At 44.2% G+C, this 72089-nt stretch overlaps 1 protein-coding gene across 4 annotated transcripts; it reads left to right on the top strand.

Annotated features, from left to right (window-relative positions):
* Positions 1–34765: 34765 nt before the first annotated feature.
* Positions 34766–71571, top strand: TANK (TRAF family member associated NFKB activator). 4 transcript variants are annotated; one of them, XM_075001037.1, is made up of 10 exons: positions 34827–34874; positions 35864–35946; positions 42636–42782; positions 47446–47554; positions 48349–48479; positions 58045–58224; positions 59296–59372; positions 61481–61599; positions 64370–64953; positions 69939–71571. In XM_075001037.1, exons 3-10 carry the CDS (start codon positions 42684–42686, stop codon positions 70131–70133), a joined length of 1494 nt encoding a protein of 497 aa, XP_074857138.1. In that variant the 5' UTR covers positions 34827–34874; positions 35864–35946; positions 42636–42683; the 3' UTR covers positions 70134–71571. The 4 variants fall into 4 exon arrangements, with proteins under 4 accessions (XP_074857139.1, XP_074857138.1, XP_074857140.1 ...); XM_075001038.1 differs by lacking the exon at positions 35864–35946 and having other exon boundaries at positions 34766–34874; XM_075001039.1 differs by lacking the exon at positions 35864–35946 and having other exon boundaries at positions 34827–34870.
* The last annotated feature ends 518 nt before the right edge of the window (positions 71572–72089 follow it).

The raw sequence follows: 72089 nt of genomic DNA, 5'->3' as shown, positions 1-72089 counted from the left end.
GCTGGAGGCAACCCACCCCATGGCTGGATGCACCCCACCATGCACAGCTGGAGCTGCCCCACCACACGCGGCCTAGGGGGCCACCGCACAGCCTGGAGGAGCTGTGCACTCCTCCCACCAGGGGTGGGGCATGTACACAAGTGATCATCTGCCTCCATGCACTCCCCACCCCTGGTGGGAGGAGTGCTTGGCGGCTCTGGCAGAGGAAGTGGTGGCTTCTCCAGGCTGTGGCTGCCGTGAATCTCTTAACCCTTTTTTTGAAGGGGGAGATGATATTACGGACCCCAGCAGAACAAAGATAGGTACATGCTTTGTTCCCCAAGTCTGCTAAATCAGAGTGCATAAAATTGAAGGTTCACTGTAATTAATGGTTCACAGTCATGCTGGAAGGGCATAACAAGTGGGTTCCAGAGGGGTCAGTTTTGGGAGCAGTTCTGTTCAATTTTCATGTACGGTTGAGATAAAGGCATAGAGAGTACACTGTGGCAGATCACAGACTGCAGCTGACCAGCGCCTGATGGAGGAGGAACAGTTTGGGTGCTGGAGGACCCCCTTTGTGTTCCCCTTATAGGTTCACAGAGGGTGCAGTCCTGCAAGCTGGACAGGCAGCTGGGGCACATCAGGAGTCAGCCAGCAAAAGGCCTTAATTAAAGCACCTGGGGCCCGTTAAGGCCTCCAGGCTTTCCCCAGGCAGCAGACAAGAGGGGAGCGGTGCCCAGAGATACACACACACACACACCTCATAGAACTGGAAGGGACCTCAGGAGGTCATCAAGTCCAGTCCCCTGCTCTCCTGGCAGGACCAAGCACCATCCCTTTTTTTTTAGGAACCTATTTGTTACAGATCCCTCAATGGCCTTTTCAAGGCTTGAGCTCATAACCTTAGATTTAGGTAGCCAAGGCTCAAACCACTGAGCTAAGCCAAGGAGGCTGAAGGAGACAACCAGACCTGATCAGACCAGACCAGACCAAACCACAGCACAGCACAGTACAGCACAGCCAGTTACCCCCAGCCACACAGTACAGTCAAGGGGATGAAAAAAACCCACAGGGTAGTGATGGGTGAAGAGGCCCAGGGAAAGGTCACTGCTCTGGGGCAGGGGCAAAAGCCCCCACCAGCTCCCTCTTTCCCTAGGTGCCTGGGCCAGAGTCCTGGGCAGCAGGTGGGACTGGACTCCCCCCACCACTTTCCCTGGAGGGCAGACCAACTGGGGCAGAGACCAAGCAGCTCAAGGCTGGCGGAGAGGGATCTGCTCCATCCCAAATGCAGACTGGCCTGTGATGAAAATGGCTCAGTAAAGGGAGACTCTTGCCTTTGGGGTGTCTCAGGGCAATGAAAGGCACCTCTCTGAGGCACACCAGGAGCCACCTGGAAGCCCAGAACCCTTAAAAGGGGGGGGGGGGCGGTCGAGGGCTTTGTCACAACACTTACAAAGTTTGAAGATGATACCAAGCTGGGAGAGGTTGCAAGTGCCTGGGTTCTAATTCAAAATGATCTGGAGAACTGGTCTGAGGTAAACAGGATGATGTTTAATGAGGACAATTGTAAAGTATTCCATTTAAGAACGAACAATCAGTTTAATGTATACAAAATGGGAAGTGACTGCTTAGGAAGATGTACTGCAGAAAGGTATCCAAGGGTCACAGATGACCACGAGCTAAATATGAGTCAATAGTGTGACACTGTTGGGGCAAAAAATAGGAATGTGATTCTGGGATGCATTAAAAGGAGTGTGGTGAGCAAGACACAAGACATAATTCTTCCGCTGTACTCTGGACTGATTATACCTCATTTGGAGTACTGTGTGCAGTTTTGAGCACCGCATTTCAAGAAAGATGTGGAGGAATTGGAGAAAGCCCAGAGAAGAGCAACAAGAATGATTAAAGGTCTAGAGAACATGACCTATGAGTGAAAACTGAAAGAACTGGGTTTGTTTCGTTTGGAAAAGAGAAGGCTGAGAAGAGAATGATAGCAGTTTTCAAGTACCTAACAGGATGTTACAAGGAGGAGAGAGAAAAGTTGCTCTTCCTGAACTCTGAGAATAGGACAAGGAGTAATGGGCTTAAATTGCAGCAAGAGAGGTTGAAGTTGGACATTAGGAAAATCTTCCTAACTGTCAGGGTGGTTAAGCACTGGAATGAATTGCTGAGGCATGCTGTGGAATCTCCATCCCTGGAGATATTGGCTACGTCTACACGTGAAGCCTACATCGAAGTAGCTTATTTCGATGTAGCAACATCGAAATAGGCTATTTCGATGAATAACGTCTACATGTCCTCCAGGGCTGGCAACGTCGATGTTCAACTTCGACGTTGTGCAGCACCACATCGAAATAGGCGCTGCGAGGGAATGTCTACACGCCAAAGTAGCACACATCGAAATAAGGGTGCCAGGCACAGCTGCAGACAGGGTCACAGGGCGGACTCAACAGCAAGCCGCTCCCTTAAAGGGCCCCTCCCAGACACAGTTGCACTAAACAACACAAGATACACAGAGCCGACAACTGGTTGCAGACCCTGTGCCTGCAGCGTGGATCCCCAGCTGCCGCAGCAGCAGCCAGAAGCCCTGGGATAAGGGCTGCTGCCCACAGTGACCATAGAGCCCCGCAGGGGCTGGAGAGAGAGTGTCTCTCAACCCCTCAGCTGATGGCCGTCATGGCAGACCCTGCTATTTCGAAGTTGCGGGACGTGCAATGACTACACGGTCCCTACTTCAACGTTGAACGTCGAAGTAGGGCGCTATCCCCATCTCCTGATGAGGATAGCGACTTCGACGTCTTGCCGCCTAACGTCGAAGTTAACTTCGAAATAGTGCCCGACGTGTGTAGCCGTGACGGGCGCTATTTCGAAGTTAGTGCCGCTACTTCGAAGTAGCGTGCACGTGTAGACATGGCTATTAAGAGCAGGTTAGATAAATATATTGGGGATGATCTAAATCAGGGGTGTCCAATACATTCACCACTCACCACATGTGGCGAATAGGACACTGTGTTGTGGCAAATATGGGGGGTGGCCAACATGCAGCTCTTGGAGCATTTAAATGTGGATTTTCCTGAGAACTGTATGAGGGGAGTTCCATCTGCCTGCTCTGTCCACATGCCCCACCTCTTGCTGGAAAAAGTACATGGTGGCAGTGGTGGCAGCCCCAGCAGCTCTGGTGAGTTGCTGGCATTGAACTAGAACGGGAGGGCTGGCGGTGCCTGGCTCTGGGGGAAAGGGAGGGCATTTATTTGGGGGGAGACGGCTGGGAGTGTCTGGTTCTACAATACTTTGTATAACATAATGTGGCAAATATGGAAAGATGACAACCACCAGTGTGGCAATCTTTGAATTCCTATTGGACACTGCTGACCTAAATGGTGCCCACTCCTGCCATGAGGACAGTGGACTTGACTTGATGACACCTTGAGGTCCCTTCCAGTTCTAGTATACTGTGATTCTATAACCCTGAATGGAGCTAGGTCTTTTCCTTGGTTCCTGATGATAAATCTTCTTAAATAATCACCTGACAAAGTGGGTCTTTGCCCATGAAAGCTTATGCTCCAATAAATCTGTTAGTCTGTAAGGTGCCACCAGACTTCTTGTTGTTTTTGTGGATACGGACTAACATGGCCACCTCTCTGATACTTCAAAATCATATACATTAGTTTCCCAATATTAATTGTCCATGTAGCAAATTTTGTAGTTGCTGTAGTGGTGTTATGGGGTTGTAAATGAAAACGTAAGTACTTTACATGAGTGTCAATGGAGGGGGAGGTATCCATGAAACAACTGCTGCATTAAGATGTGTGATCTAAGCTAAGAAGGTTGAGAAAGCTTGTACTAGCCAACTGGATATTATATATATATGGCTTAACAACACAGCTTCTGGCCTTTGATCTGCTCACCTGTGAAGTCCATATGTGATCAAAACTAAGCTGTGTAGTCCTGCAATCCATCAGACTAAATTGGAGAATTATCAGGGAACTACAGCCTAAACCTGAAATTTTATGAGCAATCAGGGAACACCATCTGTAATGTTCTGCTCAAAGTGCACTTTAAAAAAATGCTGAAAAGGAAATTCTCTATACTGACTTCCAGTATTCAAAAATATACAGCTAACACAGATGCCAAAATATGCATTTAATGAATCATGCAATTTTATTGCCCACATATAAAAAAGGAATATGAAATTGAAGGCTATGAGAAGCTTGCATCGTGAACAGATGTCCCAAAATACCTTTTGTATTTGACAGCACTTCAAATCTCTCTAGTGCTTTTTTACTCTCCAATAACTTATTTTTCTTCTTTGTATTTCTGAAGCTATTACCATATGAGTTATGCTAACTAACAAATTATATAATTTTCTCAAGAGTTAATAAAAATGAAAAAAAGTTAATAATATGAGGTGGGGTTGGTACTTGCAGCATGGATGTTCTTGACAAGTTAAAATGAAGAATCTTACTTAATTTTCTTAAAAAACTGTTCAGGTTAATTTTTGTTTTCTCAGAAGCAGTTCCCTCATCCTTAGCCAAATCATCTTCATTTTGCCCAATGCCAAACTCACCCAAATGCCAAAAAGGAGCAGAAGGAAAAGAGAAAAGAAGTCTGATGACAGAAAAGTCCAGTAATATGTTTGTGTATATATGGTCCCCCCTCCTCCAAGCTGATGTTTTGAGAATGTTATTGTATCAGATACAGCTAGAAAAAAGCTACTTTTAATTAAGTTGCCTTTGAAGAAACAGTGTTTAAATGAGAGAACAGCAAGGCCCATTTAATACATTACCAGACAGCAGAGTGGATTTACAAATAAAGGTCCAATGGACAAATTAATTGAAGGCTCCCAGTGTGAAATTTGGGGAGGGTGTGAGCCGGAGTGGTTGAATGTGAAGCTGGGAATAGATGGAATGGGGAAATAGAATTCTGAGATTGTAAGTAAGACTAGCATAAAGTAGAACCGCTGCTGTTCTCTCTTTTACTCCTCTCACCATTCATAGAGGTTGCTTTGCCAGTCTTCCCTCTTCACTTTCCAAAGACTGGTGTTTTTGGTTGTGTTTCCTATGCACAGCATGTGCAGCTTGAATTACTTTTTCTTTTAAAATAAAGAAAACAAGAAAGAACAAAAGTAAAGTCTGCTCAAGCAACTGCTGGCTTGAACTACTTCAAAGCTTGTCCTTCATCCCCACTGAACTCCCAGTAAAATTCTTTCCATTTAAACATGTACTACATAGAACATTAGATTCATCCTGTCACATTGTTAGGTATCCGCACCCCACAGGCACACTCTTGAAGATTTCTGGCTCCTGGCCATCACCTATCAAGTAAAGATCCACCTCTCACTCCTTCCTTATCAGGAAATTTAAGACTGCACAGCTCAATTCCTGTGATATAGCCAGCAGGCCAGACTGCCTAAATAGGCCAATGCTTGTGCTATTGTTTCTCTCTGAAGGTTATGACCAGTGTTACAGCAGTTACAAGTCACCAAACAGCTCCTTCAAAGCAAATACATACCTTTTTCAGTTAAAAGCATTATAGAAAACAGAAAAGGTCCTGTACTGGGGTGGGCTGTGTTCCCAGTCAATGGGAGCTACAATCACCCATATCTATGGAGGTGCAGGTAAATACAGCAGCAGTCCAACAGGGACTAACACAGGTGAACTGCTGCCACCTTATTACTTGCCCCAGTCCTATAAACATGTTAAAACCTTATCAGAGGTCACCGATAAATCTTGTATGGCCCTCGTAAGTCAAACCTCCCAAACTTCAGTGAAGACTGGAGCTTCCCTGCAGACAGAAAGCACTGTCCATTTCCTGGATCAGAAGGAAATGCCTGAGTGAGTTTAATCTGAGGCTATTTAACCACAAGTCTGTTCTTTGTCTGGCTTCTTTTCAAATTAGTCAATCTGAGCTTCCCTGGGAAATGGCACCTCTTCAGGGTAAGCAGGGACAAGGGGGGCATTTTTCAACCTGGCTTGTTTGTCTTCATTGGGATTCACTGTTTTTAGTTCCTGGAAGGAGATTGGGAACCCTTCCCTATCAGTTAGAACACAATCTTACACAAACCACTCATTTAAAACAATGGCCACAAGGATAGTGCATATCCATATCTGTTGCTCATTCAGCTACACAAGCCTTATGGTGACATAACTACATGCATCATGCCTCAGGTTGATCTTGTTATGCATCTGTGCTTCTCTCTCTTCAGGAATGTCTCCCATCCCCTTTGGCTGAACCTATTTTTCTCCCTTTATCTCTGGACCCCTCTGAACTATATAAATCCCCTTTCCCTATGCCTGTGGCCATAGACAGTGGATATAAGAGGCCAGGAAAAGCTTAGTCTCCCTAGACAGGATGAGGCAGGACCTCTCTCTGGCCCACTGCCTTTGGTATGCTGAAGCTGAAAGGGTACCCAGGCCATAGCCCCACCTGCACTCCAACTCAAAGCACTGTTCTCTGTAATTTTTTCATTCCATGGGTGGAATAAATTTTGTTATGTGCACCAAGGCATGTGCAGATGTGCCTCACCAATAGAAGTACATGCTGGCCACTGTGGGTGTTCTGCTCATCAGCTGAGCAGCATCCAAATCTCTCCTGAGTGGTGGCCCAAGTGCTCAACACATAGGGACCAGTGTCTCAAAGCCCTGCTCCTGCTCATCCTTTTCCCATGTGCCTCGTCTGCACTGCTGTTCAACCTGGTCATGCTCTACCTCTTCCCCTGGGGTCCTGCCCTTGCTACACCCCACAAAGAGCAGCAGAGTGGGAGGCCTCAGGGGAAGAGCAAAGAAGCATGAGCAGGGGGTAGGAAAAGGCCTCAGGATGGGGCCAAGTGGGGGGGCTCTGTTAGAGAAGGGGGGTCTGCTATTCAGGCCCTGGTGGTCCCTGCCACTCTCAGAACACTTGCAGCCTGCACACCTCCCTTTCCCAGTGCAGGAGTCAAGTGCAGCCAATGCCTGCAACTGCCTCACGTTTTCCTACTGAAATGTTGGTGCTGGGAAAGCAGAAATCTTACCCCCATCCTTCTCACCTGGAGCCTCCTAACAAGTCCCACCCGGGGGCTCAGGGAAGTGCACAGATCACCGCCTCTGCCTGTCAGCCCCAGAACCTGCTGGGAGCAGTGGGGAGAACTGCCTCCCCACAGCTGCTCATGTTGAGACCAGGAAAGGGGCACCCCTCTCCCCAGGGCTTCAGCAGCTCTGTGCCCCAGGCGGGCAGGGAGGGGCACCTCTTCCCCACCTCCTGCCCTCCAGCCATGGCACCCAACCTGGAGCTGCCCCTGAGCTGCCACTGCCAAGGGACAGATGTCCCTTCCCTGCCCTGACCCCCATTCAGCCTAGACTTGCCCCAGCTGGGGGGACACTACCCCTTCCCTCACCTGTGCCTGCTAGAGCTGTGGTGGCCATGGAGAGGTGCCCTACACTTGGCACCAAGCTGCTGCAGTGAGAGAGAGCTAGGAGCAGTCTTCTCTCCCCAGGACAGCCTGCACTTCAAATTCCTCATCTCCAGCCCCACCCCAGAGCCCGCACCCTCAGCCAGTGTCTGCGTCCCAGTGTTCTGGCCCAGCCCGGAGCCTCCTCCTGTACCCCCACCTCTTGTTACATGTGCAGAATGACTTTTGTTATATGATACATCACCTTCCTACTGGTGCACATAAAGAAAGTCATTCCACACATGGACATAAAATATTAGAGGGAACACTGGCCAGGAAAACAGGACTTTGGGGAAGAATGTGGCTACAAAGACAGAGGGAGCTGGAGGGGCAATACAAGATTCTGGAATAGGCAGCGCAAACAGGGAGGACAACTTAACCTGCAAGGCAGAAACAGAGAATGTCTGGGGGGGAAGGAGGGAAGATTTGGTTCTGGAAGCCTAATGAAGTGACCCTCAACTTTCTGGGTGAAAAAAAAAATCACTCAACTGTCTGAGGAATTTCATATACTACAGTTGGTTTGGCAAAGATAGGAGGTGGGGTCAAAATTGGACTCATTTAATCCATAAGAGTGACAGTTTCTTGGATATCTCCAGAAGAAACTTTTTACTATAGAAAACACCACTCCATTCTTTGTTAACCAGTGTTTTCCTTTCCACAGCACTGGGCATGGTGTTCTCACTTTTTTACTTTAAACAGGCCATGTGATGTATTAGCATTGCTTATGCTCATTATTCCTATAAGTCACTAAGATACTGCCTAAGGCAATTTACTCTATGTCTGTTCCAGCCTGCAAATAGGGATTTGCTACTTGTTCCTGGTTAGACATTGAATGAACCCAATGGAGTTGTGCTTAATAAGTCATATGGTGTTCTGTCAAGAGGAGTTATGTGTTACTAATGAGAAGTGCTGTGTTATTCAATTCCAAAATAAGAGTATATCTTCCAGGCATGCATGTTCTAGGGCTCCAGTCTGACAAACATTTGAAGAGGCAACATGCTGTCCAAAGTGACAGTCATGAACAGAAACGAGCTATATGTATGGATCTACTATTGCTCCCATGTACGCAAATATTGGCCATATGAACTCTTGTATCAGGAATGGATCTGGCTCTAAATCTGAAAGAACAGTCAGAGAGTTATGAAAGCTAGATTGCTATAAGACACTGTGGAAGGCAGCCCCACAAGTCTCAGCTTAATGATTTAAGTGCTGGCCTCTCTGTACGGCTTTCATGTTTGAAGCAGAGTTTTGCTCTTCTACCACTTTGCTATAGCTCCCCAAGTGGCACCCAGTGTAATATAGGAGGTTCTCCAGGCACAGCAGAGAGAGCCAAAGCAGGGCAAATTGCTTAGAACAGGGCTACTTACAGCCCTAGACTGGGTCCTCCTATATAAGGCACACGAAACCAGTCACAAAGAACACTGCTGTTGTCACTCTGGCCAGCAAGAAGTCACACAAGCAATTCCCTTAGACACTTCGGCTTCCCTTGTGCCACAACCAGTATCCCTCCTTACACAGAGGAGAGATTATGTGAACCAATCTCACCAAATCCACACAGGTTCTTCCAGTCCCAAAAGGATCTGCCACATTCCTAGGTCAATATATACTTACATCTTACCCAAATCAGGTTTATTAATAAAAAATAAAGAAAGGACAGGGTGAAAGTAATAATTGTTACAGCGGTCAAATTACATATGTCAGTCACAAAGCTCTTGATGCAGGCTGCAGCAGATGGGATAGGCTGCTGTCTTAAAAGTCTTTGGAGTATATCCTTTGCTAGAATGGGTCAGCACTACTTCCATACTCAGCTCATAGCAGAGATGAACTGGATTGAAGATTGAACACTGAGGACTGAACATTGAAGACTAGAGACAAAAGAAGATGGAGGCGCCTCAGGGTCCCCTTTATACTCTTACCAATGCAGAGGGAAATCCATTGCTCCTCCCTGGCTACGTCTACACGTGAAGCCAACATCGAAATAGCTTATTTCGATGTAGCAACATCGAAATAGGCTATTTCGATGAGTAACGTCTACACGTCCTCCAGGGCTGGCAACATCGATGTTCAACTTCGACGTTGCACGGCACCACATCGAAATAGGCTCTGCGAGGGTACGTCTACACGCCAAAGTAGCACACATCGAAATAAGGGTGCCAGGCACAGCTGCAGACAGGGTCACAGGGCGGACTCAACAGCAAGCCGCTCCCTTAAAGGGCCCCTCCCAGACACAGTTGCACTAAACAACACAAGATACACAGAGCCGACAACTGGTTGCAGACCCTGTGCCTGCAGCATGGATCCCCAGCTGCCGCAGCAGCAGCCAGAAGCCCTGGGCTAAGGGCTGCTGCCCACGGTGACCATAGAGCCCCACAGGGTCTGGAGAGAGAGCATCTCTCAACCCCCCAGCTGATGGCCGCCATGGAGGACCCGGCAATTTCGACGTTGCGGGACGCAGATCGTCTACACGGTCCCTACTTCGACGTTGAACATCGAAGTAGGGCGCTATTCCGATCCCCTCATGAGGTTAGCGACTTCGACGTCTCGCCGCCTAACGTCGAAGTTAACTTCGAAATAGCGCCCGACGCGTGTAGCCACGACCGGCGCTATTTTGAAGTTAGTGCCGCTACTTCGAAGTAGCGTGCACGTGTAGACACAGCTCCTGTGTGAAAGCACCTTGGAAATGGAGCCTCTCCCATGAGGTAACCTGTCCATGTCCTTTTTTGGCCATTCTGCCACTGGAAGTGTCCCACACTAAATGTTCACAGCTAAATTCCTAAAATGTGTATTGGAATGACGTACTGCTTTTCCTGTTGCCACGCTGCCTATTGTAGTCTCTCAGAAACCAAAATTTCAACGATAAGCCCAGAGCCAATACTTATAACTCCACATATAAAATGATATAAACACAGAAGCAGCATAAACAGACTGAATCACCAGCTTTCCTTAGGAACCTGACTTGGCACAAGATTTGGCATAAACCTAGGACAGTGGTTACAATAATGGCTCCCATGTGCCTTTTAAAATCCAATAATGTCACAACTGGCACTTCTGACTCCTCCAGTGGGGGTTAAAATGAAGAATGTGAGTTAAAGCTGAACCTGTTATAACACTTTGCATGTAGATTGTTCCCTAGTTCCAGTTCATTTTCTGCTAGCCCTGTTCCTTGAATTCACACAGAATTCTGTTCACTCGTAACAGAGAGAAAGCCATTCTAGTCTATATACTATCAAAACAAAAAAGCAGTAAAGTAGCACTTTAAAGACTAACAAAATAATTTATTAGGTGAGCTTTCATGGGACAGACCCGTTTCTTCAGACCATAGCCATACCAGAACAGACGTTATTGACACAGATGATTCCTCAGAAGCTACAGGACAGACGCACCATTCCCACCCAATGGAAACAATCTCTGTTCAATTCTATAACTCTCAAGAGTAATTTCCCATAGAATCTATACTTATTTAATTAAATGTGATTTTTCTCATACAAGTTTGTAATTTAAGTTTCCCACCTCCCTCTGTTTTCTGACTGCTTGCAAACCTGTGGACTATGCCTCCATATGCTTGCTATTTTTAATATTATTATAAAACTAAGAATTAATTTTATATTTAAAAGAACATTATGAACATATGTGACCATCTTAAGTTTTCTTTTATGCCCATATAAATACAGGTAAGCCATTCAGTATTCTGAAAATAGTTGGTATTTCACTTGGTATAATTGTTAGATAGAAGCAAAATAATTATATTTTCATAATAAGCTGATAAATTGTAAGCCTTATGTTGAATGTAATAGCTAACATTTTGTCTTTAAGTGACTTTTAATGGAAAACCTTGTTTGAGGCTCAAGAAAGGGAAATGCAATGATGCTTTAACTGCCTTAATATTCCCCAGACAAAGGAAGGAGCTCTTTTTTTGGAATGCAAGCAGAAAAAGCAGTCTGGTGTTGCTGGGCAGAGGATAAATACTGGAGCAAAAAAGAATGAAGAGCAGGTTGTGCCTGTTTGTTGCTTCGTTTTCTTGTTCCCAAATAAATGAATGTTAATTGAGAAGGAGTGTGGCTACATATTTTACGATACTTTGGTTATATGCTCTGAAGTCTCATGAGGACTGTTTTATATTCAAGCTAATGCTAAACTATACTTAATTAGTGTTTCTGTAGTTGATTTCACTTTTTCCTGTTAAAGAAGAAAGTGATATGTTACAGTTTTGCTGTTTTAAAAATTATAAAATATATGATGGAGGTGAAGAAATGATTTGGTAGCTGAATGACTTCCCAGCAGGAGAGAATCTAACAGGATGGCATTTTACTAATTAAGAAGAGTGATGGATTAGCCAGATGGAAAGAATACATACTGGAATTCTAAAAGACAAAAAACAGAAAACAAAACAATCTAGAAAAATCCTATTATGGATGATGTAGAGCGTGTAAGCCTCTTGAGAGACACTGGTAAAAAAAGGGCAATTTGCTAGCCTAAAATAAACCTATGGTGTTGAACAGCAATCAAATAAAATTATTGACAATAAATAGTAAACAACAGAAACAACAGTCCAATGGTGTGGGCATAAAATTTAGAGCTACAAACTTTTGCTCTACTAAAACTTGCAGTGGGGCTTGTGGAAAATTACTTAGCCTCTCTGTGCTTCAATTTCCTATTTGCAAAGTGAGAATACTCATTTTACTGGGGTATTCTGAGGATGAGTTAATGTATCTGCAGCTCTGTGTAGCTGTGTCTACACGTGCACGCTACTTCGAAGTAGCGGCACTAACTTCGAAATAGCGCCCGTCGCGGCTACACGCGTCGGGCGCTATTTCGAAGTTAACTTTGACGTTAGGTGGCGAGACGTTGAAGTCGCTAACCTCATGAGGGGATCGGAATAGCGCCCTACTTCGACGTTCAACGTCGAAGTAGGGACCGTGTAGACGATCTGCATCCCGCAACGTCGAAATTGCCGGGTCCTCCATGGCGGCCATCAGCTGGGGGGTTGAGAGACGCTCTCTCCAGCCCCTCAGCTCACTGGTGGCCGCGTGGAGCGGCCCCTTAAAGGTCCCCTCCCCCTCCCTTCCTGTGCAGGAAGCTGAGGGAATGTGCAGGCTGCAGCCTGCACACGCGGCCAGCCTGCACCACCCTCAGCCCCACACAGCTGCGATGGCTGGCCGGCAGCCCCCCCAGCACCCCCAGGGGACCCCCCCCAAGGGGAGCCAGGGCAGCCAGGCTGGCAAGCGGCAGCGGGGCCCCTCCTGGACGGAGGCCGAGCTGCGGGACCTGCTGGGGCTCTGGAGCGAGGAGGAGGTGCTCCAGGTAATGGGGAGCAAGAGGCGGAACGCGGATGCATTCGCTCGGCTGGCCGACGGCCTGGCTGCCTGGGGTCACCCTGCCCACACTCCTGACCATGTCAGGAGTAAGGTCAAGGAGCTGCGGCAGGGTTACTCCCGGGCCCGGGATGCGGCCAGCTGATCTGGGGCCGCCCCCATCACTTGCCCCTTTTACAGGGAGCTCAGGGACATCCTGGGCTCCCGGCACACCTCCTCCCCTCCGGCCACCCTTGACACCTCGGCCGACGAGCCCCAGCAGGCCCTGCAGCCGGAGTCCGCCCCGGAGGCAAGCCCCGCACCCTGGGGGCTCCCGCCGGAGGCCACCCCCGGGACATCGCGGCAGGAGGAGGAGGAGGAGGAGGAGTGGGGCTCCTCCTCCGCAGAATCCGGGCTGCAGATCCTCCTCCTGCCATCCCGGAGCAGCAGCTGGGCCTCTGCCCCCCGGGGATCTCCGGACCGTGGGAGCGGACCGACAGGTAGGTACCCCCCTCTGGTGGACACCCCTGGGCTTGAGGGGCGGGGGTAAGAGATATGTGTCCAGGGCCCCCCACATGCTCACATGGCCATGGCCCCAAGGACAGCAGGGCCATGGCCCTCACAGCACTGCATCAGCCCCTGCCCCCCCCCACCCTGCATGACAGTGCCATGCCCCATCCCCGGGCCAGGGGGGAGCGGAACCTCGAGGGGCCCCCAGGAGGACGGGGTGGGACACCCCGCAGCAGCAGCATGTGATGGAGTGGGGGGAGTGCCAAAGGGAGACTCAGGCTACATATGAGCAACAAGAGCCGAATAGCTCCCAGGGGCAAAGGAGGATCCTGGGGCTACAGCTGGCAGGTGACACCTCTGCCCTGAACAAACAGGAGGGAGGAGCAGAGCTGGCTTGGACTTGGGGGGCGAGGGCGGGGCCCACAGGTAGAGGCTAGGGGAAGGGAGAGCTGGAAGGCAGCCAGCCTGAGGAGGGGGAAAGCTGCATCCCCGAGGGGCACCCTTGGGGTCTTCTCCCCGGGATGGGTTGGAAGGACTGTCTCTTCCGACAGCTGGTGCTGTCATTCCTGGGAGAAACTGGGCATCTGTGGCCTAAGAAACCTCTCCTGCTGTCAGACCCTGCGGGGTGAAGTGAGAGTCGCTCCCACCAGGGGACGGGGTGCAGGGCAGCGGGACCCTGAACCCCATCCATCACAGCAGCATCTCCCGGGGACGGGGATGGGGAACCTGCAGCACAGGGCTGGGGGGACAAAGGCCACAGCTCGGGGCCCACACTAACGCCTGTCTCCATTCTTCTTCCCCCCCTCCTCTCCTGTGTCCTGCACCTGCACCATCAGAAGGACCAGAAGAGAGCGCCGGCGAGGCGTCAGTCGTCCCGGAGAGCCCTCCGGGACCATCGCTCCAGGGCAGCCCCTTGGCCGAGGACCGACCGGCCCCACGGTGGGCTAGACAGCGGACCCCGCGCCACCAACCGCCGATGGCGACGGACCCCAGCTGCTGGCCATCCACCGTTGGCAGCTGGAGGTCGCGGAGCAGCACCTCCAGCTGCAGAAGCGGGAGCTGGCCTGGCGCCAGGAGGCATGGGGGGCCTACATGGAGACATTTAACCGCTTGGTGGACTACCTGGCCCCCCATGCCGCGCCGGCCGCAACATCGCCTGCTCTGCCTGCTCCTGCAGCCCCACCACCAGCTGCTCCGCCCGTCGCCGTCCCGTCTGCCGTCGCCCCGCCACCCACCGGCGAGGGCCGGAGCGCCGAGGGACCCCTGGAGCCACCTGACACTCGCCAGCCACCGTACCTTCCAGTCCAGCCCGCTCCCACCCAGCCACGGACCAGGCTGCGACCGCGGCGGGGCTCCCGGCCGCCAACGCCCGGTGCCGGGCTATAGGGGCGAGGGGCCCGGGATGTGGCCCCCACCCTTGTATATAGTTGGACCCTGTTGTTTTCGGCCCCCAGTTTGCCCCATCCCCCCCATGTAAATAGTTCTCCCCTTTATCCTCCCTGGTTTTCTTTTTATTATTGCGGACAGTTGTTTCTTTGTATTGTTTTATTTTTGTACATATTGCTTTTGTTCAATGTTTGTACATAGTTTTTGGTTTGTGGTTCAAATATTTATTTACAGTTAAAAAAAAAAGTTTATGTTCAGCCACAAGTGCGTGCTATCATTTGTCCAGGACAAGTGGGAGGGGGGTGTGGTGGGGTGCTCCATGGTGTAGGCGTTGGGGCAGGAGTGTGGGGGAGGAAGGGGCGGGCAGTAGGGGGCCTGGGCAGAGTTCACCCCGCGGCCTGTTCATCAAAGTGGGCCCGCAGGGCCTCCCGGACCCGGGTCCCCTCGGGGTCCACCTGCCGACTGGGGGCAGCAGGTGGCTGGACGTGTGCCCTGCCGGCCTCCGCAGCCCAGCCCTGGAAAAAGGTCTCCCCCTTGCTCTCGACCAAATTGTGCAGGGCGCAGCAGGCACCCACAATCTGGGGGATGTTGTTGGGGCCTGCATCCAGGCGGGTCAGGAGACATCTCCAGCGTCCCTTCAGGCGGCCAAATGAGCGCTCCACCACCTGGCGCACATGGTTCAGGCGCTCGTTGAAGCGCTTCTGGCTAGCGGAGAGATGGCCCGTGTAGGGGTGCATGAGCCACGGCCAGAGGGGGTAGGCCGCATCTGCGATGACGCAGAAGGGCATGGTGGTGTCCCCCAGAGGGATCTCCCGCGGGGGGATGTAGGTCCCCGCCTCCAGCCGGCGGCACAGGCCCGAGTTCCGGAAAACCCGGGCGTCGTGGGTGCTGCCAGGCCAGCCCACATAAATGTCCTGGAAATGTCCCCGGCTGTCCACCAAGGCCTGGAGGACGACAGAATGGTAGCCCTTTCGATTGAGGTATCGTCCTCCACTGTGATGCGGGGTGCGGATGGGGATGTGAGTCCCCTCCAGAGCCCCGAAGCAGTTGGGGAAGCCCAGGGTGGCAAAGGCGGCGATGGTGGCATCTGGGTCCCCAGCCTCACGAGCCTGTGCAGGAGCATGGTGTTGATGGCACGCACAACCTGCAGAGAAAGCAGATGGGACAGCACCAATGAGGGGTGAGCAGGATGTGCGTGGCCCTGCCCTGCCCTGCCCTGGCCCCCCTGCCCTGGCTGCCCTGCCCTGCCCTGCCCTAGCCCCCCTGCCCTGCCCTGCCCTCCCCCCGTGGGTTCGCTTACCTCCATGAAGACAGCCCCGACGGTGGCCTTGCCGACACCAAACTGCTGGCCCACGGATCGGTAGCTGTCTGGAGTGGCCAGCTTCCAGACAGCGATGCCGACCCGTTTCTGCACTGTGAGGGCACGCCGCATGGCGGTGTCCTGATGCCTGAGTGCGGGGGTGAGCCACTGGCACAGCTCCAGAAATGTCTGCCGGCTCATCCTGAAGTTCCTGAGCCAGCGGTCGTCGTCCCACTCCCCAAGCACCAGCCGCTCCCACCAGTCGGTGCTGGTGGGGTAGCTCCACAGCTGCCAGCGTGTGAGGTGGGGGGGGCGGGGTGCTGCAGGGGTAGGGGTTGAGCCCTGCTGCCCTGGGGGCATCTCCTCCCCTGGGGCAAGGAGGTGCTCAGCTGCCTCCCTCATGGCACAGAGCAGGGCAAGCCCTGCTCCTGCCGGGAGGGCTGGGTGGACCGCTAGCTGCTGCTGCTGCTGCTGCTGCTGCTGCTGCTGCTGCTGGGGGTCCATGACTGCGGCGCCCGGGGTCTGTGTGCCTATGGCTCCTCAGACCGCGTGCTGTGCAGGCTGAGTGTGTCTGGGAGGGGCCCTTTAAGGGAGCGGCTAGCTGTTGCCCCGGAAGCGCTAGTCTGCCCTGTGACCCTGTCTGCAGCTGTGCCTGGCATCCCTATTTCGATGTGTGCTACTTGGGCGTGTAGACGTTCCCTCGCTGCGCCTATTTCGATGTTGGGCTGCGCAACGTCGAAGTTGAACATTGACGTTGCCGGACCTGGAGGACGTGTAGACGCTATTCATCGAAATAGCCTATTTCGATGTCGCCACATCGAAATAGGCTACTTCGATGTAGGCTTCAGGTGTAGACGTAGCCTATAAGTGCTACAAATTATTATTAATCAGTATTTAGAAAATAGTGCCTCTTTTGTGACTGACTGAAGCAGACCAGTTTTGATAACATGCAACAATTACCCAAATTGTTTCCTTTCCTGAAAAGTTTCCAGTCATTGGTTACAGCTAAGCATTGGCTTGTTCCTTATATGGTTGATATGTTACAAAAGCTTTGTCAGTGTGCTGCCAATGCAAGGTACATGAGGAATGCTAAAAGGACTAGAGACACAGAGTTTCCAATGAGATAGCCCCACCCTCCCAAATGTAGGTCCACGGGCCTTGCTGGCCATATACATAAAACCCAGGCCTCCAGTGAAGGAATGTGGAAAAATTTCTCAATAAGAGGAATCATCTGCTGGTTTCCTCTTCTTTAGTCCCTTCTTTGGATTTTCCTGCAGTAGGGTATAATCATCACCCTAATTCCTTACTGCTATTCTTTTGGCTTTCCTGCCATTGTCTCTACTCTGATATAGGGTCAAGCCAGCTTCCTTTCCAGGCTTCTTTGGCCTGCATTTCCATGTGCAATATTGGCTGTAGCTCAGTAAGTCTCTGTTGCTGTGTTCTACCTCTACAGATTTGCCCGCACTTCACAGACTAGCAGACTTGATGGCAATGAAGCTTATAACTGCTGTGTACTTAGAAGGCTATTGGGAAATGTACACCAACTGTTCAAAGACTGGACAAAGCAGGGTGAACTTGACTGTATTTTCTAATGGCATCACAGAATAAATAGAAGTGAACATGCCAGGCAATACATACACTACTGCGCACATATTGAATGAGTTATAGCTGCAGACACAGCTAAAGGGAATCAGCAGTTAATCGGCTTCAGACCCCTTAAATGGTTCAATCAGAGTGTGACAGATCTGTGATGCAAGTCAAAATGCTCTTACATCTCTTGCTTACAGAGAGCCAACAATAAATGCATACAATACTGAAAGAACAGGTGTGTTTTCACTTGGAGGAAACAGAAAGGGATACGAAATTGACTTAGCAGCTGGTGAATAAGAAGATTGAAGTTGTGCCAGACGAAGCGTGTGCTTGTTTCCTTCCCCCTGCATCCCCCCGCCCCACTAATTATGTAAAATCTCTAATTCCATTGATCATATTGTTCTCTTCCTTCCTCATCTAAGGAATAAATACAAATTGTGTGACAACTCTGTCAGGAAGTCCTAGTTATTACCAATGACTTGTGTGAACAAGAGCTGGGAAACCATCCTGGCAAATAATCGGGCCATTCTTTTTAACACTTGTAAGTACAGCTATGGAAAGATTGGGGGTTTGGTTTGTAAGGGGCTAGTCTGTATTGTTTCATCTGGCCTAGTTCTTACAAAGGTCTGTATTCAAATTAACACACAATGTCAGAGCAAAATCACCATCTACCCTACAACTGCAAACATAATTGATAATTCTCTCTGCCAGTGCAGGAGAGGGAGCTCAACCCTAAATTCATCCCACGTTTGTTCAAAATTCAGCTTCTTTCACAAGAAATTTCTTTTAAAAGTACAGAGACCTTAGCAAATATTAAGGCAAACCAGAGCAGAGGCACATGCTTTTGCTAAAAACTGGTGACGTATACCAGGCTTTGGCCTTTGCTACACCATGAAGCTCTGCATGGCTGTGTCTACACATGCCCCAAACTTCGAAATGGCCATGCAAATGGCCATTTTGAAGTTTACTAATGAAGCTCTGAAATGCATATTCAGCGCTTCATTAGCATGCGGGCGGCAGCCGCGCTTCGAAATTGACGCTCCTTGCCGCCGCGCGGCGTGTCCAGACGGGGCTCCTTTTCGAAAGGATGCTGCCTACTTCGAAGTCCCCTTATTCCCATGAGCTCATGGGAATAAGGGGACTTCGAAGTAGGCGGCGTCCTTTCGAAAAGGAGCCCCGTCTGGACGTGCCGCTCGGCGGCAAGGAGCGTCAATTTCGAAGCGCGGCTGCCGCCCGCATGCTAATGAAGCGCTGAATATGCATTTCAGAGCTTCATTAGTAAACTTCAAAATGGCCATTTGCATGGCCATTTCGAAGTTTGGGGCATGTGTAGACACAGCCCATGTGTGTTCAGGTAGGTTTAATTAATCAGTTCTTTGCCCCTCTAGTGCCTTTCATCTGAGCATCTCATTTTGCTTTACAGTTAAGCCTTCTTAATATCCATTGAGGTTGGTGAATATTACCTCCATAATACAGCTAGATGAAACAGAGGCATGAAACTGTAAAGGCCCAGACTCACAAAAATAGTTAGGCATCTAAGCACCAGAGTGAGGCACTTACTCATCAGTCGTAGGCCCAGTGCGAGCCACAAAACTCCTGCTTGGCTGTGGTCTACCCTGTTGTTGTCTCTAGATTCCTGACTGTAAAAGTTCCCTATGTGCCCAAGTTAGTGCCCTTGTAGTGATGGGCCTTGCGTGTTCTCTCTAGCTCCCAGAAACAATCAATGCCCATGAAACATGACAGGCAAGGAAGAGGAGTGTCTACCTCATCCATGGAACCTGATTCAGCAGGCATGCTCAGAGGCTGCCTAACCATAACAGGTACAATTCAAAATCATCATCATAATGGGGCCACGGCCACCAGCATATAACTTTTAGCCTATTTGTTAGAGCAAAGGATTTGAACAGGGGTCTCCCAGCCCACCCAGGGAACTGCTCTAGCCCCTGAGTTATGGTTTATTCTGCTGAGAAGTTTCTGCACTCTCTCCTGTTGAAACTCTTCAATTTGTATCCATAATTAAATAGTCATTGGGGCCAAGATCTGCCACCTCCCACCACTGGACTACAGAGTAGTTTTCATCTCTGCTCTCTGGCCGAATGACTTATGCAAACAGGAGAGACTGAGCAAATGCCCTTTCCACAATATCCCAGAGCACAATAGTTAAAGCATCCTTCTGAGAGGTAGGATTCACAAAGAGGTCTCTTGTCACTTCCTCAGGGAGGTGGGGCAGGAGGGAACTGAACATGGGTCTCTCCCACCTTGCAGGTGGTTGTGCTAGTTGCTGGGTTAATAGCTATAAGGCAGCTACTCATGACTTCTACACCTAAGCCACCTACCTATATGAGAGATGCTTCCCACCTGTGGCCTGCAAGCAGAGACTGGTGTCTCCCTGCAGCCCAGGCTTAGGTGACTAGCTGAATAATAGGAGCAAGACTTAGGATACACCCATTTTGTTAGCATCTCCAAGTGGCTGTCTTAAATGTCTGCCTGTCAAATGTGCTCACTTTTGTGAATCCTTTTCTGAGGTCCCTCTCTCCCCGCATTTGTTGGAGAGGAAATATAAGTCCCGTGCTCAGGGTCTGTGAATCCCATGACTGTCCCAGTGATTTTTCTAGCTTCATAAAAGTTAGGCAATGTGATGTTCACCATTGAAAGACTTGTGTCCCTTTTTTGCATCTGGGCCAAAGTGACTTGCCAAAGTTTGCATAACAAGTGTGTGGAAGAGTCAAGAATGGAGCTCATTCTTCCCAACTTCCAGTTCTGTGCCAGAGCCACAAAGCCATGTTTCTAATGCTAAAACAATAAGAATGTTCAAACAGGAAGATGAAGCAGTTAGATCAGCAAGAAACAATAATAAAACCAACAGATGGCTCAAAAAGACCAGGAGAAGTCAAAAGCGCATTAGGTATCATTCATCTTTCCCTTATAAGTGATGGCACATGTAAAAGGGCAATGAACGACGTGGCAAAGAAGTGAGCCAATTTGTGCCTGTTGTCCTATTATCATGACAGAACTGGGATCCTTGGAGAGTACCATAATTAGGAACACAGAACATGATTAGACATGTTCTGTTTACAACTAGCTAGACTACCCAAATAATTGCTCCCCCTTGTGTTATATATGGCACCACTTTATGTTGTCATCCACCTCTAGCTTACATCATTAGTGCTACAGTCTAGACTTAACTTCTTCAGGTGGGTGACAGGGAAGAGGTGAAGTGAACTAATTAATAGTTAATTAAAATCACACGATTTGCCATTAAGCCTGTCTTTCTATTCAAACTTGGCTCACACTCAGGAAAGCGAAGGGTGTCAACTGGACTTGTGTTTCTGAGTCCAAGTTCAGAACATTCCTTTCAACTTTTGGAGCCACTTGTGGCGAACTGGTATTACATGTGCCTCAATAATGTCTGAAATTACAGGTATAAGCTGTGTCTACACGTGCACGCTACTTCGAAGTAGCGGCATTAACTTCGAAATAGCGCCGGTCGCGGCTACACGCGTCGGGCGCTATTTCGAAGTTAACTTCGACGTTAGGCGGCGAGACGTCGAAGTCGCTAACCTCATGAGGGGATCGGAATAGCGCCCTACTTCGACGTTCAACGTCGAAGTAGGGACCATGTAGACGATCCGCGTCCCGCAACGTCGAAATTGCCGGGTCCTTCATGGCGGCCATCAGCTGGGGGGTTGAGAGATGCTCTCTCTCCAGCCCCTGCGGGGCTCTATGGTCACCATGGGCAGCAGCCCTTAGCCCAGGGCTTCTGGCTGCTGCTGCGGCAGCTGGGAATCCATGCTGCAGGCACAGGGTCTGCAACCAGTTGTCGGCTCTGTGTATCTTGTGTTGTATAGTGCAACTGTGTCTGGGAGGGGCCCTTTAAGGGAGCGGCTTGCTGTTGAGTCCGCCCTGTGACCCTGTCTGCAGCTGTGCCTGGCACCCTTATTTCGATGTGTGCTACTTTGGCGTGTAGACATTCCCTCGCAGCGCCTATTTCGATGTGGTGCTGCGCAACGTCGAAGTTGAACATCGACATTGCCAGCCCTGGAGGACATGTAGACGTTATTCATCGAAATAGCCTATTTCGATGTTGCTACATCAAAATAAGCTATTTCGATGTAGGCTTCACGTGTAGACGTAGCCATAGAGAGCAACAAGACTGTCCTAAATGATGTTCCCGTATCTCTGTGTTTCCCTGGTAAATGTCAAACATTGAACAGTCTTCTCTTGGATCTGATTCTCAGCTACTCCATTCCTGTGATTGAGGTGGAATGGGAGGATGGCCCGAAGGTAACTTTAAGTCATTCCGTTTAGTTTGGGGACATGCAGGGTCCCCATCTGGTTAATTCAGAACAGCCTCGGGACTGCTGTAATTCACTCTTCTTCTTATAGTCTTTGGAAGCAAAGACTATCCACAGTGCTCCAACAACAGCCCAAACCCATCCCTTTTGCCACTGAGATTAGTAAAGGATTGATATAGTGCACCAGTAATTAGTTTCACAGAGCGGGGCTATTTCCATCCACTTTACCCAGACAGACTAGTATAAAAGGGCTTTAATATAATTCATGAACTGGGCCACTGACTTGTTTGGTAACATTGAATTGAAAGTGTTTCAAATAAATGCTAAAATGTAAAGGCTGTATAGCAGTTACAGCCAAGACAGAACATGTTTTTGTTTTTTGAATTCAGAATACAAAGGAATCTGTCCATACAATTTGTCATTTATGGAGTTTTCCCTGTATTAATTAAAATGTAGCCAAAGTATCTCTCACACATATGTAACTTCACTGGCAGTTGCATGTATTCAATATAAGGGCCAAATTCTGATCTTACTACAGACAATGTCTACAGACTGGGATGAGAAATAAGCTGCTACAAGCCAGAAGCCGTGGGGCCTGGGAATGGCTTGGGAATTGTGCGGCTGGAAAGCCAGGGAGCTGTCAGGGAGCCATCTGGGGAGCAGTAGGGCTGGGAAGCTGGAGGGCAGGGGGAAGAACAACTCAGTGGTTTGAGCATTGGCCTGCTAAACCCAGGGTTGTGAGCTCAGTCATTGAGTAGGCCATTTAGGGATCAGGGACAAACAGATGCCAAGGGTGGTGCTTGGTCCTATCAAGAGGGCAGCAGACTAGACTAAACACCCTCCTCCCAAGGTCCCTTCCACCTCTATGAGATGTGTACATAGAGCCACCAGGGCTGGGTAGCCAGCAGGAAGTCTAGAAAGTATGTGGGGCTGGTGGCCAGGAAGGTAGCCCTCAGGGCACTGACCTCCTCTGGTACAGCAAGATCTTTCATCTGGGACTGCTCAGGTCCCAAGGGTGCTGGACCCAGGGAGGTGCAACCTTTAGGAAGCAAAGCCAAACACTTGAGTGTTATAAATGCTTGTGTAAGAGACCATCCATATACAGAGCCAGATTACTTTTATAAATACTCTCACCAGCTAAGGAGCCATGAAAATTATTTCACCATTTTCATCAATTCAAACCTTACAGAGGACAGCTGGAGTTAGAGATCTCCGGTCCTTCGAGAACAATCCTGAGAAGCACTGTGCTGTGACTCAAGTTTCCAGACCCTGGCATTTTCAAAATAATACAGATTTCTTTTTGACCATCTGCCAACATAAACAATTGCCAGTAAGCTTGATGTCTCGCTTGCAGTCAAATAACTGAGGGAAAAAAACAGTGAGCGCTCAGCTCCAGAGGAATGGATTTTTCATGTTAGGACTTTTAAAAAGGACTGAAGAAATTAATGATTCAAAAGAAGAGATACTAGTGCTCAGTATGTAAACATGTAGCATTATCTGACTTTCAGATATCACCACACATTTTTTAGTCCAATAACCCCAAGGAAAATCCATGGAATGCCCACATCTTGAATCAGTGGTTTTTTGGGGCTGATACTTACCAGTACTAAATACCGACACCCCGGCAGCCCCAGCCATGAGACTGGCTGGGGTGGGGGAAGCAAGAAGCCGGCTGAGTACTGGCACCTTTTTTTTTTTTTTTTTTTTTTTTTTACAAAAAAGGCATTGTCTTGAATATTGTGTACAGATGTGGTCACTTCAGCTCAAAAAAGACATATGAGCATTGGAAAAGGCTCAGAAAAAGGAAACAAAAATGATTAGAGGTATGGAACTAGTGCCATATGAAGAAAGATTAAAATGACTGGGACTTTTCAGCTTAGAAAAGAAGAGACTAACGGGCGATATGACAGAGGTCTATAAAATTGTGACAGGTACGGAAAAAGTGAATAAGGAAAAGTTATTTATTTGTTCCCATAACATAAGAACAAGGGTCACCAAATGAAATTAGTGGCTAGCAGGTTTAAAACTAACAAAATGAAGGTTTTCTTACTGCTGTGCATGGTAGGCCTGTGGAACTCCCTGAAGAAATGAGGATGTTGTGAAGACCAAACTTTAACAGGGCTCAAAGAAGAACTAGCTAAATTCATCAATGGCTATTAGCCTTGATGGGTAGGAATGCTGTCCCTCACCTCTGTTTGTCAGAAGCTGGAAATGGATGACAAGAGAGGGACCACTCAATGACTACATATTCTGTTTGCTCCCTCTGGGGCATCTGTGTTGGCCACTGTCAGAAGATAGGCTACTGTGCTAGATGGACCTTTGGTCTGACCCAGTACGGCTGTTCTTCTGTTCTCAAAGCATATCCAAACCAATGAAATCAGGAAGAGTTTGTACAAGAATGCTTAGAGAAGGAGGAAACCATATTTCTTTTTCTTTTTAATTTATCCTCTAAAACTAAATCCAATAGTTGAAGCATATTTTGTTTGTTTTTAAATTTTCACAAATAATTTATCTTTGGGAGCAACCAACCTTGGGAAAATATGGCATTTTTGACACACATGAAAAAATATGGATGACAAGGGAAAATTGTTTGGATTGCTAACTAAAGTCATTTAAAGTACCGACAGAATGGCATTTGCCACCTTGCAGCATGCCACTCCAGAGCTTTTGCACCAGGTAAATCCCATTTAACCTAGTGTGTGATTTTATCAGCAGAGCAATGGAAATAAAGCTCCACCCTTCTTACTCTTGCTAGGTCTTTTCCTCAAAGTTTGATTGTTATCCATCAAACAAGCACAAAACCAAATCAAGTGGAAAAACACAGAGCAGTAATTTTCCCGCAGATCTTCCCCTTCCCTTTTGACTGACCCAAGTGACCATGTACCCCTCCAACCCCGCCTTTATACACTCCAGCACCTTTACCTCCTCACACACCCAATCATGAAGTTTTAAATGGTGCACAGAACTTATGCTGGCCCTCTGAATGAGGTGAATTTCACGCCAACTATTCATTAATTGTACTGCATTTTTAAGCCTTGTCCATACAATGGAATGTACCTGTTGTTGACAGTGGGTGCTTAAAGCTGCGTCTACACGTGCACGCTACTTCGAAGTAGCGGCAGTAACTTCGAAATAGCGCCCGTCACGTCTACACGTGTTGGGCGCTATTTCGAAGTTGAAATCGACGTTAGGCGGCGAGACGTCGAAGTCGCTAACCCCATGAGGGGATGGGAATAGCGCCCTACTTCGACGTTCAACATCGAAGTAGGGACGTGTAGACGATCCGCGTCCCGCAACATCGAAATAGCGGGGTCCTCCATGGCGGCCATCAGCTGGGGGGTTGAGAGATACTCTCTCTCCAGCCCTTGCGGGGCTCTGTGGTCACCGTGGGCAGCAGCCCTTAGCCCAGGGCTTCTGGCTGCTGCTGCTGCAGCTGGGGGTCCGTGCTGCATATACAGGGTCTGCAACTAGTTGTTGGCTCTGTGTATCTTGCACTGTTTAATGAAAGTGTGTCTGGGAGGGGCCCTTTAAGGGAGCGACTTGCTGTTGAGTCCGCCCCGTGACCCTGTCTGCAGCTGTGCCTGGCTCCCTTATTTCGATGTGTGCTACTTTGGCGTGTAGACGTTCCCTCGCTGCGCCTATTTCGATGTTGGGCTGAGCAACGTCGAAGTTGAACATCGACGTTGCCGGCCCTGGAGGACGTGTAGATGTTATTCATCGAAATAGGCTATTTCGATGTCGCTACTTCGAAATTAGCTATTTCGATGTAGCGTGCACGTGTAGACGTAGCCTAAGTGTGACAAACATGAAAAGTCACCATTCAAGCAATAATTAGAGAACCTCCTGATTGAGAAGTTCCTGCGTGCACTTAACACTCCTATGTTGCTAGCATGTAGGTCACATTGCTGTTTCTTTATTATTGTTTGCATTGTGACTTTTGCTAAAAAGGGATCTGACTCTAATTCACGCTGTGCTGATAAATTGGTGTCTTTTGTGTCAACTGGAGCCAACAAAGACGAGCCAGTGCTGACCAAATTGTAATTGCACATGTAGCCATGGATGAACTGTTCAGCATCCTTTCAGAAACCATGGTTACAACCTTCCAAGCTCCTTCCATGAACTGAGTGAAAGGTTTTTTTTCTAGACTTAACGATATCTTAAAGAGTTGGCGACCGCATTGCTACCTGCCTTTACTACTCCAATACCATAAGGTTTCTATAGGAATTTATCTTATGTGGGGAAATTCCTGGAAGTCTGCCTCAGTACGATGTCACTAAAGAGTACCCTGTATCGGAAAGGAGTGAGAAGAGGATACGCCACTACTTCTAAAGGAGGGAAGAAGGGAAGTTTTCCCAGACAGATGTCCTCCACATTCTAATATCAAAAGTCAGTTTATATGTTTATACATTTTTGGGTGGGGAAAAGAATTTTCACTCAAGATAAAATTCACCCGTGCCAAAGGTCCACACCACTTAAATCTCGTTTGAGCTTAAATGAGACTTAAGCGATGCTTAGGATTTGCTCAGGCTCTCTGCAGAGTGACGAATTAAACCCTGTATTTACAGATCATATACATCTAATCCCTCTCTATATATTTTTATTTATGTATATACAAAGTTTTGCTATTTTCTATCAGCATTGTCAGTAACATTTCATGTGAATTTTAGAACCAAGCTATAACAAAATATTAGAACAATAAAAAACTAGTTACAATTGGAAGTTACATTAGCTGTCAAGAAACAGCCATTTAAATTAATTGGACCTGATTCTGCAACTGTTATGCAGAATAGCATTTACTCATGAGAATAGTACCATTAAAATAATTGGAACTACTCTGAGTAAGGACTTCAGAATCAGGCCCATAGCTAGTTTACACACTGTCTTCTGCTAAAAGTCTCTGTTGCAGACTATCTCATAATGATTGGTTGTTTGCAGCTGCCTAGGAGGAAGTTCTTAAGTGGGGGATTTCTCAGTGGAAGTTCCCAGCTCATGTCAGTCATAACCACTATAGGAGACTGACTGAGCTGCATTTCACAATCCTGTTGATAAAGCTTCCAGACTACGTAAAACTTGCCTATCTTGTTTTTGAAGAAGGTGACTGAAGAAAAATATTCTTAAAGAGATTACTTACAAGGTAATCAAAAACTTTAGTTGCTATAGCTTCTAGGCAAAAAGACTGCATGCAGTCAAACTGAAAGAATTAAAATTATGTCAGATTATGATTTGCTCCTATCTTTATCATCTTACTGTATTGCTATAGTAAGGTTCTGAGATATAAATACTGCAATTGTACTCATGTCTGCCTTAGCATTATTATAGATTAGACTGTGGGGGAGGGGCGTTAAATCACATTCATAGATAACTACTGTTTAGCTAGTCACTGAACTCAAGCTTTCGATGCATTTTCATCTGCTATGGAAATGTTCTGTGCAAAAAAACCAAACAAATTCAGTTTACGTAACATACAGCTAAAGTTAGCACTGGTTCACCAGATTTCTACTTTCTGAGACAAGAGTTAATCTTCTGTACCTTACAACAGTTCTACAGATTATGCTAAATTTCTCCACAATTCTTCCTCCCTCTCCAACCCTCCTTTTTCATCTGCATTAATGTGCGTAGGGTAGACCCTCTCTTTAATTCTGACAAGTTAGTTCTGTGACAAAACTTTAGATTTGGTCTCCTCTTTTACTCTGATAATTTTGCCTTTCTGTGACTTTCCAGAGTAACACCAACATTTCAATTTGATAGCAAAAAAAAAAAATGCATATAATGGCAAAAGCTGTGTCTGCACCTCATGATGTACTACAGGCAAAGCACAGAAGTTAGTAGTCCTGGGGAAAAATACTTAAACATCTGACGTGGGCCACCTAGTGTTTGAAAATGCGGCTATGGAAAGAAGCTTGGAGAAGCATTTTAACCTTGCAGCTTCTGGAAGGTGATTTTTAGAGACCAATTCATAGATGAGCAATAATACATCATGAAGGCTCATTGTTAAACAAATAATTAAATGCAGTCTTTCTGCAGCTATATTGCATTGAAAATATGTGTAGTAAGTTCTAGCCCACACTTTATTGCTACTTGATTTAAAATGACAGTAGTCTGACTGATGTTATCTACATAATGCTTCACACTGTGGTCAATATAAAAAGCATATTTGTATCTTGTGTCAAACTGTCCTTTACTTCAGGGGTGTAAAACACCCATCTTGAGGCCAGTTGCAGCCCACGTGTGGTAGCTACATGGCCCGTCTGACCTATACAGTTTGTGCAGAATGCAAGCCACAAAGAATAATTTCCAAACATAAACCAAGTATAACCAATAAGTCTGCAGGCAGCCTGGGACAATGCTTCAGAAACGTGAACTCCTCCATCCCAACTAATCTCATAGGCTGCATCTACACTAGCAAGCACCTTTGAAAAATATTTTGAAAGAAGGGGCCCTTTTGAAAGAGGCTGAGGAGCAGCTACACACAAAAAGCACTCTTTCAAAGATACTTTTGACAGAACGCAGCCTGCCTTTGAAAGCGCTCTTCCATTGCCATATCAGGAAGAGCACCTTCTTTCACAACACCCTTTCAAAAGAAAGCATGCAGACGCTCTGCATGCCACTCTTTCGAAAGAGCAGTCTTCCATGGAGACGCCCCTGCCAGCACCAGCGGGGCCATATGCTCTTTGCATTTGGCCGTGTTTAAAAACACAGGGATCCAGAAACCCCATGGCAGGAAGCTGAGAGCATGCTAGGAGCAGAGAAGACATGAGCCTCCTGCAGCACACCCTCCTGCCGACACTCCAGCTCCATAAAGCACCCACCGCACCCATGACCAGTGCCCAGGAGCCACGACCCACCTCTGAGCCATCCCAAGGCTCCCAGGAACCCAGCCAGGGCCCAAAAAAGAGGGCCGCATCATGGACCAAGGCGGAGATGAAGGAACACCTCGGACTGCAGGGGGATGAGGAGGTCCTCCTCCAGACTGGTGGCTGGCACAGGAATGCCACAGCCTTTGGCCGCTTCACCACTGGCCTGAGCACCCACAGGCACCCCACCTGCATGCTGGACCAAAGTTAAGGAGCTAAGGCAGGCCTGCTGCAGGGCCTGAGAGGCAACCAGCCGCTGGGGGTAGCGCCCACCAGCTGCTCCCACTATGAGGAGCTGGACCGCCTCCTCGGGATGAAGTGGGCATCCCCCCTAGTAGTGGGACTCGAATCCACGATCCTGTAGCCAGGGCCCGAGACCGAGCCAGAGGACCAGCCGGGACCCTCAGGTGTGACCACTCCTCGGCAGCTGGAGCAGGAGCCAGAGACTCCCAGTGACGACGATGGCTCCAGTGACAGGACACTTGTCATCACCGTTCCATCCAGGTCTTTGAGCCAGGCACCCTCCACCCAGGCCTCACCCAGCTCTTCACCCTCCACCCAGGTCTTTGAGGGACCCTCAGGTAGGTACTGAGTGTTTCAGACACCCTGTGGCCTGGGGGGGGGGCACCTGCTTCCGCAACAGCCAGCAGTGGGCTGACCACACAGCTGCTAGCCCCAGCCTGGATGCAGCTGATAGCCACACCTCCCACGCCCTGGGGAGGGCCGTGTGCAGCTCTCAGCACCTGCTCCCATGGATAGCACCACAGGCCACACACCTGGGGAGGGAGCTGGGGAAGAGCCCGGACCATATCCAGCACATGCCCCATCCATGAGGAGACCCCTCAGTGGCCAGGATCTTCCAGGGCTCCCTGGCCACTGGATGGGGGGGCTGGCCACAGGGGGTGGGGGGCATATTGTGGGATCCATCCAGGGGCAGGGGAGCCCTGTGCCAGCCACCAAGGAGCCTGGGCACCCCTACCTTCAGTGCTCATGAGGGGCACAGCAGGGGTCTACGCGAGCGCCACTGCAAAGGGGAGGAAGCCTCTGCCCACATGGCCACCTTGAGGGAGCAAAACGCCATCCTCTGGGAGCAGCTGGCGATGGAGCAGGAGGCCCGGGGTGGGGTGGCAGGCGCCCTTCATGGCTCACCTATCCCAGCCTTCTGCTCTCTTGCCAGGCACTCCCAGATCACCTCCTGTAACCCTTCCTGCAGACCCCCATGCAGACATCCCTGCAGCCCCTGTCTTTGCTGGCCTGCTCCCACCCAAACTTCCCACAGCTGCCCAGCTGGAACTCAGCCACTGGCTCATGGCCAGTGTGGCCCCCACAGACAGAGGCAGCTCCCATCTCTCCTTCCCCCTGCACTCCCCACTGAGGCTGAGGTTGCTGCACTCCTCCCATGCCCCTAACTCCCCGTCATCCTGGCCCCATCCCAGCCCTGATGGGGACCCCACAGCGGTGGTAGGGGTTCCCACAGCTGGCGTAGCTCACATTCCCCCACCCCCACAGATGAGTAAGTCTCCCCAGCCTTGACCCAGGACTCCTCTGCAAGGTCTCAGCCCCCAGGGTCGCACAACATGCAAAGTCCCCCTCCAGTCCCCCCTGTATACAGCTCCCTGTATATTTTTCCCATGTAAGACACATCAATATTTAGTTAAATGGGTTTATTGTTCACCACCTCTGTGTCCCATGTGATTGGTGGGGGAGTGATGAGGGAGTAGGTGTGTGGGGGGAGTGGTGAGGGATGGGTGCCCAGGGCTGGGTCATGGTGGAGGATGCCTGGGGGAGGTCACTGGGCCCCCCTAGCAAAGGCCTCCCTGACCCACATCCTGTCCTGGTGCACCTGGCAGCACAGGACGTGGGCCCTGTTCATAGCTGGGGCCAGCCTCAGCAGCCCACGGTGGGCACGTTTTGGAGGCTGACCTCCGGCCTCATGAGGAGGCATCAGAAGCGCCCCTGCAGGCACCCAAATGCCCATTCAATGGAGTTGTGGGCCTGGCTGAGGTGGGTGTTGAACAAGTCCTGGCTAGGGTCTGTGTGGCCTGTGTAGGGGGTGGCTGGCCACAGGTGCAGGGGGTAGGTGGCGTCAGCCATGAGGCAGGGGGGCATGGTCGTGCCCCTGACTGGAAGCTCCACTTTTTGTGTGTAGACGTGCTCTTCCAAAAGGTTATCTTCCAGAAGCTCGCCTTTCAAAAGAACGCTGTAATGTAGATGTAGCCATACGGATGTCACTGCTGAAGCCTGATGATGGCACTTGAATATCATTAATGATAGTGTCAAACACTGATGTGGGAGTGAAGCCCAAATGGAATGGATAGGGGCTGTTGCTGCAGGGAAGAAAGTGCAGAGGGAAGAGAAGAGGAGACCCACAATGAAGAAGAGAAAAAGAGAGTGTGAGATGGGGAAGAGAAACAAAGGTTGGAAATAGCAGTGATCCTTCAGGGGAATATATTCTGCTTAGTGACGCTAAATGTGAAATAAGGATGTAATGGTCGACTGCCTTCCAGGCACTCTTATGTTGTACGGTCAAACTACAGGCACCTTGCCAGTGTTTCCTGTAAACTGAGCACTTGGGCAGCTCCCCAGGAGAGACTGAGTTGCCGCCCAGTTGATTAGCAAAGCACCCTCAGCCAGCAGCCTGGGTTTCTACTGCTTGTGCCCATCCACACATGCCTTAGTGCACATAACAAAATTCATCTCACACATGGATGGAAAAAATTAGAGGGAAAACTGCAGCCTGCCTCACTGTCCCACCTCGGACTGTTCAAGAAACTCAAACTCTTTAATCTGTTCTCAACTCTTCTCAGGTTTGTTAACTTGGTTAATGTATCAAATGTTCAAACTGAAGTCTTCAAGCTCTTTTAAAAGCCTACACAAACATTTCTCTTTTCCTGTCCAGTCTCTAACTGGCTGGAGCCTCAGTCTTTATCTCCCCGAAGGCCATGTTCTGTTTTTATATCCCAGCCCATGATCCATAATGAAAAACAGAACTTGACTTCCACCACCAAAATATTGTCAAACCCCTGATTTCCAATAATCCAGTTAGATGTATATAGATTTTACACTGTGGTTTTAGTGAGTTTACTTTTTCTTTGCAGAAAAGCTATAGAACTAGGTTTTACTTAAGAAGCTGGAGATTACAGAGGATAATTAGAGCAGGCTTTTGTATAGCATCTACCATCTTATATATCAAGTCATACTTGGGGAAAGAGAAAAAGAATGCTAACTATTGACCAAGGAGGAAAGCCTAGCTTCCCTTGTGGCATATCACAAATGATATTACTGACAAGGTGCTAAGCAAAAGAATAATGTACATGTATTGAAAAAAATTCTAAATGTTTGTCATTTTTGCTCTGGCAGCTTTAATAAGTTCACATGGAATTTGTACTGAGTGTATTAGAGTTTGATCAGAGAACTTCTGTTTCCTGTAAAACCATCAGCACATACACCGAGGAAGCTGTTCAGCTGGTATAAATTGTCATAGCTCCACTGAAGTCAATAGAGTTATGACAGTTTACACCAGCTGAATACATGCCAGATTATCTTCGCTGTTGTCAGATAACATTATTTGATTTATGACATACTTAGCCTGTTTTTAGTGTGGCTTAAATTGTACTAAATTTAGCATAGCTTGAATTGAGTAGAGCAGCTGGGGAGTTCTCTGTTATTTCAGCTATTTATTGGGGTCAGAACACACAAACTGGAGCTGAAGAGCAGAATACTGAAGTACAGAGGTAGATGGCATGAATGGATCAGCTCAAAAACCTGTAAAGTAGAAAAACAATCTAAAAAGCATTTATATAACCAAAAAATGTAAACAGATCCATAATTGAGCCTTCTAGGTTTGGTGATGTTTAAAGCCCTGATGGAAGAACGCGAAGGCCTACCTCCCCTTTTCTCATTGATGTCCCGGGGTCTGTAACAGGAAATGTCCTTTAGCAAGCCTTACGAGACTTGAGGAGGGCTCAAAGACGGAGCAGTTTACCTGAGGCTGCCTTTGCACTCATAGTAGCTTCCTCAGCACTAGATGGGCCAAAAACAGAGCTGTCAGCCTCTTAACTGTAAAATCCTTTTATCAGGACTAACTAACCTGAGGTTGGCCCAGATGAGCCTCCTAACACTCAGAGGCACAGGACGGTGTGGGTCAGAGTAGCCTTTGATTAGCCTCTTAAGGCAGGGGTGGGCAAGATCAGGCCTTCAGGTTGGATCCAGCCCACCAAGCCTCCAAAGCCATACCATGGGCCACACCAGTGGGAACTTCCCACACACAGCAAAAAGTCACTGCAGCAGCTTCCTGCTCCATGTAGCTCTCTGCTCTGGCCCCGAGGGGCGGCTTCATGCTCTGCCCCCACCCCACCCCCAGCAAAAATCTCTCAGCTCCCAGTAGCCAGATTCTGGTTTCTGGCCAACAGGAGCTCAGAGATGTGCTGGGTTTGTGGGGTGCAGTGCACAAAGCCTCCTCCTCCCCTCTGCATCTGTAGGGCGACCATATCTCCCTGTCCCAAATACGTGGAGGATATGAGGGGGAGGGGCGGCTCCTCCAAGCCCCAGGGGAGCCAGGAAGGAGGCAGCAGCTGCCGGTGCTCCCTGGGAGCCCCAGGGAAGCTGGCCAGCGCTCCCCAGGGAGCCTGGGAAATTGGCAGCCACTGGTGCTCCCCAGGAGCCCTGGGGAAGGCGCAGCTGCTAGCCTCCCTGGGAGCCCTGGTGAAGTGGTAGCTGCCCACGCTCCCCCTGCTTCCCTGAGGCGGGGGAGGGGAGTGCAAGTATGGGACAATGAGTCCCTTTTGGGGAAAAAAAAAGTCAGGATGCCTTTTTGGCATCCCAAATACAGGACTGTCCTGCCCAGTACAGGATGGATGGTTGCCCTATGCATCTGGAGCAGGCTTGAGGGACCTGGGGCTGCAGCAGGCAGGGAGCCTGGCTCAAAGGGTTGCTGGCCAGGAGCCACCTAAATAAGCACATCTCAGCATGTGCCTGCCTCTGGCACCCATTGCCTCCCTAACCCCAATTCCCTGCCCCAGGTCATCACTCAAGCCCTTTGTATCCCCCTTCTCTAGGTCACAACTCCCTCCAAGAGCCTGCACCCCCTTCTGCCATCCTCTCCCAGGCCAGAATCCTCTCCTGCACCCATACCCCCACCCAGAGCCTGCCTCCCAAGCCCCTGCTCCAGGTCACAACCCCCTACTGCACCCAACCTCCATACCAGACCTGTACCCCCTCTGTAGAAAAGTGACCACTTTTTGGCCACTTTTGCTCCACCCCATCAAAAATTATTGCCCACCCCGTCCTAAGGTCACTGGCTGCCCATCCCCCGAATAAGCCTTAACCTCCCAAGAAAATATATATATATATATATATATATTGGACCCAGAGATCCTCCTGGGGCTTACTAGGGGATTCTCCCTTCCTACTGACATCAGGAGGTGCAGAGGAAGGAACATGGGAGGTACCCTAAATCTTCTCTTCTCCTCCCCTACTGCCCGAAGGTGCTAAAAGAGATCTACAGGAGCTGAGGAGAGCGGTGCATGGGGCAGAGACAACACAAGGTTATAATGAGAACTTAGTTGCAAACTAGGCTCTGGAGCTATTGTTGAGTCATAATGACTATGTATATGAAATTATTGATTAGTTTTCTCAGTGCAGAGCAGCTTGGAGAAACATAATCATTTGCCTATATTGCGTGGGAAATTTTAGTATCACCTGAAACCCATAGGCAGGATTAAAAATACTTTCAAGCCCTTAACAAAAGGTGCTCTGGAACCTCAGTTATTATTGTTTCATATCTGTCACCCATGTGCAACTTTACAAATGGCACGCACAGAAGGATCACTCCCTTGGGCATAAAAGAGCAGCCACTGCTGGGGAGGGTGTAACAACCGGGCAGAAAATTGGTAGATTATACCACAGAAGAGTGAATGGAGAGATGGTACTGAAACAATCTTTCCCCTGTTCTTAAGAAAGCGCTACTGGGGATCTTTTAATGTCCACTTTGCAATATAGAACATGTGTCTGCTGCAGTCATTAACACCGAAGCTGCATCTTGTTTAAGCACCCAGCAGCTGGTAACCTCTGAACTCCGGGGGCAGGGCAGAGCTGAGGCTCTCCTGCACACTGTCACATGGGCTGGGACGGGCGTGGGACATAACAGGAAGTAAATGCTGGTTCCTGGGTTGCAGAGTGAGGCCGGGGGGGGGAAGACTCTGCCCCTGCAGAGCTCTGCTCAGAGGTGCTGCCTGAGGGTCCGTAAGTGTCACTCGCTTTTTCTTGTCCCCTGGACCGAGCCGCCTACCCCTCGCAGCTGAAGTCAGGACTAGCCCCGCTCTGGCACATGCTGCTCCTGCTGGGTCTGGGCTCAGCTCTCGTAGCAGGGCAGGTTCTGGGAGGAAGACGGAAGTGAGGCGCTGCCTGGGCTGGAGGAAAAGGCGCCTGGGGGTGCTGCTGAGCAACGCCAGGGCCCAGCTTGGAGTTTGCCAGGGGCGGTGGAGGCGGGGAGTGCAGGCTGCTCGGCTGGTTCGGGACGGCGGAGGAGTTGTTCTCCTGGTGGTGTTTAGAAGCAGCTGGAATTCGGGTTCATTCAGTGGTCTGGGAGCCAGGCGTGTAAGAGTGTCAGCTGCCTCCCAAGTGGCTGCTGAGAGGTTGTCTGTGGCAGGAGCTGAGCACAAGTGCCTGGGACAATGAGAACCTGGTGTAAAAACAACGGACAGTATCAGTCATCTAGCTGTGTAAGACCTAAGAGCAGAAGGGTCCTTTCTGCCCCTCTATGAATAATAGAGTCACGCCACTGGAGGCTTTGGGTGGCATGCTGCTTTTGCTAGTGATGGTGTAAAATAAGACATTGTTGGGTCCATTCAGAAGAAGCCCAGCTGTAATGCCAGTGCCTGGCCCAGTTTTTTATGAATGATTTCTTCAGCTGCTTCACCATTCTCAGCGGTGGGCTGGTTGTGGCAAAATAATGTTTTAAAAAATATTGCAAGGGGAGAAAACTGCAAAGAAAAGTAGAAGGAACATCGAGAAGTGTTTTGCTGCTAGAATAGCGCCAGTATTCTGATGTGAACTTTTAGCATTAAGGGTGTGTGCGTGTGTTTGATTTGTTTTAAGCACTTTAAAATGGCTTTTGAAAAGTGACTGACAAGGACACTAATGGTGTACCCCTTCATTGTCAGCATGCAGCAATATGGAGTAGTACCTATAGAAATAGTTATAGGTAAGTTGTTACTTCTGCTTCCTTACAGTATTGCTGTCTGCGTAGGAGTCCCATGAATGGAGCAGCATAGGACAGAATTAAGGAACATGCTGCTTTCAACAGTTGAAACCAGTGAGTCTCATGTGGAGATGCCTACTGTTAATAATAATACAATTAGTGTGACATTTTTGAAAACATTTTATTGTTGAAACTATAACTATTAAAATAACAATTCAGTTTTGACCCGTCTCCTGACTCAAGCTTTTTGAAATGTGTTAACATTGTAAAAATGTCTTGTTTTGATATTTTCAAAATTAAAGTTTCCATTTTTCCAGTTCAAAACAGATTTTCATTCAGAAATTTGTCAGACGGAAACTAAACGAAAGAAAGCAGTTTTACCCTGCTTTTTATGCAGATTCAGGATTAGAAAGCATTCAAAAATATGGAAGGGATGCTGTTTCTTGCCTGGGTCTACTTGGTAGCCTTTCCCTTAATATTTTGATTCTAGAATGAGTCTTCAAGGATGGTTTCTCAGCCTTCTCCTTATAGCAGGTATCAGTGTTTGGTAAAATGATTCCTCAAAAGTCCTGGACTCCTGAGGTGATGGAATTTTTTTTCCTAGAGTCCATTTAGTGCTGCCTATTTCTCTGACTGCTGCATCGGAGCTGGTGTTAGTCACTGGACCACTCTTTACTTCAGTCATTTTACACTGATTTATACCAGTGGCTGATCTGGCCCTCTACTTTCAGTGCTCTGCCCTGAGGCCGGTCTCAGAACTTAACATCTCTAGTCATTGCCGACCTCAGGGAAAATGATGAACTATGTTGCCCAAGCATCAGAGACTACTAAATTTGTTTTGGAAACAATTTAAAGGGTCTTTCTTTTTGTACAAACAGGAGTCATTTAAACCTAAAAACTGTATCTTCCTATATTTAGAATTGTGAACATAAATCTTTCAAACTCAATTACAGCCTGTTGTCACAACTATTTTTTGTTAGTAAAAGATGTAACTCACAACAGTTTGCCTAACAATCTGTGGGTGACTTGAGGGAAGTTACAAGAAGGTATAAAAACAGTTTCATCATCCTGTGCCTTTAAGGAACATAAGAACACACTTTCATTCATTCTGATTTTTAACCATACTTTTCCCTTTTCACTTCTAAGAAGTTATGCCTCTGATAGCCTGCCCATGGCTTCAAAAACCTAATTCATAGACTACAATGAGGAACACTGCATTTAATGGAAGACTGCTTATCTTGGGAATGGGGAAGAAGTGATGTACATTATACATGAGGCCTTGAGGCTGCAGGCATTGCCCTTAAATTGAAAACAACTGCATTGGTGGAGGAAAATGATGCCTTTCACAGGACACAAGGTCACTTGGATGCTTATATTATAATAATGTTACACCCATATGGTTACTTTGATTCTAAAAATCCCCAAATTCTTAGTACTTTTTTATTCCTAAAATTCAGCAGAACCTACTAGGTAGAAATCATTTTGCTTGCTACAGAAGTGCAGTCACTTCTGGAATTCATATGAAATTAATTTACTTCAACAGCACTCAGAAGTATTCCACAACAGTGAATGAAGGGTTGCATTATTCAAACTGCATGTACCATATAGAAGTGAGGCAAGATCACTGGAACTGTCACCCTTCTTTCTTGTGAAAAGTACTTTGTGAGATTTAATGATCAGCTACCTAGTGTTGTCTTTCTTCCCATACAATTTAGCCTGAGTGAACAACGACAAGAAGAGAAGCCAATAGTGGGAGTTTGCCTTGGGGGAGTCCTATAGAGGTCCCACAGAGGTTGTGAGTTTTTTTTTTTTTTCCCATCTCTCTTCCCCTTTAGGGAGCAGTAAATACTACATCTGAGAAGCATCTCAGAAGAAAGACATTACGGACAGTGAGAAATCGGCTGTTGTGACTTGTACAGAATGCGCCATGTTTATCTTCCTCCTAGAGGACAGAAGAGACTTCATCTGTAAGAAGTACAAGCTGGTCTCCATATTGGAAGAGAAGGTTAAAGGACTAGATACCCAAGTATCAACTCAGTGTTCCATCAGAGAAAACGAATGTCTTTGGATGCAAGTCAGCATTTGATACTGCACCTGGAAACTTGAAGTGTGCTTCTTGCCTGGAGCTAGAATTCAGGATGTGACCGAGAGTCTTCTGAGACTGATCAAGCCCTTGGACCACTACCCCTTCAACCATTACCGCTTTCTTCTTCTCCATGTGGGCACCAATGATACTGCCAAGAATGACCCTGAGTGGGTCATTGGAGATTTTGTGGCACTGGGAGGAAGGATCAAGGTGTCTGGGGCACAAGTTGTGTTCTTGTCCATCCTGCCTGTTGAAAGAAAAGGCTCAGATAAGAAACTCTGATTTTTGGAAATAAATATATAAACGTGCAAGTAGTTTCGGAGAGAGGGATTTGGATTCTTTGACCATGGGAGGATGATCTGGGCAGAAGGATTGCTAGGAAGAGATGGCATCCACCTAACCAAGAGAAGGAAGAGCATCTTTGCCAGCAGGCTTGCAAACCTAGTGCGGAGGGCTTTAAACTAGGTTCACTGGGGGGACAGTGACCCACAGCTTGAGTTAAGTGGGACTATGGGAAGAAACACAAGAAGAAAGGTGCAACAGAGGAGACTCCTAATCCGTACGGTGAAAGTAGGGCAATTGGTTATCTTGTGTTGAGACATCTAAATGCAAGAAGCCTGGGAAACAAGCAGGAAGAATTGGATGTCCTGGCATAGTCAAGGAACTATAATGTGATTCGGAATGACAGGCTTGGTGGGACGTCTTGCATGATTGGAGCACTGCTGGGGAAGGGTATCAACGGTTCAGAAAGGACAAGCAGGAGATAAAAGGTGGTGGAGGTGCACTGTATGTGAGAGAGCAGTACGATTGCTCAGACCTCCAGTATAAAATAGAAGAAAAGCTTGTGAGAGTCTTTGGGTTAAGTTTGGAGGCAAGAGAAACAAGGGTGATGTCGTGGAGGGAGGTCTCTAGACCACCAGATCAGATGGACAAGGTAGATGAGGCTTCCTTCAGACAACTAACAGAAGCTTCCAGATCACAGGCGCTGGTTCTCATAAGAAACTTCAATCACCCTGGCTATGTCTACACTAGCACCCCCCTTTCGAAAGGGGGATGCTAATGAGACAATTCAGGATACACTAATGAGGTGCTGCAATGAATATGTAGTGCCTCATTAGCATAGTGGCAGCCAAGGCACTTCGAAAGTGCCGCTTTCGATCAAGCGCAGCGCGTCTACCCCGGGGTCCTTTTCAAAAGGACCCAGCACACTTCGAAATCCCCTTATTCCTATTTGGTTATAGGCATAAGAGAAGTTTCTGCAGGCATGTTAGCAACTATTTGTGTAAAAGATCATACCCCAAAATTAAGTAATTATATCAATACAAAATTGTGTAACATCTGATTACCATACCAAGGGAATGGTTCATTTGCTGACTCAGAAGCCATAGTCCCACCTTGTGAATCACCAACACCATTTCCTGCAACACCTGGGCTTTTCCTGCATTTTATGCAAGTACTGACCTACATTGACCTTATTCAGCTTATGAGCTCTACATAAATTCTATGTAATGTGTATTTCCTTTTTCTGATACAAATGTGTGTGTTTGTACCTGTTAATATATTTGTAATGCAATGTTATTTACGTACTGTATTAGAGTGACTCTCAAAGTTGATGGAAGCCGAAGAAAACTGTCTTTAAAAGTACTCAGCATAGTTCTTTGGCAGCTGTAAATTACTGGTTCTTTTGATGCTAGTGGAGCTATGCCAAGTAACACCAGCTGAGGACTTAGCTTTTATGTCCAGAATGTTCACAAGGGCTCAACACTCACAACTGTGCCAGATTTACAGCACTGAACACCCACCACCTTCATATTCTCGTTTTTGGTTGTCTGACCATTTTATTTGTCTTACTGGGCACTGAGCTTTGTTAAAGTTTGACCCCACCTGTGTTCACTGAGCCCATTTTTGAAAATGTGGTCCCATGTCTACTTATATATGGAGATACACATCTCATAGAGCTGGAAGGGAGCTTTGCCAGGACCAAGCACCATCCCTAACAGGTATTTTTAAATGTATTTGCCCCAGCTCCCAAAATGGCCTCCTCAAGGATTGAGCTCACAACCCTGGGTTTAGCAGGCCAATGCTCAAACCACTGAGCTCTCCCCCACCCAGGCCTGCCAGCAACAATTGCAAAATTGTGAATATCTACTTTTCACAGTTGCATGCATACATGTCTGATACCCTCTGTTTTTCTGTCTTCCTGTTCAGGTCTTGTTTATACACTGAAATATACACAAGAGTATAAGTAGCCAAAACATGCATCCCCTCTTCAGCATGCTAACTTCTACAGTTTAACTCTAGTGTCCCATTCCATTTATTTAAATATACTGTTTTCTTTCCCTGGTAGCATAGTTTCAAATATGGACCTGAAGTTATAGGTCATTAAAAATTCCTCTCTTAAGATCTACCTCTTGTCATCTTATTAGTTCACATGTATAAAGACCAACTATTTTCTATTCAGAAGATAGCTTGATTATTTTTCCTTAATATAGCCTTATACAAAGCATAAATTGTGTTTAAAATTTTTTTAGTATGAAAGGTCACCTTGTGTATTCCACCTGCAGTAGATGGGCAGGTGAATGAGCCCCTGATGCTGTGGCTGATGTGCTAAGCTGCTGGGATGGTGTCACTGGTGTAGATATGTAGGCAGAGTTGGCACCGAGGTTTGTTGCAGGGATTGGTTCCTGGTTTAGAGCTACTGTGGTGTGGTGTATAGTTGCTGGAGAGAATTTGCTTCAGGGCGGCAGGCTGTCTGTAGGCAGGGAATGGCCTGCCTCCTAAAGTCTGTGAGAGTGAAGGATCATTGTCCAGGATTGGTTGTAGATCACTGATGATGTGTTGGAGAGGTTTTAGCTGAGGGCTGTGAGTGGTGTCCAGTGGTATTCCTTGTTGGGCCTGCTAGGTACACATCTGGTTCTGTCAATCTGCTTCCTCACTTCTTCAGGTGGGTATTGCAGTTTTAAGAATGCTCGGTAAGCGTCTTGTAGGTGTTTGTGTCTGAGGGAATGGAGGAACTGGACTTGTGTGTCAGTTCTTGACTGTAGAAAGTGGATCGTGTGTGTGTGCTGGATGGAAGCTGGAAGCATGTAGCTAAGCGTAGCAGTCAGTAGGTTTTCCTGTATAGGGTGGTGTTTATGTGACCGTCACTTATTTACACTGTAGAGTCCAGGATGAGGTTAATGGTCGGATGGAAACTGTTGAAATCACAATGGAATTCTTCAAGAGCTTCCTTCATCATCTGGACCCATGGGAAGGACACTACAGTGCAAATAAGTGAGGGCCACAAAAACACCACCCTATACTATAAATCTACAGCCCATCCTGCACATCTACTAGTGTAATATGTGCCAGCAATGCCCCTCTGCCATGTACATTGGCCAAACTGGACAGTCTCTATGTAAAAGAATAAATGGACACAAATCAGATATTAGGAATGGTAATATACAAAAACCTGTAAGAGAACACTTCAGTCTCCCTGGACACTCGGTAGCAAATTTCAGAGTAACCATCCTGCCACAAAAAAACCTTCAAAAACAGACTTCAAAAAGAAACTGCAGAGCTACAATTCATTTGCATATTTGACACCATCAATTTAGGATTGAACAAAGAGTGAGAATGGCTGGCCAACTACAAAAATAGCTTCTCTGCTCTTGGCGTTCACACCTCCACATCAGCTGCTGGGAGGGGGCCACATCCTCCCTGATTGAATTGACCTCATTAGCTCTGGCATTCCTCTTGATAGGCAACTTCTTTTCATGTGCCTGTATATTTATACCTGCCACTGGAATTTCCGTTCCATGTATCTGACAAAGTGGGTCTTTTCCACGAAAGCTTATGCTCCAATAAATCTGTTAGTCTATAAGGTGCGACAGGACTTCTTGTTGTTTTTGCGGATACAGACTAACACAGCTACCTGTCTGATAATTAGATGGTTGAGACACTCTCCACCTTGAATATGCACTGTTAACACCTCTGCAGTGTGAGACAAAACAGAAGATTAGTGTATTGAAGATTAATATAATAAACTATAAATCTAGATTCTCTTAATACCTAGCAGAGTTATGAATTTAAGCTGTCAGGCTTCACTTCTGAAAGTGTTGTTTGGGAATGAGGACAGAGTAAGGGTTTTGTAAGGGGTTCACCACAAGTGATAGGATGTTTGTTTCAGTTTATCGTTTTCCTATGCAACAATCACTGAGTTCTTGAATGAACGCCTGTGGAAAAACAAGACACAAACACCCTATCATCTGTGAGTGCTTTTTACAAAGAAGTCATATAATGAGGATCAGGCCTCTTCCTCAGATCTGCCCCACACTTTAAAAAGATTAGCTTAATTTCATAATCTTCTAGGCATTTAAAAATGATGGATTGAATAGAGACACTAGATTTGTAGGTTTTTTACACCAATCTGTAACTCACTGTCCACGTCCCCTTTTTTTGCCCTATCGCTCCACAGGTGTTAAACGGCCACTCTAGTTGCTTGGTCCCTTTTTACAGAATATGTGTGAACTACCTATACAAAGTAGAACAGACTGTATTTAGCTGTGACACTCGCAATACTTTTCCTAGACCCAAAGAAGAGCTCTGTATAGTTTGAAAGCTTCTGTGTCTCACCCACAAAAATGGGTCCAATAAAAGATATTACTTCAACCACCTTGTCTCTCAAATTTATCTTTGTTAGTTAACTGTCCTCTTCTTCTTTCTGATTACTTTGCAGGTCTGTTAATTTGTCCATCTTTTCAGTGATGAGACAGTGCTGGGAAGTATGGATAAAAACATTGGAGAGCAGCTTAATAAAGCTTATGAAGCCTTTCGACAGGCATGCATGGATAGAGACCAAGCTGTGAAAGAACTGCACCAAAAAGTATGTATTGGATTTTGTTTTTAAATATATCCCTTCTGTTGACAGTCGGTATATGTGAAGACTTTAGTTTTGCTTTACTTCTGCAACTGAAATTTCAGTGCACCTTGTTCAAGATAGAAATTGCAGTTAGTAAACCAAATTACTAAATCAAAGAATAGTACATTTATGGTGTGGGAGAAAAAACTCCTGATATTTGTATGTCATCTGGCATGTCTTTAATCTTCCTTTCATTTGTAAATTTGAGGTGGGTTTAGGTATGTGAAATGTGTTGCCTATGGAGGATAAATAGGAAGCTCTTTAAAGGTGTAAATATATCTTCGCTGTCTCCAAAGTATCCATATTTTATGGAAAAATATTAAATCTAATTTATCTTGCTCTTATTTTACAACAATAGGGGAATCTGAAGTTCTTTCAGAGAGCTATTTACATTCTCACTTAGCTGACAGAAATAAGTGGTAAGATGTCTTACAAATTATGATTAAGAATTAGCTCTATTGAGAGAGTGACCAAAGACCCCAGTTCTAGGTGCTGCACATGCACATAGAAGTAGACCATTTCTATTAAGTATTTTCAATTAAAACAGCTTATAATTTAGGTGGCATTTTTAAAAACACGGGAGTCAGACCATATTGCTTTCCTTTTATCTACCAATGAAGCAGGGAAGAGGGAGGTTCGGGAAAGATTCTGGGTTTGTCATGGGTTTTTGGAATGATATTAACAAGCATTTACAAGGATATATTGTGTTCAACATGATGGACACCACATTTCTGTGAGTTGTCTGGAGGTGTCAGTCTCTCAGCAAAAACAGCTATTCATGGCTTTGTGATACCACTTAGCACACAGTGGTCTCTAAGAGCAGTAACCAAGAATAGGGAGTGGGCCACACGAGTGGCCCTCCTTCATCTCAGTGCACTACAGCAGCCAAAGCCTACTGGGGATCCATCTGCCTTTGCCCCTCCCACCCACATTTCTCACAGTGGGACACTACAGCCCCACACTTCCTGCTTCTTCCCCTCTCTTCCCACAAATTACCTGACTCATGCTCCATCCCCGCTCTTCCCTTACCCTCACAGAGCTTGAACAGCCAGAACAACAGGTTGCCTACCGCTGCTCTTGAGCAGCAGCTCCCAACACTTTGGAGCTTGGAATATATTGACAGAACATGTACATGCTGGTCCAGAGGATGCATCGGGTGAGGGAATTAATACTAAAAAATTGCCACATGTGTAATGCTTAAAAGTTGATTTGAGAGGTTTTCTTTAAGATGTGTTTTACCTTCCAAAGAACAAAAAATAACAAGAGAAAATCATCTGAATGAACAATGTCCTTAGGGTAGGACAGTTAGTAACCCTATAACGAAGTATAAAAATTGAAAATTAAGTACAAACCCAAAACAAAATATCAATATAACAGCCAAAAGAAGGATGGTTAGCATTCTTTTTGTACAAAAACAGAAAGGACAATGTTGTTCATAAAAGCACTGTCCTTCCTTAAAGCTTAAAAACATTTTATGAAAAAGAAAACGACTGGAAAATAAAAATAAGTAACATTTTGTCAGATTTTTTTAAATGGGAAGAGTGTTTTTGCATATCTGTTTTGGCATGAGTTGCGTAATAACAATACTATTATGAATGTGTGTTATAAATATTAACATACCTACAATCTAAATACTATTAAAATACCTTACTACTTTGACACACACACACTTATTTAATATTTTAGAAGGCAAAAGATCGCTAGCATTGAAATTTTTTCACAGAACACCTATTCACATATTCACTAGTGTTCCACTGTTTGTGAAACACTGTTCTAGAGCTTTTCACATCATGCTGTTAAAAGAGAGAGTCCAGTATTCATAATTTCGCAACCAGTTCAATGGCAGCACTATGCTGGGGGTCTGTCTGTCTAGAGGAACATTGGTCTTTATTCTATCCCCAGTTCCACTTCTTCTCTCTGAACTGTAAGATAGTTTCAAGTCTGCTCTCTGGCACACATTCGACTAAATCCAGCATACCCTCCTCTTTGCCCTCCCTCTTCTCTCTCTCCTCTCCCCCCCCCAAAAAAAATCCACTGCAGAATAGCCTGGTCGTCAGGGCATTTATCTGAATGTGGGAGACTCAGTTTAAGTGCCTACTTTGCTTGAGTTGAAGATCAGATGTTTGACACTGGGTCACCCACATCCTAGCTGAGCTCCTTACCCACAAGCTATTTGCTATTCTGGATAGCGTGGGCCTGCCTCTCTCACACACTCTCTCTCTCTCTCTCTCACTGTTGGTACAACTGAGAAACTCTTAACACTGTGTTCTTGAAAATAATTGCTAAAATATACATTTTAATTTTGTCCTCCTTGGATATGTATGCTGCACTCAAAAGAAGACAATAAATACATGCTTATGGAATAAACTTTCTAAAACTCAGTGGAAAATTAGAACATAAGGAACAAATGGGTGAGAATGTGAGTATTCTGCAGTGATAGAAACAAAATTTTGTGGGCTTTTATTGTGCATTTTTCTTTTGTTTAGAGATAAGCATATCTTCCACAAAAGTGTTCATAATAGTTTCTTTGACTTCAGCAGTCAGCTTTCCTGACTGTGGAAGAGAACCAGTAAGGCTACGTCTACACGGGCAGCCTCTGTCGACAGAGGTCACCGTCAACAGAGAAACCTCAGCAGTACCTCTAGTGACAGATCGCATATACACATAAAAGCAGCTTGAAAAAGCAAGGCGCTCTGTCAACAGAGAGCAGTCAGGCTTTCCTGCCCTCTGGGCTGCCCAGGGAACCAGAAGACCTCTCTGTCGACAGAACTGTCTACAAGGGCACTCTGTCCATAAAACGCTGACAGAGGCGTTATACCTGATCGGGAACAGGGATAACGCTGCCGAATAAACAGCTTAGTTTTGTCGACAAACTCTTGACAGAGCACTTTAACTGTGTAGACGCTCAGCATGTTTTGTCACCAAGAGTCCAGTTTTGTTGACAGAGGCTGCCTGTGCGGACGTAATCTAAAGGTAAAAGTATTTCCTAAGACACGTCAGCCTATAGATACTGCAGTTTTTTACCACACGTGACTTTTTTGGATGACCTACATATGTTGCTTGCTCTAATGTTTCTTTCTTCTTCCTCTGTTTGCTCCATGGCCTCAGCGCTTTGTTGGCTTGTCCATCATTCTGTTGTTAACAGTTTACTAAAGTTACTGGTAGGCCACTTGTTTTGCCAGTCTCTAGAGTTGGGAGCCATGTCAAACACACAGAAGCCAGAGTCATCTTGGCCAGATGGTGTTTGATACAGATGGATAGTTGGTTGTCATGCAGATCTTCTAGTTGGTAACTTGTTGCTGCCATCTGACTCAAAGAATAATTTGTGCACACTGGCTGTCAAAAGCATCTTCTCTTCTGTCTGTTTTAGCTGTCATGTCTGTGCTCTGTACAGAAGTGTTGACAAGACATTGCTGTTGTACATTTTCAATTTGGTTTTCAGTGATTTTTCTGCTTCCTGAGGTCTTTTATAGCTGCTGAAGTGTGCTCTATGATCACTCTCTTTTTTAAATGCTCTCATAGTGCAACAATTACTTGGCCTTTTAGGGTAACCTGTAGTAAGATTGTTGGTTTATTTTTCCATGTTCTGTAGATAAGTGCATCTTTTCAACATAAAGTCTTAGTGAGGCTTTACAATACCGGTACCTTAACAGTGAAGTAACTAATTAAATAAATTTAACTCAGAACAGTCTTTCAGTACAGTAATGTATGTCCTAATTTCAGAAGAATCAGATACTTGGAATTTCACAAGTTTGTCGCATAACTTCACCACCATTAGTGTTGTACCATCAAGAGTGGAATAGGGAATATTCTGCTACCTGAATAGTATCTGATTGTTAACAGTTAGCTGGCTGACTAATAGTCATCGATCCTGAAGTAGCTGTGTGCTCTTCTAAGTTCTGCCTGGCCTAACCAATCAGGTCAAGCTAGGGAAGGGGATAGGACAAAGTTTAGATGAAAAATTCAACACTTATTAGCTATTCTTTTCTTTGCTAGTTGGGCTTTTCCCCCCAATCTCTGTTCCAGGAATTTTGGAAGGCAAAGGTAACAAAAATATGCAGTTTGATGTACTAAATATAAAGCTGTATATTTATTCTTGAGTTAAACAGCAAACATCAGGTACGGCAAGTGGAATTACAATACTGTCTCAAATCAATTTTTTAAAAACTAATAATTATCTTTGATATTTTTAGCTTTATTTCATCAAGAGTTAAATTGATGGTGTCCTCATATAGGTATAACTGGAATAACTAACTGACCTGGTTGGCCTGGGGGAGTGAGGGAAAAGGGGAAGCAATTACCCAATCCTAATTTTGAAACAGAAATAGTTTAACTTGTGGTTATGACTTAAAATTGTCTCTTATAAATGTTATCCTGACATTTACCACCTTCAGTGCTGAAATATCAGTGCCATAAATCTTGGTTGTCTCATAGTTTTTTGTTACCTTTTCCAAACAGTACAGACTTCAAAATTAGACCTGTCACAGGTGACAACTGTTGAATTTCTGTGCACAAACTGTAGCTGCAGGCATCCCAAAAAGAAAGCTGATAAACTGTATCTGATAAAACTGAAGGCCTTAATCAAAACAAAATAAGATTAACGCTAATTAAATGATTGTATTTTCAGACAGAAAGCTATGTGCAGCAAATACGTGAACAGCAGGAACAAATAGAGTTTCAGAAAAGTATGATTACAAAACTGAGGTCCCAGTTGGCTCCTGTGAATGCTGACAGAGGTATGTATTCTAATTTGTGTGCTTTATATATCTTTTCTTTTATCCCAAAGAACATTTTTAATTTTTTCTTCAAATTTTACAATGTTCATTTACAAAGTCTTCACAGAAGTCATGATATAGTTAATGAAAAATAAACTAGTTCTGTGAGACAGGAAGAGTTAACATATATTTGTGCATTTTCTGATTATTTTTATGAATATTGATCACAATTGTTTGACTGGTATGAACAAGTTTTAGCTTATAGTTCTAGAGCAGGGTACAATAGGTGTCCGCTTTTTATGTTGCGTGGTCAGCTAAGTTGCATGCCTCTCTTCATTAACTTATTGGATGACTTAAGCTTTATAAACATGAGTTTCTCTTTGTAATCAAATTGTCAGTGACCATTCCTAATTGTCTGAATCAATTCTGCACATGGTAGAAATGAACTTTTCAAAATGGCCATTAGAACTCTTTCAAATAGAAGCACTCTTGAATATTTATTTATTCACACTAGTTTAACGCTTTTCCTTTTCACAAATGACAGCAAAAGCTGATTGTTTTATTTTCAAGAATGTGTTTATTGCTGGATTTGCCCATCTGTCTGAGTATTTCAGGGCAGAATTGGGCCTTTGTTGGATTAATACCAGTTCCAAAAAGGAAATTAAAATTAACTTAATTTGGATCTATGGTGATTACTTGGCCCAGTGAAAAATATCACATTCATGTAAAGCTTTTTATTTATTTATTTAATCTTAACATGGATGCAGGGTGGATAGAATGCACTGATGCTCAAAGAGCTGTTTTTTATTACATAGGTAGTGCACATGGCAATGTTCTCATTCCTGAAGATAGTGAAACATGGAAAAATGATACCTCCCCTAATCTAACTTTTGATCAGCTTTATGAAAAACTGAAGCTAGCAGTGCAAAGAGAGAAAGTTTTAAAGGTATGGTATCCTGAGTGCTTTTTTTTTTAAATCTGATTGTTATTATATTTATGCTTTGAGGTTCAAAATGGGGAAATGAGCTTTAACTGATGCCCAGAATGATTCCCTTTCCAAGATCTTAGGAGCTTGATTCTCAGCTGATGCTCTGCTTATTTCCACCAGCTGAGCCGAAGGCTCTGACTCTTTCCAGCTTTGTTGCTGTTTCGTAGCCTGGGAATAATGTTGAGTCAGAGAAAGAAAATGGTGGGGGATCTGTCTGCTCACTTATTTCTTCGCATCGCATAAGTGACAGTTGAAAAGGAACTCCCCCTTTCTGTTGTGAGAATCTGTCAAAATGCGGTCTCAAGGTGGGGATGGGCACTTGGCAAGTCTGTGCAAGTGTTCAGGGTGTGAAGTGACTTGTTGCCTAAGCTGGCTGGATGTATTACTTTCCTTTCTACCCAACGTTGGCTCAAGCCACACCACACAAAAGATTTCATCAGAGACCAACAGAGGATGGCAGGGATGAGCACTGAGCAGCAGTGTTCAGGAGGGAGGAAGCGATTTTACGTGAGACTCCCGCATCCATGAGCGGACTGTGTGCACCCGGCTGTTCCTTTTCTTGAACTAGTCAGCCTGCTGCATCCTTGCACATCCCATATGCTAAATTTCAGTTAGAGTGTGGGCCCCACAGTGTTATCTTAATAAGCCTTGTAAAAGCAGAGCTAAGACTAAAAAAGTTAATTTGGGGATTTGTTTGTGAAATCTGAGCTATACACAAAGTGATTTTCCATTTCTGTGAACTAAGCACATTTTAATCAGATGTGTTAATTTGAAAATCATTTTATCGGACTAGTGACAGTTGCTAATTATCTTGTAGGAATCTAATTTGAGACTTTTTTTAAAATAAGCATTTTCAGTTTATTGTTACTAAGGACATTTTAGAATGGAAGGAGGATATAAGAATCTCATCCTTGTATGGTCTCTGCTGGTGGGTTACCACTTGTAACCCCACAATATGATTTCTTTGGTAGTTTTTGTTTTTAAATTGGAAAATAAGAGTAGAATTTAGCTGAAGAATTAACTCCTTTTCAAAACATCTTGGCAGGTTTTTACATTTTTCTGTTTTGAATTTCATACTTATTATTATTTGTATTCCAGTTGAGCCTAGAGGTCCAGTCATGACTGTGGTCTCAGAGTAAATTGCATTGTACACACGTATTAAGGCACAGCAGCTACCTTGGAGTTTACAATATATCTCAATGGAAAAAAGACTGAAAGTCCTATTATCCCAATTTTACAGATCATCTTTTTGTCTCACATCCCTATGTGAGGTTCTCACAGCCATGGGAAGTTTATGGCAGAGCTGGGAATTTACCTCTGACTTTTCGAGTGCTAGGACAGTGTTGTAATCCTAAGAATATCTTTATTTTCAAAACGTAAATTATTCACACTCACTTCTAGACTACTCATGTATCTCTGATTGATAAAATGATGTGCATGAAAAAAGATGTATAAGTTGTATAATTTAATCTCTTATTTAATATGAATCTTTTGTACATACTGAGCAAAACTGATCCTTATAATATTTCATTTACCACCCCCATCTAATCTAAATTTGCTTCCTCTTGTAAATACTGGCTTCTGTAGAAGAGTCAGTTTTTTATCAACCCAAGCATGGCAGCTCACTTCCTACAATACTTTTCTTTTTTTTTTTTTTTTTTTTTTTTTTGGAAAATGCTCTACCACTTTTTTTCCCCCAAATCAAGTAAACTATATCCATATCCATTGTCCTCTACCACATGTACTACTAGCAAGAACTGTCACGCTCACTGGCTATAGTTATACTACAGCACTCTGTCAACCGAAGTAATTGTTGGAAGACATTTCCTGACAATACTTCCGCTGACAGAGTGCAGCCACACACAAATGCAAATCAGGAGAGTGATGGGGCCTTCTCTCAACAGACAGAACAGAGCGTCCACGCCGCTTTTTCTGCCTCAAAGCTTTGAGAACAGAACACTGCCGGCAAAAGCGCTGGGTTTTGTCAAGATACTGTCAACAAATCCCATTTTGTGTGTGCACTCTCCACAAGTTTTGTTGACAAAACCAGGGGTTTGTGGGCAAAACCTGGTAATATAACCATAGCCACTATGTGTATACACTCAGAATGGGTAAATCTGTACTAGTGGCTTTATGCTGAAATGAAGCTTGTGACACCTAATTCTGTATCTGGTTAGTGTTTAGAACATTCTCCAATTGTGTAGTTGCCTGGGTCTTCCTAGAACTTCTCTTTAATATTCAAATTGCCTTCATGTGTGTCCACTGGAATCTCTCTTGGCTCAATCCTGCACCCTCTGAAGTTGATGTGAATGTTGTCATTTACTTTAATGGGTGCAGGATTAGTCCCTAATTTCTAGCAGTTCAGAATATTATTTGCTTAGCTATTCTGAGAGAGAGAGTTGCACCGGTAGAACTCAACCTTTATTCTCTATTTGATCTGTAACCCAAACAACTTCCCATATTAGCATTCTTACGCGTTTGATTAAGAGGGGTAACAGACTGGACTCCTGAACTCCTAAACAATCCTACCTGAGTATACCCTTGAGACATATGAACGTTGCTTAACGTTTCCCTCTAGACCATCTTGCAGAGCAGAGATCGTTTGTCTCTCCAAAGCAATTCTGCTTTCTCTGCTGGAATCTGTAGGTACATGAGCTAAACCTCAGAATATGACCTATGCCATCAAGTGCTTATATTCTTAGTTCCTTGGTCTAAAAGAAGTATCTTAGATATGATCTTCTTAATCCCCAAAAGGGACTGACCGAAGAGACTACTAGTGCAGTCTCAGTATCATACCCAGGCTAAAACCAGAATGAACTTGTGGACTTCCTTATATACAGAACTGTATCACCATAACTTTCTCCCCAATCTTCCCTTGGAAAAGGAGATTCGAGAGGATGATAGATGGCGTAATTGTCAAGACCAAGAGACAATAAAAGACGATCAAAGTGACAGAGAGAATTCATTGTCCGTGCTTCCCTTTACAAGACCGAGGGGTCACTATCTCATTTTGTTCCAGAAATGGACTTTAGTATTTCCCAGCTCGATTTTTATCAACTAGAAAGGACCTGAGTCTAGTTTTCATGTCACAGCCATGACTGTCGCAGGCAAAATTGTATGAAACGCAATCAAAGACCTTGCATTTCTATCCTCTAAATACAGCTCTCACCACAAAGGGAAAAAGTCTCCCGAGAATCAGTGTAAACTTACCTGTGAATCATGAATACCTGACTGCAACTAAAACAAGACACCCATATTTACCTTGCTGTTCTAACTTCTCCCAGAAATATTCCAGGACTTTAGATCAGCAGTATGAAACCTGCAGTCCACCAGACACCGGTGACCCAGTGGGGTTCCATGTGTGGCCTGCAAGACATTTTGTTTACCATTGCCCATGAGCAGGGTTGCCAGATTCCACCAGTTTCCATCTGTGTGAGTTTTCTTTTTTTCCCTATCGGTATTACTAAAGTGATACACACATAAAGCTGGGCCACATGAAGTGAGGTGCATATGCACCCTTTGAAGCATAGAAGTACAGTCAGCACATCCTGCAAATTCTAGATATGCAAATACAGTGAGCAAAACTGTCCTATCCCACGAGACCAACTTGGTTACAACAATCTTGTGACCCCTGAAAATAAACGAAACTAGCCAAAGTTGTCCCTCACTGTTTTTTGGTTGCTATAGTGGAGGGAAAGAGATGCTTCAATGCTCATGCACACCCATGACATCAGATCTCAAAAGTGATATATGATTCAATAAGTTAAACTTAGTCGCCTAGGTACTGAGCTGTTCAGAGCATAAGCAGAATGGTGGATTGTGCCATAAGTCAACTTTCTGTACCCCAGATCCAAGGGCTTCTCTTCCTGCCCCCTCCCCCCAGCACCCCTTGGCCCCCCAGTGTAATTTAAAGCAGACTGAGCGGCTACTCTAAAATATACCAGCTGGAGCAGTCCCATGGAAGGCTTTGTGTTCCAGTCCAGCCCATCCCGTTACACTGCCTCCTCACCACTACAGCTATAATCTTCCTTTGGCTGGGTCTACACTTACCTTGAACATCGACGGCTGCTGTGCAATTTTAGGTACACCAATTGCATGCCAAAAATTGATTTTGCAGCTGTCGATATTTGTCCCTGTCCTCATGGCAGAATGTTGACAGTAGTGCTCCTCCAATCATCATTCCTTAATCCTTGTGGCTTGTAAGGAGTTCTGGGCTCAACACTGACCCCGGAACATGCATGCGCGAAGTGGCACCCCGGAAGATCAAACGTAAGTGTTCGATCTTCTGCGGCAAGTGTAGACCCAGCCTGTGTGTGTCACTGGAGTAATGAAAAGCAGAATTAGCCAACTGATCTCTGACCCTCATACAAGAGAACAGGACACTTATGAGTAAACTTCTCAGTAGTCAGACAAAAGATAGTCAATATCCCTGGAGGCTATTGACAACGTTCTTTCTTGGAGACATCTGAAATCTTACATGTTCCTTTAGCTTCCTAGGACAGACCATTAAAATAGGTCCCACACCCTGACAGGGAAGACATGTCTGAATGGAGAGCAGCAAGAGAAGGGTGTGGTCTATCTATCACAAATGTATAATATCTATCCCTACTGCCAATCCCAGAGCACAAGATCCAGAACAAGAAGTCCTGTGGCACATTATAGACTAACAGATATTTTGGAGCATAAGCTTTCATAGGCAAAGACCCGTTTCATCAGATGCGTCTGACGAAGCGGGTCTTTGCCCACGAAAGCTTATGCCCCAAATATCCATTAGTCTATAAGGTGCCACAGGACTTCTTGTTCTGGATCTTGTGCTCTGGGATTGGCAGTAGGGATAGATATTATACATTTGTGATAGACAAACAGATATTTGGGGCATAAGCTTTCGTGGGCAAAGACCCGCTTCGTCAGACGCATCTGATGAAACGGGTCTTTGCCCATGAAAGCTTATGCTCCAAAATATCTGTTAGTCTATAATATGCCACAGGACTTCTTGTTGTGTTTGAAGATACAGACTAATACAGCTACTTCTCTGATACTAAGATCCAGAACAGGGATCATATGTTAATTGAGCCAGACATCCGCTAAACCAGGAGTGGGCAATAATTTTTGTTGGGGGAGCCATTCCAGTATTTTTGGGTAAGTGGCCAAGGGCACCACTTCTATACGTAGGTGGTGTGGGGTCTGGGGTGGAGGCTGGGTGCAGAAGGGAGCTCAGGATAGGGGACTGGGGTGCAGCATAGGGTGTGGGGTCAGAGAAAGATTGGTTGAAGGAGGGGGCTGTGACACAGGGTGGAAGATTGAGGTGCAGGGTCTGGGAGGTTCAGGAGAAGTTGTTGGGCTGGGGTAGGAAGGCAGTTAAGGTGTGGTGTCAGAAGCAGGCTCTGGCTGGGAGGCGCTTACCTAAGCAGATTCTAGACAGGAGCAGTCAGTCAGGTTTCCCTGCCTGCCAGAAGCCTCACCCCGGTGGATGTTCCATGTGGCTCTCTGTGAGGCAGGGAGGCACTTCACTTACTGCCCTGCCCAGAGCAAAATCCTTCCGCTTCTATTGACCAGAAACCAGCCAATGGGAGCTGAGAAATTGTGCTGCACTGCCCCATCCCCAGCAAAACCTCTCAGCTCCTATTGGCCAGTTTCAAGCACTGCCCCTACCCCCAGCAAAATCGCTCAGCTCCTATGAGCCAGAGACCTCCCAATAGGAAGTGAGAGGTTTGTTTTTTTTTGCCTGGGGGTAGTGCAGAACCTGAAGCTCTACCCCATGGGGGCCAGACATGGGCCAGATGAAAAGGCTTCATGGGCCAGATCCAGCCCCGGGCCCTATTTTGCCCACCCCTTATCTAGACAGTCCCATGAGATTAGATAATCTATGAGAGCTACCACATTGACTGGGTCTGGGTGGCATCAACATCAATCTTGTCTTAAAGGTTTAATTGTCACTGTTACAGGGTCTGTTTTTCCTGTATCTTAATGTAATGACTTGGATGGATGGATAGACAAATGATCCGAGACCCTAAATGTATCTTGGTGTAAGGTCATGACAGTGCACAGTGAAGCTGACTTTCTTAGTGTGTGATGAAGTAGCTTCTTCACAACATCAGGCACATCGTAGTAGACAGACAGGCTGTTGTGCTGGTTCATAGTGCCTCTCCCACTGACAATATCTCTTCTCTCTGCCCTTTTCCATATGCCCCATTGACTTTGTTCCCTGAATAGAGGAAGAGCAGAACAACTCCCACACAGAGCTTCTGGTGTTTGCCTTATGCCTAGAATCTGCGCTCTTCTTGCTTGCCTGACTTTTGGCCAGACCAGAAAGAGCAGGAGAAGCCATGAACTTAACATCGTTGTATATTTGCCTGTTTCTAATGTACTTAACCCTGCTTTGCAATTGTTACATTTTTATTCTTAATGTTATTGTGTAATGTTTTTCAGACCTCCTCATGCTTTATAACCTTTCCTCTTACAGCCCTTTCCTACTCTTTAAGCACTCCAACCTTATCCAACTCCTGGTTCCACCATAACTTTCTTCAACTTGAGCACACTCAAAACTGGTAAGAATATCTTAATCCAAAAACACCATCACCTCCATCTTGCATTCATCCAAATGGTCAGGAAGCTGTCTATTAAATTTCAGCAACATTCTTACTTGCTTCCTAACTCACTAAATGTTCGTCCCATCCTAACCTGACCCCTATCAAATATTAACCTTGACTGCAGAAACCTGTGATGCCTTCTACTCCCCTCACTTTTGTGATTACTTCCTTTGCTCTCCCTAAGTCCCTCCTAACTCAAACTCAGCTGTTGTATTTTGAACAATTTCATCTCTCTTTGGAAACTGGGAACAAGTGACCTTTAATCTAAAATCTTCACAGATTTCCTATCCATTTCAGAACAGAGTACCAAAAATGGCTTCCTTACAGATCTTCATGCCTCATCAAAAGGTGTCTTTTCTCTTCATCCCTTTCCTTGGACTCAAATACTAGACTTCTTTCTATTCCCTATAAGATGTGAACCTGGACAAGGACAGAAAGGAGTTAATAGACTGCCCTGGAAACAGGGACTGAAATCTGTTCCACAGAACCTGCCAAAAGCCTTAAACCTGAAAGAAAGGCCCTCCAGATGTAGGAAATAACAGCATATAGAGGTGTAGCAGGGTGGTTAGATAAATGATTTGTCCTGCCAATTGAGAGCATCAGGGGAACTGGATTTGCAAGGACTTCAGCCAGAGAGATGAAGGGTTTCCCTGGGGCGGAGAGAGCCCATTTTAATGACTGTTTTGAGTGAACACTGAGTAAATGGAGAAAACTAACTGTGGCTTGAGAAAAGAGAGAGCCTACTATGGGCTAGCTAAATTTGAAGGGGTGAGCTGAACCTGACACTTGATTAACTGGCTTCACCTTCTGAAATGTGAACATCGAAATATGTCTTCTCAAAACTTCATCCCAAGATGCGTCCATATTTTTGACTCCTAGAGCAGCCTCTGAGGTGCTCTAATGGGTCAGCTGAAGGCACTCCCTTCCCTGTGTCAGCATACCTGGAGCTGAATCCTTCTCCGTTGCCACTGCTATAGGCCCTGCTCAGTAATCTCAAAATACATTTTTTCAGCCTTGCATGGGTCTTCTAGTAAATAAACTAAAGCTTCTCTTTGAATCCCTTGGCTTTCCTGTGTTCATTCCTCTGCTCTCCAGGCTGTCCCCATACCATCTACACATTGTGCTTAGACTGCACGGTATTGCATAGACAGGCTTCAAAAAACATGGATTGAATTGCATACCTTGGACCTATTTCTCTACTCAGTTACTGCAGTTTTATCTACTTCGAGCCAGGTACCTGTCTTAATGTGGCTCATCTCTTGGACATTCTTTATCTGTCTTCCCACTGACCTTGTTTTTAAACTAGTTATTTTTCTAGGTGACATGGCTTGCATTTTGGCATATTATTTATTTTGACATTGCATATGACTTTTCCAGCTGTGGGTCAAAGTCACAGTGTTTCTGTTTAACCATTTTGATCAGTTAGATCTATACACTTTTATAAACAAATACTTAATTTTAGTGGAAAAACAAGTCTCAGGAATGAAACACCTGAATTACTCTGTTATTTGAATGACTTGGAAAGTGATTAGAAATTTGTTTCAGAGAGAGACTTTGTGTCCCAATTTAAAAAAATTATAAGAGCAGGATATTTCTGGTGTATTTAGTTGTTTCTGGACAAATATAATGACAGTTAATTTGACCCAAATGAAGGTCTGTCTCCTGATTGTATTGTAGCATTTTAAAAATATAGTTTAGTCATCCATATTCAAATAGTGTTCTTCTCTAATTTGCATTTTCTTCTCATTTGACTGTCACAGTGCTTCCTGAATCCTTCCAAAAATAACTGCCAAAATTCACTCTTACTCCCCCTTCTCAAATGTATTTTATATATGAAACTGGATAGTGGTTACTTCTTCTAGGCTATGTCTAGATTGCCGACAATTGCCAGCAAAAGATATGCAAATTGAGCAACACATTCATATACCTCCTGTTGACAGTTATGTTGGGAGTGGCTTTCCCCACATTTGGCCTGTCCACATGGGGCCTAATGTTGAGGAAAACTTCCTCTGCCAACACATCCCTTCTTCCTCGTGAAACAAGGATGACCAGGATGTCAGCAGAAGGCTCCTGGAGACGCAGACTTCGGTCAACAGGCCTCCAGGCTATTGACAGAAGCCTGCAATCTAGACATAATCCTGCTGTCCTCTTAAGCGTACTAGAAATGCTATGCTTCCAATAGTATAGAAACTTTGGATATAGTTATTTCCACAGCTTTTAAGGAAAGACAGCTTGTTTAGATGCTGTAACTGCATCTCTGTGCCTCTGGTCATATATTCTTTTATTCAGAAATAATCCAAGGATTTCCGTCTCATAGATATAAAAACTAGGTTTTCCTTTGGTGACCTGCTAGAATGTCTTCCTTCTTCATACAGCTTCATGTTATATAAAAATTTCTACAAAATTATGGTTTAATATTTAGGGTAGGGATGACACTTGAAATATCTAAGTCCTTATCACTTCAGTATTGCATGCATCTTGAGTGTTTGGAAATCTAAATCACCTAAGCGATAAAGAGCTACATTTATAACTGCTCCAGAAATTAACTCTGAAGACTTTGTCACCTTCTTTAAAATTGCTGTAACTTGATTCTAGCATGCTACGAAACTAATTAAACGTTACTGCACGCAGCGTATATAAATGAAGTCAGACAATGTCTTCCACTTTGTTAAAGCACTAATGTGAACGTCTGCTGGCTTGGCTTTTTTATAAACTTAAAACAAAACAATTGTTTTGAATAAATGTCCATGATTAAACATATCTGTATATAGCACTAAAGGGTCTTTTTTAATTATTTCAACGCAAACTGACATTAGTGAGTAGATAAGACTCATTTCATTTAGGTTGCCAAGACTTAATTTAGTCTATCCCAGACTGTTGCATAATGATATTCTTCCTATTCTGGAAATATTAACCATTTGTGCTATTTTTAGGAGCAATTCGAAACGGAGAGCATTAAACTGAAGCAAACTGAAGAAGAAAACAGTCTAAAGGAAAAGAAACTCAAATCTATTATTGCCATTCAAGAAGACAAAATCAGGCTTCTAAAAAACAGATTAAAAGAAAAACGTGAAGCACAAGATTGCACACACATGTCAATGTCTGAAATGGAGGTAAGTAAATAAACTAAGATATCACACCTTTGCACATAATTATGGTTTGTAGTTAGATTTTGATCATACACATTACTCTAGTTAGCAGATTTTAGATTACAACTGTATGTAAATTGCTAAGAAAATTGTTAAATATATAATAGTACTAGCTGTAATGTTCTTTCAGTCAAGCCATGTAATTACTTGAATCTTGTTTTGTGCATCTTAACTAGTCATCTTATTTTTCTTTTAACTAATTATAAAATTAAATATTGGAGGAAATAATACATAGCTGGATTGTAGCTGGTCTGTATGATTCAGACTCCGATTGCAATTGTATGCAGCTTCAGTCTTCCATTTTTATATCCCACTCTTTCGGTCAGAGAGGGTGTTTCACTTATCAGGAAAAACATCCAGAGTAAAACAGTGATCTTCAAACTGTGATCCATAGACCCCTGCTGAATTGTAGGGGGTCTGTGCCTATGATTCCAAAGGGATGTCTATGTCTATGATTCCAAAGGGATCCCAATCTCCATTTGAAATTTTATAGGGGCATGCAAACAAAAAAAATATTAAATGCACTGCATTAGCCTATATTTAATCAACAATTTACAGTGCCTGTAATACTGGTGTAATCCACAAGGTGGTAGTCAAAGGTAACAACTTGTTTTAAAGGCATGCTCAAATACATACCAGCCTTTAACAAACTGTTTGTTAAAAAAAATACAGTTTCTTAAAATTTTTCAACTAAAATACATCAATTCCTTAGGAATGAGCCTATGATCTGATACATGATTATAACACATTGAAAGTTCTGTCCATTAGCTTCATTAGAGTCACAAATGAAAACCTCTGTAAAAGGACAAAATAGTGACATGATCAATTTGTATTAGAAGGGATTTTAAATGAAAGAATGAAGGATGAGATTTCTTGTGCATTTTTTTCCAAATGGTTTCTTGTGCTACAAGCAATATTAGTTGATTCTGCTGATAAAGCATGTGGGGACATTCATTAATCTTTTGTATTAAGTCCATGTGAATATAAGAATTAGTACACCAAAACAAGCTCCCTAATCCCGTGTTTTACATTAAGATAAAACATATGAAGATTGCTCCAGCCAGACAGGATTTATCTCCAGGGATTCCTGGTATTTCAACTATGCGTGAAAGGTAAATAATTTTGCAACATTTTATAAACTATTTTAAAGTTTCACATTGCTAAAAAAGTTCCTTCCCTTTTCCCAGTGCAGAAGGAACAGAAAAAAAGGCCTAAAAACCAACCTAGGGAGGGGAGCAGAGACAGTGTAGCATGTGAAAATATAGCTGGCATGCTGTGGCTATTCAGGCATATGTCAGAAATTTCCATGGGGCTTAAACCCCGGTGCACCAAGTGACTGTTTTCCCTTCCTTCTAAGGATATTAATACTGGTTATTGTATGAGCCTCAACTCCTTTTGGGAGAATATGCAGTGCTTAACTAGTGGTTAAGATAGAAAAAGTGCTGCCAGGAGAGGGCTCAACAGATTGCACAAGGGACTAATCCTTCATTATTTAGATATGGAGCCTCAGTCCATGGTGCAGTGGAGGCCTCATAATCCCTGTTTGTTCAAGAGAATGGCATCAGAGAGGAGTATGACACTGAAACCTGCTGTATTTAGTGAGCAGGTATTGCTGTTCTGTATGTTTTTTATGCTGAGGAGGTTGAGCAGAGCCTTAGTTTAATATTCTCCTGTGAAAAGAGCAGACCTAAGACAGGTTCTACCAACTTTGCATGAATGATCATGTAGAAGAGGATCCCTAATGGTCTCCTGTGGGATGGAGGAGGAAAAAATGGGATTAGGCCTTTTTTATTTTTTGCAACTTTTTTTTTTTTTCAAAAGATGCTTTGAAGTGTCTTTGTAAAAGAGATCCCTCTCTTGCATTTTTATATTAAGATTTAGCTCTTGTATGCTGAGTTCTTGGAAAGCTGTGAATGACTGGAGAACCAGCAGGATTCTGACATTGTATCAGAGATGCTAAGAAAGTTAGATCTAACTGAAAAAAAAAAAAAGTATTCATTGCATCAGACTGTTAAACTTTCATCAAGATTTTGGTGTGTTCAACACTAATGAATTGTAACCCCTGAGCAACAGTTGTAACAAACTAACACCACTCTCACCAGCTGATTTCATTCTTCTGGGTGAGTTCGTAATCCACATTTTTGGAGCTCCAAAGACCTGCAGCAAAATAAGGAAAGCAGTGCTTCACAGTCCAAACTGTTACCGATTGAATAAACATACAGAAAGGAGGAAAAAACAAAAAACAAAAAAAATTTATAAAACCAATAACAAAACCATGTGACAACTTAGAAGTACAAAGCAGCAACACAAGGCATGAGCCCTTGTGTGTCCTTTGTCCCACCTCCTAATTGTTCAGTTCACTTTAAAAGTCCTTTCTGCAAGACCTAAGAATTTGTGCTTAATGAAGAAAATACACAAACTGTGGTCTTATGTGCCTCAACTGAAGTATCTGTTATGTGTAAGTAAGTAGAATAACGTGCCATATTTTTCAAGAAGCCAAGAGTGCACTTTTATGCAGAACTTTCTTGACCATTTTAGTGTCATTTAAGAAGTATTTGACAGCCTTTTAGGAACCTGTGCAAGGTCCTGAAGAAAACCTAAGAGAAAAGAGTTAGGATGTCGGTTCTGCAGAAGGGAATGGCAACTGTGTGAGGAGTTCTCCAAACCTCTGCAAAAATGTCACACAGGCAAGCAGAGGACGGAGCCAGGGGATAGCTGCTTTTGCAGAGTATATTCCCAATCCTGCATGGACTGATGTCCACAGCAAAAATAGGAAATAATACATGTTCACAACAACACTGGCTAATTTCTCTGGACTAGCTCATTTGAGCACAGAAGCGCTATACTTGCCCAAGATGGGTTGTACTACCTGTGCTGGAGGGAACTCAGTAAAACTTGAACGGACTGTGGCTCAGGATTTCTTTGAATGCCTGGCCTATAAAGGCTTATGGCTTCATTTCATCATTTCCAGGCAGGAGCCCTATGCATGTGACATATGACCAAACAATTTACATGTTTTGTTATGTTTGTCTACTTTCTTCCCTTCTGTTTTCTTTTGCATAGGGAAGTGTGTGTGTTGAGGAAGAGAGTACCAGAGAAATTCAGCGGTTAACACTGTTCTCTGGCTCCAGTTGTGGAGCAGTATTTTTTTTTTTTTTAATTCAAGGTCATGAAAGAGCTGAACTCACTGACTCTTTGATTTAAAATATTGAACTTTTAGGGAAGATCTAGAGATGGTTTTCCAGGAGATGAAGGAAGAATGTCACCGAATATGCACATTAGCAAGAAAGCAAACAGACCAACTCAGTAAACTTAACATAAAGAGAGAACCTGTAAATGGTAACATCTTACTTTAGCTCTTATTGTGATTCAACTGTTTGAAAGCTTTGCTTTATATTTGAAAATACTGTAAATTACACATACTTTGAAAGTACTTCTACTGTTTACCATCTGCTTCTTTCAAGTCTGTTCACATGGTGCTCTGCAGTTCACTAAAAAAATGCACCACGGGTTTTGGAATTGTAGAAGGAACATTCCAAATTACATGGATAAGAGACAGTCACTGTGTAACTGACTTTCAGGGTTCTTTTTTGTCTCTTGAGGTAGACCATTGGATCTCACTCAGTCTCATACCCCAGTATGCTCTGAGTGATAACTTTTTTTCATAACTCTGTTTACAAAAATGCCCATTTTGAATATTTCTAGCTTCACGTTTGTCACAAAGACTGCAGAATCATGGAACTAGGATGTGAAGAGGACTTTAAAACAAAGTGCCCTCTGCAGCCTTGCAACACTTTTGTTTTATTTATTAATAGAGATTAAGGATTCACCTCACTGAAATCCAGTAGAAAAACTCCCTGCAGCAAGGACTAGGTCCTCAGAGGCTGATCCTGCTAACACACATACTGAACATAGTGCAAAATACTGGTAGTTTAATTAGCTTATGCATGATAGTAAGACAACAGGATCAGGTCCTGAGATGGTTTTACAGATTACTTTTTTAATCCATATCCCCTCCTACCCATTCCCCCCCACCACAATTATTTCCAGCTCCCTGCTGTCTCCTGTACATATGAGCAGATTATATGTCAAACCTCACATGAAATAAGAATTAATGGTCCATGACTTCAGGGCTACATCTACACTAGTCCCCTCCTTTCGGAAGGGGCATGGTAATGAGGCAGTTCGGAAGATGCTAATGAGGTGCTGACATGAATATGTGCCTCTTTAGCATAATTGCAGCCACATGAAATTGGAAACTGACCCTTTCAGAACATACATCACTCATGTAGATGGGGGCCTTTTAAAAGGATCCCCCTGACTTTGAAAGCCTGTTCTTCCTATTTGGTTTTAGGATGAAGGGGCTTTTGAAATCAGGGGGTCCTTTCAAAAGGCCCTCATCTACATGGGCAACATGCGTTCCAAAAGCGGTACTTTTGAATCGTGTAGCTGCCGTTATGCTAATGAGGCACTGCATATTAATGTCAGCACCTCATTAGCATCTTCAGAACTGCCTCATTACTATGCCCCTTCTGAAAAGAGAGGGCTAGTGTAGACATAACCCAGGTGAAGGGTAGATGAAACTTAATCTTTCATTATGTGCCAAAACCGCCCCTCTTGTTTCTGTGATTTAAGGCAAATTATTCCAATGCTGATGTGTTGTCTTTTTTTGGGACAAGTACAAGGAAGTGCTGATCATGACTGTGATCTATATATATGATTGACAGATAGATAGATAAAACAAACGTGACTTGCAGTCCTAATAAGAAGTGCATTGGACTCCCTTTATGCTTGCATTCATGGTCTATGTTTAAATGGTATCCATGATATTTATGATAATTTCCCATAAATAACAAAAAATAAAATTTTAATGTTACCCACCTATGACTGTGCTCAGCTGAAATCAATTTCTACAATGTCTGCTTAGTTCAGCTAAACATGGGCATCAAAGGCTGAAAAGAAAATAATGAATCTAAACTCTGTGCTCTCAAATCCATATTTTAATACGTAAATAAGGGACCCGATATTCCAGATTCTGGGTATCTGTTAAGCTGTTTCCAGTTAATTAATTGATCTGATTTGTGGGTTTTTGACACTACATTACTATTGTTAGTTATATAAAAACAATTATTAGGTCCTTCCCCCGCCACCTGCACCCCACATAGAAAAAAAAAAAGCACTGCCTCATTCAAGAAGACACAAAGTGGGTGAAGTAACCAGCTTCTGTAGGTGTGAAACCTGAAGAGCTCTGGGTAGCTGAAAAGTAGAAGTTGGCCCAATAAAAAGATATTACCTCACCAAACTTGTCTCTCTAATATATCTTGAGAGCAATGTGACTACAACTAGTTTAGAAGAAGCAAATTTACCATATCTTTTAATTAATATATATTAAATATATTGTATTATATATTTGTGTATGTTCAAAGATATAATAAAATATAAAAAGTATAGAAAACAGTTGACCTACCAGCTTACCATGCTGGTTGCTGCCTATGAATTTATATAGCGGTTATCACCATGAGATTGAAGTGATTTCAAGAGGATGTTGCATACGTGAAATGTACAGTGAAGCAAGCTCTTCCTCAGCTTGATTAGAAGTAATATGTAGATTATTATTTGTAATTCCTAAAATGCACTGAGAGCTCTCAAACAGAAGAAGACACTACGAGCGTCTATGCACTTCAGATACTTTGGGACTACCATACCTAGCACATTGTTGGCACTCCATAAAACAGTATCCTGGGTTACAACTTGTTTCTGCCAGAAAACTTTATAGTAAATGTACATGAGTGTGTGTTACGAATATGGGGCAACATCAGTTTTAACTGAACCTGAGAGAGAGAGAATTGTTCTGATTAATGAATCAGGCTTTTATCTGACATTCGGAAGGGAGGGGGTTGTGTGTGTGTTTGTTTTTTTTGCACTAGGGCTGCCATTCTTGAATGGGGTGGGAAAGCATGCCTCAAATTATTGGCTTCTGGAAAATACTCTTGGAAATCAAGAAAGATTTGAGAAAAGTAACTGATCCCCACATTTGAGCATTAACAATTACTCTGAACTTTATTTCTATGGATGGTGTTTGACAACTTCCTTTTTCTCCCCTTTACAGAAATTCAGTTTTCCATGCCTATTCAGTGTACTGATAAAACTGATGAACAAGCAGAAGAACTTTTTAAACCTCAGGTTACAACAGATATAAATAGAGGTGTATCATGCATAGCATCTATCACACCAAGAGGAGTGGGCCAAGATGAGGAAGACAACTCTGTAGAATCGCTTTCTAAATTTAATGTCAAGTTTCCACCTACAGACAATGACTCTACTTTCTTGCAGAGCACTCCAGAGAAACCAACAGTGCCTTGTACTGCGATAGCTGAAAATATGCTTCAGGATCATTTTAACATGGAGCATGAAGACCACCCTAAGAATCTGAGTAAATTGGAATGTAAGCCATTTGAATCTCATGGAGTTGAGCACATAACTGCAGCTATACAAAACCTAACTACACCTGACAAAACAAAACCCCCAAGCCACGTAAATGTGTTCAAACAGAATTCCCAGGACAAAACACCATGTCTGAAAACAGCAGACATTGGTACCAAACTTGTACATGGGTATGCAAATGAAGATGCCACTGAAGTCAATTTTTCCTCTACAGAAGGCATTGGGAGAGCTGTCAGAGGACCTCAGCAGGTATCTTTATATTGATACGTATATTTTAAAGGATAATGTTCATTTAAACAAGCACTGTGCAAAGGTCTTTTCAGGCAGGAATGAAGCCCTCCATATAAATTGAATCAATGTTGTGGTAAACAACTGATTTTTATGTAGATCTGTTTTCTGACATTGAATTAGGGTACATTAACAACACTTTGAGAGATTTAAGTGAGATTCAAGAATATAGATTCTTGCATAAATTTGACTTCATTAAGTAACTTTTGTATCCATTGCAAAAATTATTTTAATCTCAACTATTCAAAAATTTTGTTTACCCGATTGCGTTCTATAGAATCATATATAGTATGCATTATAATACTTTTTTAAAATCTACAACTGAACATGTGGGCATATGTGCTGTTTTTTTAAAATACCAGATAATTCAGTGTACTTCCTTCTAAAAAAGAATCTTTTTACCTCTGAGGGACAAACACAGAACATCTTAAAATGGATAAAATCATGTAGAAGTACTGGCAGAATAGGAAACTATGTATTTCCAGAAACAGTTGTAAGTGGACATCCAAGGAAATGCAGGTAAACGTGCATCTACTTTTTTAAGTAGACACTTCAGATGGGATTTTTTTCAGAGGTGAGCCTCCAGAACACCAGCTAACGTATGTGTGAACTGTAAGTGCTCAGCATCTCTGAAAATTAGGCCATTTTGGCCAAATTCAGGAAAACAATTACGCACAGAAGTCCCACTGACTTTTGAGTCAGAGCATTTGAATGACATCCTGGCCCTATTGAAGTCCAATGGCAAAATTTCCATTGACTTAAATAGGATCATGATTTCATTTTTTTTGTCTGTTTCTCATAGGAGGGCTGGTTGGAATAAGTACTGATATTTAGGAATTTTACACTTTCTTCCCGGCTCTTCCAGTTACTCCTTTTGACCTTGGGCAAATTGCCTTAACCTGTCTGTGCTTCAGCTTTGCCTTTAAAGTAAGAAAAAGAGAAGTTAAGGCAAAAATAACATTTACCTTGCGACTGAGGATCTCTAGAGCTACAGATGTACTCTTTAAACTGACCCAGCCCAGTTCTACTGTCAGACTTAATCCTAAATTTAATTTTCTGAAACATTTTTGCAGAGACTCCTAGAGACTTGTAGTGCTGCTTAGCATATTTTTATATTTTTAAAAATTGTTAGATTGTTCAGAGTATACGTTAGTGATATTTAAAGTATATTGTTTATGCCGCTGTAAATTTTAGTTTTACCATTAATTATTTATTACATATGCTTTTTTATTATTTTTCTCTAAATTTTCCATTATAGTTGTGGCTGAGTAAAAGAGATTAAACAACTTCTTTTATTGCAAATAGAATTCCTGTGGATCTACCAAGCATACATTTTAGTACTTATTACTTTTTTTTTCTTCATTCTTCTCCATTATCTCTCCTGCTTGTTCTTTTACTAGCTAGTCTGTGAATTCATTTTTCAATAGATGGCACCCTGCATTGTATACTACAACAAGTGAAACAGCTGGTATGTGATTACAAGTTGATAGGGAAGTATGCAGCTTTAAAAGTGCAGGAGAGTTGCTGGACAAGAGAGCATAGGGTTAGATAATTGATATTTGTGCAAAACAAGGAAATTACTGTAGTTTGAGATTACCATTTTAGGTGAATGACCATGACTACAGCTCTGTGGGGAGATTTTAATACTGAATGAAAACTGGCAATAGAAAATAGTTTCAATATTTGTAAGTCCTGTCCAAGGAGCAAAGTGGTACAGGAGGACATCAATTAAAATGTTGCGTCATGTCCAGAAGTTTATTTGACAAAAGCCAATATTACTTTAGAATCTATTAAATATACATCTGTGTATATTTAAATGAATCTACATCATATTTATTTAACTGCCTCCAAAGTGTTTTCATGCATTTTGTTTCAGGTGTATTGACTTGATCTGTGGCTTTTCATTTCAGATTGCAGGGTCAGAGATGTGATCTTAATTGAGTTCAAATGCTGACATACCATTGAGTTAGAGAAATATGACTCCTTTTTGCTGCATTCACACTGACAAAATTTGGAAATGTAATTGTTCCCACTGGGTGTAGCTGAAGCAGTTATGCTATGGTTCACACAGTGCTTGGAGCTTTTTTACCATCTTGCCCTATAAGGACTACAGGATGAATCTCTCTAGTCCGGCATCCTCAGGACCTGACTGGTGCCGAATGAGTGAATTTGCCAGACCACAAGGAAGTCAATATTGTCTAGCAGCATTACTAACACTTCCATAGCTAACTGGGTTTTTAGAAGACATTTAGGCGTAAATGAGAGGTAAATAACAGCATAGAACACTGAGAGTGGCTGTAAACAAACTTTATGGGACCACAGGAAACTTAGCCACACTATGGTACATGAAAATTCAGCTAGCTAGCTAAAATCCTGCCAGACCATGGATGATGCCAGAAAAGAGTGCTGGACAAGAGAGGTTCAACCTGTAGTAATAAATATCTAAGCCTTGTTAGTATCAGGAGGCCTGTCAATAGCTGCTACTGATAGAATTCCAACAGTGGTGAATTACATGCTGGAATTTTTTTTCCTAGTGTAGATTAAGACTTTGTCTTATTTGCTACATATGTTAATTTAGAAGATGAAACAACCCCATTCAGTGCAATGTATCTGGCAACAATGAACCCTCAGAACTGTTGCTGCTCTCTGTTTATGCGGTAAATTTAGTTCACTCCTGCTTTATGGCTATTAGATGGAAACCTCAGTGCTGTTTTTTTAGGACACAGGGCTGCACAGAGATTTTTTTGAAGGCCTGGGGCAAGATCTGAAACAGATTCTGCTCCTTCTGCTTCCAAAAACAAGGATGCAAAAAACACTGAAGGGAAGCTGCAATGGTTGGGTGTGGAGAGTGAGCCCACCCCACACTTACTGCATAGCAACACCTCCTGTCCCATAGGGCTGGGACTGGCTACCCACTTTGGGCACTGTGAGCTGGTACACAAGGACACAGTGCCAAACCTGAGGTGGGGCTGTAACCAGGTGCATGTGATCACAGTGCCACTTGGTTTTAAGGCCTCCTGCAAACAGACTCTCATTCTCTCCTCTCCACCCCTTTCTCCATCTGGGTGGCTCTACTGGATATAGTACCACTTTTAAAACAATGTGATTGAAAGATGTAGCGGATGAAAATAATGTGCATCTCATTGAATCTGAAACTTTACCAATTCATAGTTAACTGTGTTTATACATATGCACACACATTTACAACTGTAGGTCTGATTTGGCAAATATTATCTGTTGATGCAGTGCTTTATTTAGTGGGGTTGCTGACTTTAGCGAGGTCATAATTCAGCAGACCATTAAAGTGCATAACTTTTTAAGCACAGGAAAAGTCCATTGACTAGTGAGACTGCTATTGCTTGAAGACAGTTAAATAGAGGCTTACAGTCCCAATTCAACATAATGCTTAAGCATCTCCTTTCATCTACCCCTATACAGAGAAGCACTTAAGCATATGCCTAAGTCCCAAAGAAGTCAGTGGTATTTAAGTGTTTTATTGGATTGATGCCTAATCCTGATAGTTGTTTGTAAGATTATAACCTTAGTTTGTCCCCTGAACATTTCATGAAATGTTGCAAGAACCTTTTCGGCTTCACTAAATACCATGCGTGTTTATATGGTTATTAAAACTGCTAGTTTATTCAAAGTGGGGTTGCAAGAAATTAATTACAAACAACTTCTATGGGAGTAGTTAAAAGTATTTTGGTGTCTAGAAAGCTTCCTCGTGCAATTTCTCAGCTGCCTCCTATCTACAATCAGATTGTATTGTACCAGGAAGTGATGTAATTACACTTAAGTATTAATGAAGAACAGCCCCCTGATATACTAAACATTGTTTAGAAAAGGAACTGACTCCTAAAAGAAACTGTCTAGTTAAGAATTAACCACTGTGAAAGCCAGGGTGGTGGTAGAGTTGCCTTTGGAGAAAGAAGCATCTGTTTTTTAGGTTGGCAAAATTTGGGAACACAAGAAGTGAAGCTCTATTATGAGGATGGACTGCAAGAGACTTAAATTCAAGGAAAACAGCTTGCTTTTCTATCCCCTAAAATACTCCTTCCCTCTGTGCATATGTGAGGTCACAGTGAAAAGTCTGCTGCAAAAAAAAAAAAAAAAAAGACCGTAGAGACCTATCCAACCTTATGCCCCCACCTGCCTCTCTCTTGCTGCCATTCACCTTGGCGTATAACTTTGATGCAGAATAGGAAGACAAAATGGAGACTCAGACCCCTCAGCGGACACAGTCTTTGTGATGAAGAAATCAGAATTGCCAAGGAAGGATAAGGATTTAATTTAATTTCCTTATTTGTAATATTAGCAATAAATAATAGATAAAATATAAGCTACCCTATATTATCCAGGAGATTGGTTTCTGATTAAATTGAAAACTAGACAAGTACCTGTGGGGGTAATATAAAAATCTGCTTCATATTAGTTTTATATAGTAAATGCATCCTGTACGCTAATGTAAAATGCATATTGCTTATTTTCAAAAAAAAGGGCTATAATATCTGTGCAGGAATGTTTATACAGTAGCTCAGTATGGGGATTACAGATGCCATGGTCTCATTTTCCTACAGTGAAATATCTGAAGAGCCAATAAAAAGCCTTTGTATTTATTACACTGACATTGCTGACAAAGGAAGTTTGAGTTGATTATCATGAGTATTTGTCAAATACAAGAATGTCAGACTAAGTGTCTGTAGATGTAAATATAGGAAAGTTTAGTTTCCCTCTGATATTTCACTTAGCTAACATGCAAAATATTTTCTTGATTTTTTTTTTTTTTTTTTTAATATAAAGAAAACAAGAGATGTCTTTTTGTTAACCTATATCAAATATAAACAAAATCAAGCTAGCACAAAACAAAGGTGGGGAAATTCTTATATTTAGAATTGTATTCATTTAAACACACTTTTTTTGCCTCTTTTTTTTTTTTTTTTTTTCAGCCTTTCTGGAAGCCACATCGCACTCAAGACAATAACTTACTTGCACAAGGTTATTCAGATTCAGAATTGAATCAATCTGGAATATGTGAATTCTGTCAAAAAGTTTTTCCACCATCTATTACCTCAAGGGGGGATTTTCTGAGGCATCTTAATTCACACTTTAAAGAACAATCAATGTATCCAGAAGCAAGCTGAATAAGTCTTTGTAGAGATACTGGGTAGCACTTTTGTATATATTTCATTTGTGTGTATGTTAATTTCAGAATTAAGATTATGTTCCTCATGATGTCACTGAAACTGTTTTTCAGTTAAGCGCATATCAGGTTTTTTTAAATTACATTTAACATTGGAATTTTACACATTTAAATTATCCATTAGAAAAATTGCTCAATTTCAAGTGGCTGAATGCCACTTATCCCTCTAAGTAATTCAGTTTCACTTAGGTTTGTCATATTGCAGTATGAGCTTTATGCCTGATCCTACAAATCCTTTTTCTTATGCAGATAATCTTCATTGGAGTAGTCCCACAATAATTGACTACTTGTGGGAGTAATGGTTTGTAGAACTGTGTCTTTGAGGAGATAAATTTGCACAGTGGTATTCAATTTTCCTCAACACTCTGCAGCTCAGTGCAGTACACAGGGGTGAAACAGGCCCTAACAACATTTGAAGTCCAAGCGAGCAATCTCCAAATTTGACTTAAGACAGTTTGTGTTTTATATTTATACTGCGGATAAGGTTGTTGTAAAGTCATAAGAGCAGCCAAGTGACAGGCATGTCATACTTAGGATATACTTGCGTCTTTTTGTTTCTTACATCATTGGCAGAGATCAGTGTAAGCAACAGTAAAACTGTTGACTAAACAGATTTTTCTCAAATACAGTAGAGTACAATACTTTTTGGCTAAAATGAAGATTGGAATAGTATTTATCTGTGGCAGAAATGCACTATTAAACAATTAATGTACACTGTTAGCATTCATGTCTCATGGAAAATATTTTTTCCTCTGTGGGAGATTACATATTCTTCGATGTAGAGAGAAAATGAGATGAATCAGTTTACACTTCCCCTGAAACTACAAGTGCAAAAGATAATATAGCATGTTTTGTGGTTTCTTGCTGAATGTTACTCAGATCTTTTAGGGATTTAAAAAAAATTTTCAATATAAAAGTCTCCAGCCCAAAATACACATCTTCTTAAACTGCAGTTTAAACTTTGATATGTATGTGTATTTTATGAATGCTAGCTCAGCTAGCTTGCATTTTGTTTTTTAAAACAGTTCCAGTGTAATGATCTCTTCCAAGAGATCCTCCCGCACTTTGACTAGATACGTATTTCCCTCTGGACAGGAACTATTAGCATTAATACATTTTTCTATAGCTACAGGTAAAGGAGCTAAGCAGGGCGCTAGCTTCTCTCTTTCAAAGATTTATTGGGTGATGGTGCCTATTTTACAAAGCTTAAGTATAAATCTTGCATTATTGTTAATGCATTTTAAGTCAACTGGAGAATGCTCCTACACTAAACACTTTTCTACACCTGTTTACTGTGAGTTTAGGTGCCTGGTGTGTATGTAACTAGCTGTTGGCTGATGATAATGTACAGTAATAAACTGCAGCATACAGTGCTTGTCTTTTTTAGGTGACCCAGAGTGCCTTTGTTGCTCTATTAGCATTAAAACCAGGTTTCCTGCTTAGCTGCGGGGGTGAAGGGCCTGACGGAGGCACGTTATTGGGTGCACTGATATCGCTGGCTCTCTCCAAAATCGCCCGCCCCAGACCTGCCTTGTTCTCCGATATGGGCCAGGGGAGACTCACAGCTCACGTTGGTAAGCACGGAGCAAACCATCTACCTCTTAAGTCCCTGCCCCCTTTTTCGTGCCTGCAGGCGTTTCCTCTCCAGCGGGGCTGAGCGCAGAGGGGAGCTCTGCTCCTAGCCCGAGAATGGCCAGCAGCACTCTCCTACTGGCACGAGCGGGGGCTACAAACGCCCCTTGCACGGAGGAAAGGGGGAGGAAGGAAAGTAACCAGGGGGAATCCAACCCCCCCTTGCCTGTCACCTTCCCACCGGCCGAAAAGCGTAGTCTGAGCATTGCAAACCCTCCCGCCCGGGCCAGGAGCGGGGCTACAAGAGGGGCGCGCCTGCATAGCA

This window comes from Carettochelys insculpta, chromosome 8 (assembly GCF_033958435.1).
Source record: "Carettochelys insculpta isolate YL-2023 chromosome 8, ASM3395843v1, whole genome shotgun sequence".
Taxonomy (NCBI): Eukaryota; Metazoa; Chordata; order Testudines; family Carettochelyidae; genus Carettochelys; species Carettochelys insculpta.
Note: the sequence above shows the minus strand (reverse complement) of the source record. Positions and strands in the feature narration are given on the sequence as shown.

Excerpts from the sequence above, each read along its gene's own strand:
- TANK (XM_075001038.1), top strand. The coding sequence starts at position 42,684 with ATGGATAAAAACATTGGAGAGCAGCTTAATAAAGCTTATGAAGCCTTT. Across the intron at positions 58,225-59,295 it reads TGTCAATGTCTGAAATGGAG|ATAAAACATATGAAGATTGC; the intron begins GTAAGTAAATAA and ends TTTTACATTAAG. Across the intron at positions 59,373-61,480 it reads ATTTCAACTATGCGTGAAAG|GGAAGATCTAGAGATGGTTT; the intron begins GTAAATAATTTT and ends TTGAACTTTTAG.